The sequence below is a fragment of the Macaca fascicularis genome, chromosome 1 (assembly GCF_037993035.2).
Source record: "Macaca fascicularis isolate 582-1 chromosome 1, T2T-MFA8v1.1".
NCBI lineage: Eukaryota > Metazoa > Chordata > Mammalia > Primates > Cercopithecidae > Macaca > Macaca fascicularis.
Window position 1 is genome coordinate 66,417,347 of NC_088375.1, and position 72,089 is coordinate 66,489,435.

The window sequence follows — 72,089 nt, forward strand, 5'->3', positions numbered from 1 at the left end:
TCGGTTTTTCAGATCTTCTCTCTCACATTCTGTACCTGAAGGTGAAATCCATGCCTAGTAAAACAGCCCTTTTGTATCCAGGCCAGGATGCATCTGAGACTTGAATGCTTTTGCTTTCTCTCCTGTTTTTTGTTTTTTTGTTTTGTTTCTCTTCTCTGCCTGATCAATACCTTCCCATCTGAAGAAGCAAAACATTCTCTCTCTTCTGTTCCCCTTGCTGCTGATTCTGGCTCAAGGGGATGGGGGCAGGAGTGGAGGAAAGAGGGTCAGAGTCTATATTTAACCACAAAGATAATTCCTCCTTGACAGCAGCTCCAGAGAGAATTTGACATTTGAGGGGACTGAGTAGCAAGTGTAATTCACATTGATCTGGCTGTAGAAACAGAAGGGATTGGGAGCAACAAGTGATCTGCAGAGGTAAAAATGAGTCAGGGGTTTGGAAGAGTGAATATAGGTCAGGTGAAGAAGAAGAAACTATTTGCCAACAATGATGGAAGGATAAAAAACAAGACTCCTGAAACTGTTTCCTTGAATGTTGCACTAAAGCACCTCCAAGAGGATTGTAATAGCCTTGGAGTGGGACAAGTGGCACAGATGGGGAGGGTGACATGTTGTCCCAGCTGCTTAAATACTCTGAATTCTAGAGCAGCATTTATCAAAATTTAATGTGCTCCCGAATTGCCTCTGGATCTTGAATAAAATGCATATATTAATTCAGTAGGTTGGGGCGCGCCCCAAGATTTTATATTTTTAGCAAAAAAAAAAAGCTTCCAAATGAGGCCGATGTCGGTCCTGGGACCACGCTTTGATTAGCAAAGCTCTGTTAGAGTGTTTTGGGAGTCCACAGGCAAAGAAAAGCAAGGCAAGGTGATCAACCATCTCCCCTTCTCCCTTCTCTATTTATAGCCCTCTCTGCTTTTAAAGCCTCATTTTGTATTTTCCTGTCTACTTGTCTTTCCCCATCTACACTCAAGCACTTGGAGAATTTGGATTGAGTTTTGTCGATCTTTGCATATAAGGCTTTGTCCAGAGTGGGTACTTCATAAATATTAAAGTTGTACTTAAAAACATCCCTCTTTCTCCATGAAGCTTTGCCAGATCATTCCAGCCCTACAGCACTTGTTATCTGTATCATTCATTTGGCAATTAATCTTAGACAGCCTTATGACAGTTTATGTATTGTTGTACTGGACTGTTATATATCTTTTGAATTGCTATTTATTTTTTAGCCCTTTATGTATTGACTCTGCTGCTAGGTTGTAAATAAGTTCTTTGAGTTGAGGGACTGCATTTTTATTTATTCATCAATCATTTAGTTTGTACCTACCTGTGCAAGGCAGTGTGCTAGGGTCTTGGTACACAAAGATAAATAAGGTAGGGTCACTGAGAGACAGCACGGTATAATGAGAAGGGTTCAGCTCTCAGCCAGAAACAACTAGGCTTGAATCCAAGCTCTGCTACTAACTAGCTATATGACCTTACAAAAGAAAAACACACCACAACCTTGACCTTTACAGCTATAAAATGGGTTAAACACATTAATCTTGTAGAATTGCGGTGAGATTAGCTAAATGACATATATAACAGTTCCTGTAATAAGGATCTGGTGGGCACTTTGAAAAAATAATTCCCTGCCCTTCAGAAAGTTATCACCAAATAGTTTATAAAAAATGACAAATATACAAATAGCCAACACACCAGAGAGACTATTTTAGTGGGGCCCTTCTTTATAACTCCCCCAGGTCTACCTGGGAAGGGCTTAATAAATGCCTGTTGCTTGATTGAACACAACCATAGTATCTTCTACCATAAAGGTGCTTGGAGAGGTTAATTGGATTCTATTTTATTTATTAATTTTAATTATGTGAAATTTATTATATTGACTCCTCCTATGATCAGGCCACAGACTAGGCTCTATAAAAGTGTAAGGTTCTCTCAGTTCTTCACTTCATGGAGCTTGTAGGATGAACTCTGCTTACAAAAAAAAAAAAAAGTGCTGTCACTAAAGAATGGATGACATAAACAAGAACCAGAAATACAAATAAAAACATAAGCTGAGAAGAGGGAGGAATATATCCATTCTGACAGTGGTGATAGGGAGGAGGAGGTGGTCTCTGAGCAAAAGGGGAACCCAAGGAACAGTGCAGAAGATGAGGGGCCAGTTAGGAGGGCATGGGGAAAGTTCGAGTTGGTGGAAGGCAGCCTATAGCTGTCCTCTAGGCCATGAAGAAGCCGACTAGAGGGTGATACCCTAGATGCCTCTGGGGGTCTCCAGGCATGGCCTCCTTTGCTCTGATGTCCTCACTATTAAGAATAATCTCTCCTTTGGTCCAGATGAGAAGCCTGAGGCAGAGTCTAGGAGATGGCTGCCCACACGGTAGAGATAAGGCAGGGCTAATATTTGGTATACCTGTCTGCCAGCCTGTGGATTAGGTAGGATCCAGACCTTCCTCCACTTTGAAATAACTAAAAGGAAGAAGATCTTGGAAGCAGAAGAGCAGAAAGTTCTTTTTGGCTCCGGGTTCAGATTGCTGTCCCTACTCATCTACTTGGAGCTCAGATAAATATTTTTTCCACCCTAGTCTTCATGTTTTTCCCTGAGCCTGCACTGAAAATCTGACTTATACTAACTATGGCCTCTAGTTTGAACCAATCCAGGAATTTCTGGCAATGACAGCTATCAGCAGGCAGTGAACCCAAAGAGGTTAAAAAGTTAAATCTGTCTGATTCATCTTGGTGCTGAATTCTTAGCTTCAATGGAGTACTGGTTCTTTACTCTTGCCCTTGGAATCTGCTAGAGTAAATGTCGGCCTGACATACGGTTCACGTTTCTGCCATGCCTAGAGATGTCACCTGGCAGCAGCTCTTGATGGCTTCAGGGTACCAGGCTATATTCACTGCATCCTTAATGGTGCTACCTGTCTTGCAAAAATACTGCGCATTATTCTATAATCCAGAAAAGCCATTCAGAGGGATTTTACTTAATTTAACCTAAATGAGAGATACTTTGAAGAGCTGTGTAGGTTTGTCCAATCACACCTAGAAATTAACAGTTTTCATACTTCTAGCTTCTTTCTCGCAGCAAACAATCATGGGTTATCAAACCATAAATCAGCAGTTAATGGATTTTTTATCTATGTGCTTTGGCCTTCGGTATGGTTTTTAATTTTCTTTTAATTTGTATCGGTCTCATTCCTGCTTCTTCAATTGTTCCAGCATCTTCAGGTTAGAGGATGCTGCAGTGATGATGCCCTGCTCCTAGGTGATCTGCAGGAAGGAAGGATGCATGCCCATACCTTCACAATCAAACACAATTTTCCACAATGGAAGGGCACAGGCTGGGAAGAGGAAAATACAGTCATGTGCCACCAACAATATTTCAGTCAATGATAGACTGCATATAAGACAAATACTACTGTATTTTTACCGTGCATTATTTTTTTTTATCCCTTGAGATGGAGTCTTGCTCCATCACCCAGCCTGGAGTGCAGTGGTGTGATCTCGACTCACTGCAACCTCCGCCTCCTGGGTTCAAGCAATTCTCCTGCCTCAGCCTCCCGAGTAGCTGGGACTACAGGTATGCACCACCACACCTGGCTAATTTTTGTATTTTTAGTAGAGACGTTTTCACCATGTTGGCCAGGTGGTCTCAAACTCCTGACATCATGATCTGCCCACCTCGGCCTCCCAAAATGCTGGAATTACAGGTGTGAACCACCACACCCAGCCTACTGTACCTTTTCTATGTTTATGTACACTTAGATACATGGATACTTGCCATTGTGTTACAATTGCCTACAGTATCCAATAGAGTAAAATGCTGTACAGGTTTGTAGCCTCCGAGCATAGGCTATGCCACACAGCCTATGTGTGTAGTAGGCTCTACCATCTGTGTTCGTGGGCATACACTCTATTATGTTCCCATAACAATGAAATCACCTGATAATGCATTTCTCAGAATATATCCCTGTAATTAAGTGAGCAAGTACTGTATATGTGTGTTTAGAGGTAGGGTAGGAGGAGAAGGCTGAGAACAGGATGGATTCCCTCATGGTAACTATGCATGGGAAGAGTCTGTCTTGCAGTTCATATGACTTCAGCCTCCAGAGAAGAAGGCTGGGTGAGCAGTTAGAAACATAAAAATTAGAGCTGGGGAAGCCTTCTGATTAAAATGGGCAGCCAGGTGACCTGAGTGTTGCATCAACTGAAAAATTCATATCCGGTACTAGGCCTATTAAAGACCAAGGGTGGAAATTAACCTCGCTTAGCACAATGATTAAGCTGCTGTCAATAGAGCCCTTTTCCACTAGTGCTAAAAACTTACTGATTTTTCTTTTCTTTAATTGGATTAAAATGAAGACAACCCAAGACCTCAGGGGAAAGAAAGCCGAGCAGAAACAATACTCTCTAGGGGTTCCAGACTCTGCCAACTGTGTTGCTCCAGGTGTGAGAGAGCTGTGTGTGCCTTTGATGCCTGGACTGAGCAAGCCAGCCATGTGGCTTAATTATCGCAAGGCAAACTGCTAGGATAGGGTCTGCAGTGGACTTGCTTCAGATACTACAGACTTGCAGAGCCAGAAAGAGAAGTGAAGCGTGTTGTTCAGCCTACAAGTGGTTTTAATCTGTTGCTCTCTTGAGACATTAGGTGAGCACCTGCCTGTGTTTGTCTTCTGGGTGGATTCAGACCATCCAGTATACCTCTCCTGTTTCTGCAAAGATCTATAACTTGCTCTCATTAGCCTGAGATGCATGAGGATAGATAAATAATGGTGGTGATGAACACCCTGGGGTAAGGCTCCTGAAGTGGATTCCCAGGACCAATGTGAACCTGCACAGTGTCTTTGGGTGAATCAGAAAAAGGGTGCCCCTCTGGGCAGTCATAGTCACTCAACCACACTAAGTGGCCAGATAAAATATTGATGCCAAGAAAAGAGTAGCCCTTTCTGGGAAAAGAGTTGGAGGAGGGGGAATCAGACGCAGCCCTTATGGTTCACAGCTTGATAAACAGAATGTAGACTGGACTTCAGCCATCCCTCCCTGCCTCAGCAAGATGCATCAGGACAGGGCAAAAATCTGCATAAACATCAGTAGTGGCCCTGGTGACAACTTGTGAAGCAAGGAAGCAGTGAGATATTTCAAGGCACCAGGGAGGAGGAGCCCTTTACTTCTGTAGGACTTTCTTAGCAGATTCTATAGGATTTTGCTAGCTCTGGGCTCAGCTAAACAAATGTTGGTGAAATGGGAACACAGGGCTTTTGGACCAAAGCAGATCTGAAGCAGCAGGCCAGGAACCGGTGCAAAGGGAAGGAAATGATGTCTGCTTCCCAGATATATGTCCTGATCAGCACCACTCATCTTTCCCTGCGGGTTGGTGCCTCAGTCTTCCCCGCAGTCCCATTGTCGTATTTTCGGAAAGACGGCTGTAACATCCCCAACGTTCCTGCCGCAGATGGAGTCAGGACGCACTCTTGCACTTCACACACAGATAATAGTGCACACCCCAGGTGCCTCACATTCTTCCTTCCTTTGAGGTTGTGTGCTTTTTTATGTCTTGGTTCCCAGCCACAATGGACTTTAAAGGATTTGGGAGGAATACGTGGAAAGAAAAATTATTTCCACGCGAGTTGAACAATTGAGAGGAATTTCTGAACCAGACAATGATCATAGTGCAAGAAAAAAAAATCTGTTGGGGGTGATTTGAAAGTAATACTAAACCCACATAATCTACACTTAGATGGGAAGAAAAAGTGCTTTCTTTTTCCTGTGTCTCCGTTTTTCTCTCTCCCTCTCTGTCTCTCCAAATGATAATCCTATTGCCGGAATAGAAACTAATTGTTTTCTTCTTCCTAAGTATTTTTCCTTCCTGAATACTGTCTCTTCTTTAATATCCTAAAAAAAGCATTACCATGTGAATAGGTTCCAGCCAGCACAATCAGGAGCCTTTTCTGGGGTTTGCCAGATGCTTTTAACAGACACCACACTTGCAAGCATCCGTTAAACATTTAAAACTGTTTGTTCATCCTCCTCCACCCCCACCCATCTGCAGGGTTCTTTTCTTCTGCAGGAATACAAGTCTTACCCTGGGTTCCAGATTCTGGGAGTCCCCCCAAACCCTCTTCAGTGCCTTCTTGAGCTGTGCCTATTATGATATGGCCAGCAAGATAAGAATAGTTTTTTAAATGGTTGAATACAAACCAAAAGAAGAAGACACATAAAAATTATATGAAATTCAGATTTCATGGATAGAGTGGAGTAGTGGCACAGAGATGGTATGGTCAATAAAGCCCTAATTATTTGCTCTCTGGCCTTTTACAGAGAAAAGTTCCCTAACTCCTGAGCTTCTTAACTGAGCTTCCAGTCACTGAGGAAGAACTCAGCCAGAATTGTTTCCTAGGCTAGGCCCGTCCAGGGAAGGTGATATACTAGAGATAACAATTCAAAGGGAGACTCCTGTTGAGGGCTCTGGATTGAGATAAGCATAGATATTTTTGCGTGGAGATTTTGGAAGTGCAGTGTTCATATGCACATGACACTATGCAATTTTTCACCACACACAAACGCACATGCACACACACACACATATACACAAATCAGGAAGTCAGAGTCTTCTATTCATGGGCTGTAGTTGCCTCAGACCTCTCTTAGGTGAGGTTGTCAAAGGAGCCAACGGCAACATGGCTGGTCTGGATGGGGGATTCTAGGACTCTGCTCTTGATCAGTTTACTCCTGATAACTGAAATATTCAGGGGCATTGGGCTCTTATAAGTGAAACAAAATGCACGAGGAAAATAGTTTAGTCCTTCTGCAGGTATTTTGTTATCTGTCCAAATCTAACCTCTCTGCTGATTGGACACCCCAGAGGAAACTGAGCTTTTGGCAGCTGAGTGTGGGTCTATGCCTGACTCCTCAGGTTCTCAATGCAACACTTTTATCTGGGGGTGGCTTGTAAGCAATTAAAAAAATATAAATCTGATGCCTACACCTCATGATCAGGAGAATGTGATCTGTGGGCCTGGGATAGGATAGGGACTAGTCGTTTGCATTTTCAAAAGCACCCCAGGTGATCCTGATACACACCAAAGACTCAAAGCTGTCTTTCTCTTCTTCCTCACAGGTGTCATTGGCAGCATTTCCACCTCAAAAAGATTCAGAGGAAACACACCCCTGCTCCATCTTTCCTCATACCCACCTATTGTCCTTCAGTTCTGTTCGGTTGGTTCATTAACTCTGCTAGAGAGCCTGCTATGTGCCAGGCACTGCACTAGGCTGCATAAGTACCAAAGCAGGTTAGACAGGGAGGCAGGGGTAGGAGACATACATGCCGCAGGAGGTCATTCTCCCCGTGCAGGGTGACCAGTGCTCTGATGGGTTTCCCAAGGTGCTGTGACTCACAAAAAGGCATGGGCATGCTCCTCAACCTGCATTCACCTGGGCAGGTTCTCTGGACTTCTCTGTATCTGTGCCACCACCTTGCCCCTTTGCCTGGGCTGCCAGCTTCCCTGTGGCTGGGTCTGCAAGGACATCCATAATTCCAGGAAGGAGGGAAGCTTTGGAGGGAGTATTTGGCCCTTCTGTTGAACTAAGAGAGTCCTCTTTTCCTCTCTCTGCAACTCATCACAGGGGCTGGAAGGAACAATAAAGTTTGCACTCAGCTGTCGATTCAGCTGATGATGCATGAGGCTGGGAACGAGGTGCTGGGGCAGCCTTTCATGGACTGCTATATTGGCCCCATGGTGCTCAGCTTGGAGATAATAAAAACTTTGTTCTTTTCTTTACTCTTTTTGTTATCAGTAAACGAAGCAGATCCGCTGCCGGGGTGACACCGAGGGACGAGATGCACACTGACAAGGTGCCTGAATATATATTTTTCTGAACTATGATGAATTTTTTTTCAACAGAGTCAGTATTCGAACCACTGTCCCCCGTTGACACTTTTATTATCTGTAGCTCAATTTCATGGAGCAGATTTGGTTTTCTTCTCCAATCCTAAGATTCTTTTCAAAACAAATCAGCTTCACTGGTGGTGGCTTTGTTTGTCCCTTTTTTTTTTTTTCTGGGAGGACATTTTTTGAGGACTGAATACTTGTAGCTCTGTGTGGAATAAAAGCATTCATTTTCTCCAAGAAGCCCCCGTTTCCAGAGAAGTAGGGCTGGACAGTGAGAACAATAATAATAATAAAAGATAATATTTGTTGAATGCTAACTCTGTGACAGGCACCTTTCATTTGGGTCTATACCCATGATGACTCTTACTCTTCACAACCGCCCCATGAAGTAAGTGCTAATATTATTCTCATATTACAGAGAAAGAAATGCAGGCTCAAAGAGATTTTGAAAGTCACTTGCCCCACTTCACAATTTCATAAGTTGCAGAATCAGGATTTAAACTCAGGCTCAGTCTGGCTACAGAGCCTGGGTTCTTACACATCACCTAATGCTAGGTTGCTCTGGATACAATCTTGGCTCTCACATATGCATAGCATTCTTCAACTCCCTGGATACTGAAAGTGGCTAACCCGGAAGAGGAGAGAAGGGAAGCTGTTCTTCTGAGATTTTTATGTCATTGCTTTCCCCGGACTTAGTGATGTAAGTAACTGGGATTGAACATGGGGAGAAGAGCACACCACACAGTTCAAAATGAAGGTACTGATGTTCCCTTCTCAAGGAGCTGGGGTCCCTCATTTTTCCTCAGTGTGTCATAGTTGTAACCCCACTGGCTGTAGTCTATTTAGTTAAGATGGAAATGTGAGTTTAATAAACATTTCAAAGTGACTTTATTGGCTGTACATTCTTGATGATGGCTCATCAAGAGAAAGAAGATTTTATCAACATAAAGATATTCAACCTCACTGAGTCTGTGGCTATGATCAATTCACTATGAGTTTTCACCTAGAATTAAAAACTGTGAATTATCAAGGTGAGGGTGAGGATAAAGATATAGAATGGCATATCAGAGATTCCAATAAGTAGCAAAGAATATGTCATCAATTTTTCCAAGGGGATTTCTCTTTCCCTCTCTTTCCCTTCTAGCCTTTCCTCACTCCTCATTCACATCCTATCAAATTACATCCTGGAAATGGCTTGCTTGTGCCTGCTGCATGAGCTTACTAAAGGTGATGCTGAGCTGCCTGGAATCAGCTACCACATAATCTAGTGTGGAGTTTTGTTAATGTTCAGATCACAGAAGCAAGGGAAAGAAGAGGTACAAAGCTACCTATGCACCTTATGGGACTCATCTAAATGGCACTTCCTCCACCTACAGCCCCTAGCCTCATTTTTCCCTACTCATTCACTCATTCACTCACCAAATATTTACTCAGTTCAACAAATATATATTGGGTATCTAATGTAGGCCAGGCACTGTGCTAGGCCTACACAATAGGGAAGAAGTAGAATAGCCCCTGTTCTCAACATAGTTAAGTGCAGGAGGCAAACAATAAAATAAGTGCAATGATTACATGCGGCTGGGATACACAGAACTCTTTGGGAACTCCTGGTGGGAAAGTGAGTGTGTCGATATGGTAGCCCAGGTAGAAGGAACTGTCTATATAAGGCTTCCAAAGGTGCAAGAAAGCAAACATATGGCGGCAGAAACCTCCTTATTCTTTACAATTTCAAATGCTCATTTTATTCTAGTATCCAGCAGCCCAGTGCTCATGAACTCCTTCCTAGGCCCAACATGTCAATATTGATGTGTTTAAGTCAATCGTGTTAATTCCATTTCCCATTGCCAGTGATCAGCCAAGACATGGACAAGGGATGCTGTCTTGGCCAATAAAAGGGAGTCTGCTGGGGGACTCTGGGGATATTCTTTTCACTTGTAAAATTAATTGCAGCCAAACACGTGCCCTCTTTTTGCTTTTGAACTTTGTTGTATGAGGAGGATGTGATGCTTAGTTTCTAAAACTATCTTTTAAATATAAGAGGCAAGGCCAAGAACATTGCAGAGAAGCTGACACACAGCCCTGATACTATGAGGCTGCTCTATTAACCAGTTGGGTAACAACTAACTTGATATGGGATTGAATAAGTAAATACCTAATATCTTTCTTTTTTTTCGAGACGGAGTCTTGCTCTTGTCGCCTAGGCTAGAGTGCAATGGCATGATCTCAGCTCACTGCAACCTCTGCCTCCCAGGTTCAAGCAATTCTCCTGCCTCAGCCTCCTGAGTAACTGTGATTACAGACACCTGCCACCACACCTAGGTAACTTTTGTATTTTTAGTAAAGATGGGGTTTCACTATGTTGGCCAGGCTGGTCTCGAACTCCTGACCTCAGGTAATCTGCCCACCTTGGCCTCCCAAAGTGCTGGGATTACAGGTGTGAGTCACCACTCCTGGCAATACGTAAATATCTTTTAATTGGGTTTTTCTGTTACTTGCAGCCTATTGCACCCTACCTGAAGAAGCATGCTTGAGAAATCACTACATATACTCCACACTCCTACTTCACTGGCTATGTTCCTGCACATTCTGCAAGCACAGATATCTTCCTAACAGCTCTAACTATAGTCTTACACACTCTATGAGAACTACCTTAAATGTCACCTCCCTTCATCCAAACCAACATGCTTCTCCTTCCATATGACTTTATGCCCATTTTGGAAGACAATGGTCACATTTTCCCTAGTATCACAATTACTTCTGTGCTTATCTGATTCCTGCTACTGAACTGGAAGCTCTTTGACCCTAGGCACGATGTCTTATGCTTCTGTGCAAACCCTGCAGTGCTTTCACAGTGTCTGACCTCAGTAGATACTAAGTGGTGAATGGATGAATGAATGGATGCAATGGAATGGGGATCTGGGGAGAAGTGAGATGCAAACAAAAGAGAAGCTGAGATCTAGTGAAATGTGAAGTGAAACGGATATCCAGCTAGGCAGATAAAGTATATGGCCTGAGAACCACTGATGTCAGTGCATGAGGAATCGCCAAGTTGGAAAAGCCATATTGCTTGGCATCTCAGGTTAGGGTTGACAGTACCATGTTGGTTAGGAGTTGACAGCTGAGGATAAGTAACTCAGAAGCTAAAAAATAGCAAGCACAGAGATAAATTTATACATATACATTTATGGTTCATCTCAAATAATGTCTTTCTACCTTAATAATGCAGGAAAGATAGTCTGACTCTGAAGTCAGGGATGGCATGTACCTAACAGGTGAGATTGCAGCGTCATGGAATGATCACTTACTGTTAAGTTACTCTTAGCCAGGGCTTGAGAACCTATGATACCACCTTGCAACGGCTGTCTGGACCTCAGAACAGCCCCTAGTTGATGCTAAAGTGGCTTTTGAAATCCAAGAATGTGTGGGAGCTGCGAAGAAAGTGGTAAAATATGTTTGCAACTGAGCACATTTAAGAACTTGTGACATTCAAGGCTGTAGGGGAGTGGGCCAGACATGCCCCAAGGGTAGGTGTGGAAGAGGCTGCTTTTGAGATCTGGAAATGAAAAGATGAGGAAGTGAGAAGTTCAAGTTTTATTTTGGGTGAAGAAATGAAAAAGTGAAACTTCTTATTCCAGGCCTGGAAAGGCACCTTAAGAGAGGCACCAGGCATGTTAGTATTGAGAAACTAACTTTTGTTTAGTTGGCTAGACTGGATCCTTTTATTCTGTGTATACCAGAAAGTTTATTTACATTCTTCTTTACTTCTATCATTTCTCCCTTCATTTTTCCTCTTTCCTCTTCTTTGTCAAGAAATGGGGTTTCTACATCTGTGAAGCAAAGCAATGGCTTCAAATTGATAAATGTGTGGCCTTGTCAATTCATGTCCACATCCCCTTTTAAGAAAGTGAAGACTTGGCTTGTAGGTAGAAGAACCAGTGTGAACTGTGAGAGTGGGCTAGGGGGTGTCCATTTCTCAGGTGAGGACTCAAATCAAGCCTTCCGTAACACTCATAACTCCTATTCTGTTTTTGTGATACATTCAGTTATTTATGGCACATTTCTATGTCTCTGCTGGACTGACGGTCATCCAGATAGACAGACCTGATGGAAGAACACAGGAAATGCTTACTGAGAGAAATGAGTCAGTTGAAAATTAATCCCTTTGTTCTCTCTGAGAAACAACTAGAGTGGCAGCCCTGCCCATTGTCTGAAGATCACAGGACTAGAAGTTGAGAGTCAAGTTCAAGTCTAACTGTGGCCCTAACCACAGCATGCTGCTTCTCCTTTCTAGCCTTCTTTTTTTTTCCATCTGTAAAGGCAATGGATGGAATAATCCCTAAAATCCCTTCCAGACATTTCACTCTGTTTTTCTATGCTTCTTTACTGTGCATTTCTAGGCTTGTGAAGCAAGAAAGAGAACACGCAGCACTAGAACCCTCAGAGCTGGGCATGTTTCATCCAGGAAGCCTCGGTCCTGCAGATGATGCCTGGAGAGCTCACAGGCCCTGGATATTCTGGGCCACAAAGATGGGCTCAGCTGACCCTGGGCCCAGGCTGAGGTTAGGGGTAGGATGGATTTTTTATAAAGAGAGAATTTTGTTTGATAAGCATACACAAAACTCAGGGTTGCTGAGTGAAGCTGACTGTGTGCTGATTCCCTGTAGCCACATGGAAAACACCAGTCAAGTGTGAGTCATACATCAACATATTTCATGATTCTTAAGTTGCAAGGTGTTTTGTTTTATTTTCATTTTATTTTTTATTTTTATTTTTTGCCATGTTTAGAAAACTGGCCCTTTCTCCTCTAAATGCCTCTTCCAATCTACTGTCTTTGCCCATTATAACTACGTCTGGAGGATGCCTCTGGACATGCTATTGTCACTGCAATGGTCCCACCAAACTCCTTTTCCTTCCCACTCCCAGCTTACCCTGCCTCTCTTTTCCTGAAATGCTTGTCCTCCCAAGTTCTATGGAAATCAATCTTAAAGGAATGCTGCTCATTTTATTCACTCTAGTTCTCATTAGACCTGCTGTCTGATTTCATAATGTTCTGGGTTCGTGAGCCAGTGCCGTTTTATGACTGTATTTTGTTTGAGTTTTCTAGGGAGCACACACATAGACACGAACATCAAGCAATTGATATTATGCTTGTTTTAAGTACCAATGTAAAGTCACAACTAAAACCTAAACTTGCCCTTCTCCTGAACCATGCCTACTGACCCAGCTCTACGATGTGCTCTGGAAGGGGCCCTGGGACAGCCATCTCCTGTCCCTCCAATGTTCCACTGAGCCCAGAACCCACATCTAACCCCTGCCACCGTGCCGCGGGAGGGGAGAAAGCTTATCTGAACACTAAATTCATTATACTCAAAGGCAACATTTGTCCAAAAGTCAAAAAGAGCAAATGGAACAAAACAACAACTAGTGTCTGCGTATCACTGTATAATTTGCAAACCACTTTCCCACAGGCTGTCTCTTGGAGGCATTACCCCCCGCCTTTGAGAATATGTAGACTATCTCCATTGTGTGGGTGAGAAAACAGGCCACAAAAGTTTAACTTACTTTTCCAAGATTTTCTCATTATTAAATGGCAAATTCAGGCTTTAACCCCAGGTTTGCCTCCTACAGATTCCAGGGAAATTTCTTGGCACGGAAACGATGTCCACAGTAGACGAATATAGGCTGTAAGACAGACTAAGTATTTTTACCGCATTTTAAAAATGAGTTCTGCCAATTTTGTTTTATTAGTTTCAAGGTAAAACAGCAATTTTTTCAAACATTGGAAAATATGTGTTCTTTTCTATATACTTAGATAAAGGTTCAGCTGAATCACCAGATCTGACTGCTAATTTATGTGGCTATGAATTTTTTATAGACTTTTTTTTAGATCAGTTTTAGGTTCACAGAAAAATAAGCAAAAGACACAGTGATTTTCCATGTTCACCACCCCACACAAGCCTAGTCTCCTCCATTATCAACATTCCCCACCAGGGAGGTACATCCAAAAGTCCATAGTTTACATTAGAGTCCACTCTTGGTTTTACTGAATTTATTAGACTGGGTATTAGTATTCCTTAGAACTTGTTGATTCTAAGATGTATGCTATGATTGGTCACTATAGACCACAAAATACCATAAATATTCTTTCATTCATGCATTAAACAAACACTTTTGAAATCCATGTTGAGTTCAAGGTCTCGTGCTAGTTGTCATTGTACCAAAACCTGCCCTCTTGCCCCTCAACACACACCGCAATCAAACATGTACCACTCCATCCCCAATCTGCCTGTGTCATGACCGAAGCCTGAGCACTGGTCGTCATAAGCTCTCTCCAAGTCACTGCCAAAGAGCTCTCTGTCAAAGGCTACCATGAAATAGCTTAAAGGGCTTTCAGGACTCCTGAATAAAGCCAATTCAAAAGAGACTCTGGCAGTAGGTGGTACCAACACCTTCCTAAGGACCCCTGGCACCCCACCTCGCTCCCTTGAAGCTCCACTCTTAGCTTTTATTATCTACAAACAAGGGTGCTTTATTTCTCCTCAGCCTGTTTCATAAATCCAAAGCAGTTCTATGAGCTGCAATACTAGTTGGTGGATTAAAACTACAATCTGGACTGGCAAGCTGCTAGTCAGTAACGTGCCTTGGGAGCAGGAAGGCTGGTAGAGGGGGGTGGGAGTGGAGGGAGGGAGGGAGGGTGGTGGGGGCGGGGAGGACAGCGCTGTCCGGTCCTGCATTGTGCCACAAGAAAGGTAGAAGACAAGGCCATTGTGTTTGCTCAATGGCTTTTCTTTGGTTTTGTTCTTTTCTCCTATGTCTGACAGCACGTGGGCAGGGGGCTTGTTTCATTGTTTAGGTTCTCTCTTCTCTCTGTGTTGTCAACGGCGCCCATCTACAAAGAGACAGCCAAGGAATAGTTTGTTTGTTAAGAAAATAAAAAGGAAAATTCTTTTGTTTCCAGTTTCTGTGCAGCTTGGAAACAGCCCTCACAAAGCAGGATTTTCAAAGAAATGCTTCATAATTCAGAGACATGTCAGTCCATTTATTTCTGACCCCATCAATGTCCTAGACCCCTGATCTAGGTTTCTTCCCACTGCTTCTTGCCCACCACCAAGGAGAGCCACCTAAAACCTGGGCTCTAAAATAAAAAAAAAAAAAGCTGTAGGCAGACCTCCTAACAAGATGCCTGGCACCACCATAATTTATTTATTGAGTATAATGGCTAGGAACTTGGCTTATTTATGGCAGACTTTTCTGAGTGTTTATTGATACTGCTAATTCTTGGCAACCAGAAGGGAGAGTTGGCAGGTTCAGTAATCCAAAGAGTGGCGCTATGAAGTTCCATCCTCAGAATAACACCAAGGAAGCAAATGATTTGTGATGCTCAGAAGCGATTGTGAATATTCAACTAGAGTTTAAGCTGAGGTGATTTCCCAAACAAATCATTACAGAGGAAATGTTTAAAGAGAGAAAACGTAAGGAAATAAGGAAAGGTGTTGCTAGACAATATTTACCCCAGCCCTGAGGCCAGACTGAGTTCATGCAACCCTAAAAATAAAGCAGTTCAGATGGTGAGTTTGGGCCTACTGAATCAGAGGGAATTCTGTGATTTGGATGTCACATCATATTTACAAGGCTTGTCCCTGTGGTGCCATTCACTATATGGAATTTTACATTAAAAAAATTAAGAAATAAATTATTAACATAGAATCTGACACATGGGTGGTAGCAACCATCCAAGTTGGCATATTAATGTCTGCAACAGTTGGATGCTGGACTATAACACCTACTGGCAAAGTTTGGGATTACATCTCATCACAGACCACTTATTATTCATGCAGTCAGTATAGTCCCTCAATAGTTATCAAGTACTTATTGTGTGCCCAGCATTCTTCTAAGCTCTGGGGTTACAATGGTAAAGAAAGACTGACACATTTTTGTCCTATGAACAGAAAACATATTGAGGTGAGACAGACAGATATAATCAAATTAATATATAAGACTATTTCAGATAGTAGTAAGTGCTATGAAAATTAACAAAATTTAGCAATGTAATAGAAAACAGAGCTAGAGGGCCAATGGTGGGACTGCTTTACTTGGGGTAGTTATGTAAGATCTGACATTGGGATGAACCCAGAATGAGAAAGAGTGAACCATACAGAAACCAACATTTCAGGAAGAGAAGACGTCAGGTACAAGGGGCCTGAGATGGGAACCTGTCTTAGTCCATTATGTGATGCTGTAACAGAATACTACAGACTGGTTAATATATAATGAGTAGAAATTTGTTTCTCCCAGTTCTGGAGGCTGGGAAGCCTAAGGTCAGACAGCAGCAGGTTTGTTGGTGAGGATCTGGCCTCTGTTTCCAAGATGGCACCTTGAATGTTGCAGTCTCTGTGTTGGGGGGCGGGGGAGGAATGCTGTGTCCTTACATGGCTGAAGGAAGAAAGGAAAAGGGTACAAACTGCACTCCCTCTTTCAAGCCTTTTTATAAGAGCACCTAATCCCATTCCTGAGGAAGGAGCCCTTATTGCCTAATCACTTCTTCAAGGTTACATTTCTTAATACTATTACATTGACAACACCAGATTTTGGAGAGGACACATTCAAACCACAGCAGAACTCATTTTATGTGTTTGGGAAACAGAAAGAAGGTTAGTAAGACTAAGAGTAGAGAGTCTGGGAGAGCATCGCAGAAGACAAGATCAGAGAAGTATGTAGGAAACCCACCATGGTATTGTGTGCCAGTACATGGGAGGCTGAGGTGGGAGGATCCCTTGAGGCCAGGAGTTCAAGGTTGCAGTGCACTCTAACTGCACCTGTGAATAGTCACTGCACTCCAACCTGAGCAATATAGCAAGACTCTGTCATTTGGGGTTTTTAAAAGATGTACATAGGGGCAAAATTAGGATTAGAAGTTTGGATTTTATTTTAAATGTCCTAAAAACAACATTAGATGGCTTTCAGAAGGAAAGTGACAGATATTATTTCAGGTTTCAGATGATCATCCTGGCTGCTATGTGGAACATATAAGCAAGGAAGCTTAGCCAGAGGCTGAGCAATTGTCCAGGCGAGAAGTTATGGTGGCACTGGTTATGGTGGCATTTATTTTTTTATAGAGGTAGAGATGGAAGAAAGAGGTCAAATTTGAAAGAGATAAGAGGACGGTTTTAAGGATTTCTAAGTATAGGATCACAACACATTGCTTTATGCTTTAGATTTGCAAAATTAATATTTGAACTAAGTATTTTACTAATACTTAGTAAATACTTAGCACTAGACTCAACTGTCTCCTTCCAACACCGCTCCAACCCATTCTAAATTTCTCTAAAATCTAAGTACCTATTGCCAATAGAATACAAATTAAGAGGCTCAATTCAACTATCGAATGAGCCTGTTTTCAAATTTTTATTATACCAATTAGCAGTCCTGAGGTCTTTGGCAAAGTATTAAATTTCCTGAGTCTCAATTTTATTAACTGAAAATGGAGATAATAATAGGAGCCACCTCACAATTGTTGTGGGGCCTAACTCATATGGTGTATGTACATAGCCCACTTGTAGACACGTAACAAATACTCAATACACATTAACTAGTAATCTTCTTAAAACTTCTTCTAAGTGGAAGTAGATGCCTTATCATTATAGTCTAATCTATAAGACATGTAAATGTCTGGTCAGACTTGCATATTCATAGAGCAACCTTGAAATTTTCAAATTGCCAGAAGTGTAGCTTTTATTTTTTTCATTTTTAATTGATGTACAAATAACACATATAAACTGCATATATTCAAAATTCGCAATTCAATTTTTTTTGTATAAGTATATAACTGTGAAACCATCACCATGATTGAGATGATGAACACGTTCACTGTCTCCAAAAGTTTCCTCATGTTCTTTTGTGGCACCTCTTTGTCCCTCTCTGCAGCCCCCGCACTAGCCCCTAGGCAACCAATGATCTCTTTCTGTCACTCTAGATTGGTTTCCATGTCCTAGAATTTTATGTAAATGAAATCATACAGTTTGCAGTTTTTGTTGTTGTTCTGGCTTCATTCACACAGTCGTGCATTCCTTTTAATTGCTGAGCAGTGTTCTGTTGCATAGATGCACTACAGTTTGTTTATAACTGCTGATGGACATTTGGATTGTTTCTAGATTTTTCTTATTACAAACAAAGCTGCTATTAACATCCATGTATAAATCTGAATGTCATGTCTTATTCTATGCTGCTGTAACAGAACACCTGAGAATGGGTAATTTATAAACAACAGAAATTTGTTTCTCACAGTTCTGGAGGCTGAGAAGTCCAAGATAAAGACACCAGCATCTGGTGAAGGCTGCTCTCTGTTTCCAAGATGGAACCTTGAATGCTGTGTCTTCAGGAAGGGAGGAACGCTGCATCCTCATGTGGAAGAAGGAGGAAGAGTAAAAAGGGCTAACCTCTGTCTGTCAAGTCCTTTCGTAAGGGCATTAATCTATTCATGAGGCAGAGCAGTCATGAGCTAAACTCCCAAAAGACTCCACCTCCCAACGCTGTTCCATTGTAAATTAAGTTTCTGTGTTTCTTCTTTTTAGAGAGAATGTCTCATTCTGTCACCCAGGCTTAGGGGCAGCGGCACATTCATAGCTCACTGCAGCCTCCAACTCTGGTGCTCAAGTCATCTTTACACCTTAACCTCCTGAGTAGCTGGGACCACAAGCATGTGTCATCATGCCCAGCTACTTTTAATTTTTTTTTTTTTTTTTTTGGTGGAAATAATGTCCTGCCATGCTGCCCAGGCTGGTCTTGAACTCCTGGCCTCAAGTGATCCTCCCACCTCCATCTCTAACACGTGAATTTAGGGGAATACATTTAGACCATAGCATGTGGATATATGCTTTCATTTCTCTTGGGTAAATACCTAGAAGTTAAATGGCTGGATCTTATGGTAAGTATATGATTAACTTTTTAAGTAACTACCAAAATGATACAACTACATTTTCCAAAGTGGTTTTGTCATTAAAGTGGTTTTATCATTTTACACTTCCACTAGCAATGTTTGAGAGTTCCACTTGTTCCAGTATTTTGTATGGCCAGTCTTTTTAATTTTAGCCATTCTGATAGGTGTATAGTGATTTCTCATTGTGCTTTTAATTTGCAGTTTTGTAATGACTAATGATGTTAATGAAGCATCTTTTCATATGCTTACTTCTTTCTTCTCTGAACTGTTTAGATAATTAATTGCCTCTAAGAATTCATTAACTTCTCTAGGCTATCATAAGTAAATAAAGAATTAAATAGGTTATAAGTAGGCAGGAAGGTAGGTAGGTAGGTGGATGGATGGATAAATATATTGATAGATAGATAGAGAGAGAGAGAGATAGATAGATAGATAGATAGATAGATAGATAGATAGATAGACAGATAGAAATTTGAGTTCCTATCATGTGCTAGACATGATTTTAGGCAATAAGAATAGAGTGCTGAATGAGACAAAAATTCTGCCCTTACGGGATTTCTATTCACATGACAGAGACAGGCAATAAACAATGTAATAAAATGTTAGATATACATAATTATTATGAAAAAACCTTGAATAGTACACGATGACAGATAGTGAAGGGATGAAGCAGAAATGAAGCAACATTTTAAGATGATTTTAGACTGTCACATTTATTACATGCACTTCCTGGGAGGCCCTCAAGAGCACTGTACAGTACTGCTCTGTGGTACTATGCACCATGGATTATGCTCAGTGCAGATTTGTTAATTATTCTGAGTCCTCTGTCCCCTTCACAAGGGTGGGGTGTCTTGGTCCATTTGGCCTGCTATGACGCAATACCATAAACTTGGTGGCTTATAAACAACAGACATTTATTTCTCACAGTACTGGAGACTGGAGAGTCCAAGATCAAAGTGCCAACAGATTTGGTGTCTGCTGACGCCCACTTTCTGGTTAATAGGTGGTGCCTTCTAGCTGTGTCTTCACATGGTAAAGGGCCAGGTAACATTCTGGGGTCTCTTTCATAAGGACGTGAATCCCTCATGACCTAATCACCTCCCAATGGTCCCGCTTTCTAAGACCATCATTTTGGGAGTTAGGTTTCAACATATGAGTTTTGGGAAGACATAAACATTTGACCATAGCAATGGGGCTCCTCTCATCTGTCTTGTTCCCTGATGAATCTCTCACTTGTGGCTGAGGGTCAAGAACATGGTAGGCATTTGTTTAATAGATATCAATTAGATAAATTAAGGAAAGAAGGGAGGAGTGAATGGTACATAGTAAGAATGTGACGTGCAGGGAGAACTCAGTACCAAAAGTGAGGCAAGAATTCAGATTTACCAAGGCCTCTTCTGCCAGCTTCCTCTTCTTGGCAGAACACCTGTGCCACAGCTCATCCAGACAGTTGTGTTCATCCCTTTTGATCCAGATGGGATGCAGGTGCTCTCCTGAGTATCTTTGTCTCCACCATAGAATTGTTTGATTCCAGGTAACATCAGTGGCTCCAAACCCTCTCCCTGTGACCTTACTAGGTGGCATTTACCACACTCTACATCATGAGTGATGTGGGAATTATGCTTCTTGAGATGAGAAAGAAGCCCAGATCATCAACTTTGTAACCCTCTTGGCCCCATTTCAGTATCAGATACATAGAAGCTCAGTAAATATTTATTGTATTAAATTGAATCCTAAGTCCCTCTAAATGATTCAAGATGTCAGTGAAATACCCTTCACCATTCCAAAAGGCAGAACAAGAGGAAACATCCTATGTTCCTGAAGCACGAATAATTGGACTTAAGAAAAATTTTGATTTGGGTCCTCTAAGTTGTTTAAACAAACTCATTCATGTAATTTGTGTTTGGTAATTTTTGAAAACAGGAGACATTTTCAGTCTGAAATAATTTTGAACTCTTCCAAAGAAGAGACAGAGGCATGGATGAGACGACCTCTAAAAGTTGCTTGCAATGTGTTCAAGATGCAATGTGTCACTTGTTTATTTGTATGTGACATCCTCAGTGAGCTCAAATTCCAAGTCCACAGAGCTGCATGGGCCACTAGAGTCCTCCGAGGCCCCTGGGAAGCTGCAGATCCTGCCTCCCTGTCTCAAAGTTTACAGCCACTGCAAAGGTCAGGAATTGTGGTCCTCACATGGAAAAGATGAGACAGCCAGGGAGCAGGCAGGTTTGCAACCCAAAGCTCCCTTGAGGAACACGGAGCAAAGCCACCAGCCAAGGCGTGTTGTTTCCATCATAATGTGTGCTGCACAGTGTGGAAGAGGTTTATGGTGGCCCTGGCCTAGAGCTGTAAAGTTTATTTCTGCACATTAGCCAGTCCATTGTCCCCTGCCCCCAATACCTCTTTCATCTTCTTTAGGTAGACTTGTCAGGATCCTCTTTTAAACACAAGCCAACTTGGGTGGGACAGAGTTTGTATATCAGCACCTTAATAAATGATCTTCTTTTAAACACAAACCAACTGGGGCAGGGCTGCTTGTGTATCAGAACCTTAAAGAAGGCACTAATGTGGCACCCATGGTATCCTAGCCTGTCTTCCTCATTATCTACTGTATTATGAGAATCTAAATAATCTCAGCCTCTCCTGCCTGTGCACTGACTCTGAGGATGTAGTGAGCTAACAATAGGTAGAATCATTGCAGACGAAAGGTAGCATCTTTGTATTGCATGGTGTGTTCGGGAAAATGAAGCATTGTATCTGTGTTCACATTTTTACTTCTGCAAAATGCTGTGTTTCTCCCCAGGCCATGATCCCTGAATCTGAGGAAAAATATTTTAATGCAATTGGGAAGTAAGGGGGAGAGAAGAAAAAATATGGTGCAATATTCTCATCCAGAAGATGGGGATAAAATATCATCTTCTTTATGGGTATTTTGATGATTAAATTGTAAGATCCACATAAAGAGCTCAACACAGAAACTGGTACCTGGAAAGTGATCAATAAATGTTACATAGAATTATTATCTGCTATAACTGTTAGACCCAACTTTCTGGGAAGTCCACTGGACATGGAGGGAGGGAGAGGGAGATGAAATGGTAGGAATAAAAATAATACAAGTGAGAACACATTTCTTGCTGAGAGGCAATGTAACGTAGCAGAGAAAGTGCTAATGTTGAGTGCTAGACGAGCCTGATATGTTGTGGGAATGAAAGGCAGGTGAAGAGGGAACACTCAATACATGTTGGTTCATTTTTCTTGCTTCCATCTTTCACTTCACTAATTTGTTCTCAATAGGGAATACTTTTTGTCTGAAATTACTTCACAATTCTTTCATAACTAGGTTCAAATCCACCACTATTGATTTTTTCTCTCTCTTAAGAGATAGGGCCTTATTCTGTCTCCCAGGTTGGAATGTAGTGGCACAATCCTAGCCTTGAACTCTTGGGTTCAAGTGATCCTCTCAACTCAGCCTCTCAAGTATCTGGGACTAAAGGTACATGCCCACTAGGCTGAGCTAATTTTTTAAATTCTTATTTTATTTATTTATTTTGTAGAGATGGATGCTTACTTTGTTGCCCAGGCTGGTCTCGAACTCCTGGCCTCAAGTGATCCTCCCACCTCAGCCTACCAAATAGCTGGGACTACAGGCATGAGCCACTGCCCCTGGCCCCTGATTCTCTTTTAATTAGGACAATCCTGGTTTCCAATGCCCGTTGTGCTGTTTATTAAGCATATGGTCTTGTGTATGTGACTTAACCACACAGGGGCTAAATACCTGATATATAAAATAGAGATGTTAACCCCTATACCAGAGGGTTATTAGGATGATCATATGAGATAACACATGGAGAGGGCTTATCATACAGTGGTACTCAATAAATGGTATCATTGGTAGATTTCCCTAAGCACAGCTGGCTTGCAGGAGTGACTGCTAAAACAATTACCTTGGCTAGCATTTATGGGATTTTTACTAACAAAGAGGAAAAATAATTTGCTTCATCTAAAATGTTGACAAGTGAGCTATAAATGAAAGAAGATGTGTGCACCCTAGAGAGGGAGGGCATTCAGTTTCTCTGTGCTCCTACAGAGGTTTGTCTCCATTCCTGAAAATCTCTTTCATTGCCTCTTTTGATGAAATGAACAACATTCCTACCAACTGACTGTATAATGCTACAGTTTCTCTCTGGCTTGCTTATTGCTTCCTATTGAACTCTCTGGGGGAATATCATGCCCCACTTTCAGATATGTTGTGCTCACTCTGGGTCATTAAGTCCTTCCCTCATCAATACCAATGGCACACAGAAGCAGTTCATGGCAGGTGTTTACTTCTTCTGAGATGTGTTAACCTCAGGTCTTGTTGGACTGGTATTTACCACAATGGCTCTATTTTGTAGATTTAAAAACCTGACGCTCATGGGTTAGAAATGAGTAGGCCAAAGCACTAATGAGGAAAATAACATAGAAAGACAATGAATTTCAGGCTGTTTTCAAGCTGCACTGGATTTTGTTGAGTTTTTGTTTTTTTTTTTTTTTTCAAGTTGTGAAAGCAGTTTGTGTTTATTACTCTAAGACAAACAATACAGTTTCTTATAGGAGTTGGAAAGCAGGTACCAACCACCAGACCCATAGTACCTGCCTTACTTGGAAGACTAATTACAATTGCAAAAACTACTCTTTATTGTGCTCTAGCTGAATATAAGGGTTTAACATCTTAATCTCTTAGAATTAAAATCTGCATGATATTCTGGCCCTCATCAACCCATAGTAAGAAGGCTTGTTAAAACCTGGGCAGAATATGAGGTGAAGCAAGACGATGTTAGAGAAGGGTTCCTGATCATCCCCCCAGACAAGGACCAAGTTAACAGCTATCTACACAGAAGAAAACACCTTCATAAGAATCAATAAACAGGTTAGCACTCATAGTACCTGGTTTTAACTTCTTAGTGCTGAAAAAGGCACTGAAGAGATAGAAAGAAACAGTCTTGAGTCACTGATGCCACCCTTCTCCGACCCCTGGCAGCAGTGGCCTCGTGCAGAGAGCCTCTTTGGGGGCTGGGTCAGGGAGAACACAGCAATTCTGAGACATTGAACTCAGTGCTGCCTTGTTAGAGCAGAAAGGTGAACTGGGTCAAACTCAGCTGATGTCTGCCTACACAGGGAGCATTTAAACCAGCGCTAAACAGAAGCCAATCATGGATCCCAGCAGTCAGAACTTGTGCCTGCAAATCTTACCACAGAGGGCTACAGTGCTCTGTGACTCCAAGTAAACTTGAAAGGCAGTCTAAGCCATAAGGACTGCAATTCTCAGACTAGTCCTGTGTTGAATTAGGCCCAGAAGCAGTGGACTGGGGTGGAGGGCAGGTGGATGCAACCTACTAAGACATCAACTGGGGCAGCCAAGGGAGTGCTGGCATCACCCCTTCCCTAACCCCAGGCTCCACAGGTCGTGGCTCCAAAAGAGACCCCCTTCTTCCACTTGAGGAGAGGAGAGGGAAAAGTGGATAGGACTTTGTCTTGCATCTTGGATACCAGCTCAGCCACACAGGATTGGACAGCAGTCAGAGTTGTGAGGCCACTATTCCAGGCCCTAGCTTCTGGACAACATTTCTAAACACATCCTGGGCCAGAAGGGAACCCACTGCTTTAAAAGAAAGGACCAAGTCCTGGAAGCATTCATCACCTGCTAACTGAAGAGCCCTTGGACCCTAAATAACGAGCAGCAATACCCAGGTACTACATCAAGGGCCTTGGGTCAGCCTCTGGGACTTGCTGGCTTCAAGTGAGACTCAGCCATTCCCAGCTATAATGACTATGGGGCAAAACTCCTCCTGCTTGAGAAAAGCAGAGGCAGAAGTAAAGGGGAATTTGTCCTGAACCTTAGATACTAGCATAGTCACAGAGGGGCAGAGCATCAGACAGGCACTTGAGATTCCTGATTCCAAGACTTGACTCTTGGACAGCGTTTCTGGACCTGACTGAAGCCAGCAGGGATCCCACTGTCCTAGAGGGTGAGTTCCAGGCCAGGCAGCATTCACCATGAGCTGACTGAAGTGCCCTTGGACCTTAAGGAAACATGGGAGGTAGTCCAGCAGTACTCCTTGTGGCCTGGGGTGGCAGTGGCTACAGGGAGAGGCTCCTTTGTCCTTGGAAAGGGGAGGGAAGAGTGCGAAGGACTGTGTCTCATGGTTTGAGTGCCAGCTCAGCCATAATACAGTAACACCAGATAGACTTCTAAGGTCTTTGACTCTAGTTCCTGACTCTTGGATAGCACCTCTGGACCCATGTGGGGCCTGGGGGACCTCACTGTCCCGAAAAGAAGAATACAAGCCTGGTTGGCTTTGCCACCTGATGATTGTAAAGCCCCAGGGACTTTAGAGAACACAGGCAGTAGCCAGGGAATGGTTACAGCAGGCCTTGGGCGAGACCCAGAGCTGTGTTAGATTCAGGTCTGACCCAGCCCAGTCATATTGCTGGTGGTGTTTGTGTCATTCTACCCCCAGCTTTATGTGGCTCAGAACAGAGAGAGAGATTTCATTTGTTTGGGAGAAAGTAAAGGAAGAGAACAAGAGTCTCTGCCTGGTAATCCAGAGAATTCTCCCAGATCTTGTCCAAGACGATCAAGTTGGTACCTCTATAAGTCTGCAAGAATCACAGCATTACTGGGCCTGGGGTGCCTCCTAAAGCAGATACAGCTTAGATACACCCAATTATTTTCAAATATCTAGAAAGCCTTCCCAATAAGGATGGCTACAAATAATCCCAGACAGTGAAGACTATAATAAATAACTAACTCTTCAATGCCCAGATACCAAAGAACATCTACTAGCATCAACACCATCCAGGAAAACATGACCTTACCAAATGAACTAAATAAGGGACCAGGGACCAATCCTGGAGAAACAGAGATATGTGACCTTTCAGACGGAGAATTCAGAATAACTGCATTGAGGTAACTCAAACAAACTCAAGATAACACAGAGAAGGAATTCAGAATTCTATCAGATAAATTTAACAGAGATTGAAATAATTAAAAAGAATCAAGCAGAAATTCTGGAACTGAAAAAATCAGTTGGTATGCTGAAGAATGCATCATATTTTCCTTTAATAGCAGAACTTATCAAGCAGAAGAAAGAGTTAGAGAGCTTGAAAACAGGCTATTTGAAAATACACAGTAAGAGGAGACAAAATTTAAAAAATAAAAACAATGAAGCATGCCTACAGGATCTAGAAAATAATCTCAAGGGCAAATCTAAGACTTATTGGTCTTAAAGAAGAGGTTGAGAAAGATATATTGGCAGAATGTTTTTTTCAAAGGAACAATACCAGAGAACTTCCCAAACCTAGAGAAAGATATCAATATCCAAGTACAAGAAGGTTATAGAACACCAAGCAGATTTAACCCAAAAAAGACTACCTCAAGGCATTTAATAATCAAACTCCCAAAAGTCAAGGATAAATAAAGGATCCTAAAAGCAGCAAGAGAAAAGAAACAAATAACATAAAATGGAACTCCAATATGTCTGGTAGCAAACTTCAGGGGAAACTTTACAAACCAGGAGAGAGTGACATGACATATTTAAAGTGCTGAAGGAAAACAAAAACAAAAACAAAAATATTTTACCCTAGAATAGTATAGCAGGCAGAAACAGCCTTCAAACATGAAGGAGAAATAAGTATTTTCTCAGACAAACAAGAGCTGAGGTATTTCATCAATACCAGACCTTTCCTACCAGATGTGCTAAAGGGAGTACTTCCATCAGAAAGAAAAAGAAGGCGTTAATGAGCGATAAATAATCACCTGAAGGTACAAAACTCATTGGTAATAGTAAGTAAACTAAAAAACAAAGAATATTATAACACTGTAACTGTGGTGTGTAAACTACTCTTATCCTAAGTAAAAAGACTTAAAAATAAACCAATAAAAAATAATAACTACAAGAATTTTCAAGACATAATGAGTACAATAAAATATAAATGGAAACAACCAAAAGTTAAAAAGTGAGGAGATGAGTTAAAGCATAGAGTTTTTATTAGTTTTCTTTTTGCGTGTTTGCTTGTTTATGCAAATAATGCTAAGTTGTTATTCGGTAAAATAATAGGTTATTTATTAGATAATATTTGCAAGCCTCATGGTAACTTCAGACCAAAAAACATGCAATGGACACACAAAAAATAAAAGTAGGAAACTACATTATATGGCCAGAGAGAATCCCCTCCACTAGAGGAAGATAGAAAGGAAAGAAAGAAGAAACAGAAGACCACAAAACAACCAGAAATCAAATAACAAAATGACAGGAGTAAGTCCTTACTTACCAATAATAACACTGAATGTAAATAGACTAAACTCTCCCATCAAAAGACATAGACTAGTTGAATAGATTTAAAAAAAACAAGACCCATTGATCTGTTGCCTACAAGAAACACACTTAGCCTACAAACACACACAAAAACTTAGAATAAAGAGATAGAAAAAGAAACCCCATGCCAATGGAAACCGAAAAACAGCAGAAGTCACTATATTATATCAGACAAAATAGATTTCAAGAAAAACCTATAAGAAGAGACAAAAAAGTCACTATATAATGATAAAGGGGTAAATTCAGCAAGAAGATATAACAATTTTAAATATATGTGCTTCCAACTGTGGATCACCCAGATACATAAAAGAAATATTATTAGAGCTAAAGAGAGAGCTAGGCCCAAATAGCTGAAGATTTCAACACTCCATTTTCTGCACTGGACAGATCTTCAAGACAGAAAATCAACAAGAAATATCAGACTTATTCTGTACTATAGACCAAATGTATCTAATAGATACTTACAGAACATTTCGTCCAACAGCTGCAGAATACATACACTTTTCCTCAGCATATGGATCATTATCAAAGATAAGCCATACATTAGGTCACAAAACAAGTTTTAAAACATTAAGATGATTAGGGTATCTTCTCTGACCACATGGAATAAAACTAGAAATTAATAATGAGAGGAGTTTTGGAAACTCTAAAAATGCATGAAAATTAAACAATATGTTCCTAAATAACCAGTGAGTCAATGGAGAAGTTAGGAAGAAAATTGAAAAATTTCTTGAAACAAATTATAATGGAAACACAACATACCAAAACCAATGGGATACAGCAAACTAAGAGGGAAGTTTATAGCTATAAGTACCTATATCAACAAAAAGGAAAAGCTTCAAATGAACAATATAACAATGCATCTTAAAGAACTAGAAAAGCAAAAGCAAATCTAACCCAAAAGTAGTAGAATAAAATAAATAATAAAGATCAGGGCAGAAATAAATTACATTGAAATGAGAAAAAATACAAAAGATGAATGAAACAAAAAGTTGTTTTTTGAAAATTTAAACAAAATTGACAAATCTTTAGCCTGACTAAGAAAAAAAAGAAAGAAGATCCAAATAAATAAAATCAGAAATGAAAAAGGAGACATTACAATTGATGCTGCAGGAATTCAAAGGATCATTAATGGTTACTATGAGCAACTATATGCCAATAAGTTGGAAAATCTAGAAGAAATAGGCAAATTCATAGATATATACAACCTACCAAGATTAAACCAGGAAAAAAATCCAAAACTTGAACAGATCAATAACACGTAACAAGATTGAAGCTGTAATAAAATCTCCCAATAGAGAATAACCAGGACCTGATAGCTTCAATGCTGAATTCTAACAAACATTTAAAGAACTAATACCAATCCTACTCAAACTATTCTGAAAAATAGAGTAGGGAGACACTACTTTTAAACTCATTCTGCAAAGCCAGTATTATCCTAATACCAAAATCAAACACACATCAAAAAAAAAAAAAAAAAGAAGAAGAAGAAGAAGAAAACTACAGACCAATATCTCTGATGAATGTCAATGCAAAAATCTCAACAAAATACTAGCAAACTTGCTTTGGGAGGCCGAGGCGGGCGGATCACAAGGTCAGGAGATCGAGACCATCCTGGCTAACACTGTGAAACCCCATCTCTACTAAAAATACAAAAAAGTAGCCGGGCATGGTGGTGGGTGCCTGTAGTCCCAGCTACTTGGGAGGCTGAGTCAGGAGAACAGCATGAACCTGGGAGGTGGAGCTTGCAGTGAGCCAAGATCATGCCACTGCACTCCAGTCTGGGCAACAGGGCAAGACTCCATCTAAGGAAAACAAAAAACAAACAAACAAACAGAAAAAACTAGCAAACTCAATTCAACAATACATTAGAAAGATCATTCATTATGACCAATTGGGATTTTCTCTGGAATACAAGGATGGTTCAACATACGCGAATCAATCAGTGTGCTACATCATATTAACAACATGAAGGATAAAAACTGTATGATCATTTCAACTGATGCTGAAAAAGCATTTGATAAAATTTAACATCCCTTCATAATAAAAACCCTCTAAAAACTGGGTGTAGAAGGAGCATACCCAAACATATTAACAGCCATATATGACAGACCCACAGTTAGTATCACACTGAATAGGAAAAAAATGAAAGCCTTTTCTCTAAGATCTGGAACACAGCATGGGTTCTCACTGTCACCACTGTTATTCAAAATAGTACTGGAAGTTCTAGCTAAGGCAATCAGGCAAGAGAAAGATATAAAGTGCATCCAAATTAAAGAGAAAGAAGTCAAATTATCCTTGTTTGCAGATGATATGATTTTATATTTTGAAAAACTTAGACTCCTCAAAAAAACTATTGAACTGAAAAAAAAATCAGTAAAGTTGCAGAATACAAAATCAACATACAAAAATCAGTAGCATATTTATATGTTAACAATGCAATCCCTATGAAAATACCAATAACATTCTTCACAGAAATAAAAAAAATTCTAAAATTTATATGGAACCAAAAAAGACCCAGAATTTCCAAAGCTATCTTAAGCAAAAAGAATAAAACAGAAGGAATCACATTATATGACTTCTAATTATGCTACAGAACTATAGTAACCACGATAGCATGGTACTGGTATAAAAACAGACTCATAGACAAATGGAACAGAATAGAGAACCCAGAAACAAATCCACACAGCTACACCGAACTCATTTTTGACAAAGATGCCAATAATATAAACTGGGTAAAAGAGTCCCTTCAATAAATGGTGCTGGGAAAACTGGATATTCATATGCAGAAGAATGAAACTAGACCCCCATCTCTCACCACATACAAAAATCAAACAAAAATGGATTACAGACTAAAATCTGAGGCCTCAAACTATGAAACTACTATAAGAAAACATTGGAGAAAATCTCTGGGACATTGATCTGGGCAAAAATTTCTTGACCAATACCCCACAAGCACAAGCAACCAAAGCAAAAATAGACAAAAGGGGTCATATCAAGTTAAAAAGCTTTTGCACAGCAAAAGATACAATCAATAAAGTGAAGAGACAACCCACAGAAATGAGAGAAAGTATATTAATGACCAGAATATATAAGGAGCTTAAACAACTCTATAGGAAAAAATCTAAAAATTTGACCAAAAAATGAGCAGAAGATTTGAACAAACATTTCTGAAAAGAAGATGCACAAATGGCAAACAGGCATATGAAAAGATGGTCAATATCACTGATCATCAGAGAAATGCAAATCAAAAGTACAATGAGACATTATCTCATCCCAGTTAAAATGGCTCATACCAAAAGACAGGCAATAATGAATGCTGGTAAAGGTGTGGAGAAAAGGCAACTCTTGTATACTATTGGTGGGAATGTAGATTTTTACAACCACTATGAATAACAGTCTGAACATTCCTCAAAAAACTAAAACTAAAAATTGAGCTACCATATGATCCAGCAATCTCACTTCTTGGTATATAACCCTAAGAAAGGAAATCAGCATATGAAAGAGATATCTGCACTTGTGTTTGCTGCAACACTATTTACACTAGCTAAGATTTGGAAATAGCATAAGTGACCATCAATGGAAGAATGGGTAAATAAAATGTGGTACATATACACAATGGAGTACTATTCAGTCATAAAAAAATGAGAACCAGTCATTTGCAACAATATGGATGGAACTGGAGATCATTATGTTAAGAGAAATAAGCCAAGCACATAAAGACAAAACTGCATGTTCTCACCTATTTGTGGTATCTAAAAATCAAAACAATTGAACTCATGGACATAGAGAGTAGAAGCATGGTCACAGAGGCTGGGAAGGGGAGTGGGAGGGTGGCAGAGGGAGGTAAGGATGGCTAATGGGTACAAAATAATAGCTGGAAAGAATGAATAAGACCTACTATTTGATAGCACAACAGACAATAGTCAATAATCACTTAATTGTGCCTTTTAAAATAACTTAGAGTGTAATTGAATTGTTTGCAACTTGAAGGATATATGCTTGAGGGGAGAGATACCCCATTCTCCATGATATGCTTATTTCACATTGCATGCCTGTTTCAAAACATCTCCTATACCCCATAAATAAATACACATACTGTGTACCTACAAAAATTGAAATTAAAAAACAAACGTGAGCAGAAGGCAAACAATTCTGCCTGAGGAGCAGTGGTTCAACCCAGTTTTCTCTCATAGAACCCCAGTTGCTGTCTTGGAGTTGGCTTGTCTCCAAACCCTCCACTTTGTTCCATTTGTTCTGCTTGTGTAGCCTGTCTTTGCTTTTGATCAGGCCCATGCCTAGCTGTATAGCTATCTGCTAACCTGGACTTACTGACCTGGAGTGCACACCATGCCTGCTCTCTCATGGCTGTCCTCACATGCTGAAGTCTGAACTGGCTTCCTTCCCTGGATTCATGGTACCAATGGGCACTTTCTGCTTTCCCTGGTGTTCCAGGGCCATTCTTCTGGCCTGGCTCTGGTTCCTGGCCTTTTCTGAGAGAAGTCCTACTTTGCTGATGCTGCTACTACTTCTGCCAGACTGGGTTAGATTCCCTTGTACTCTTGTCTGAGCAGCTCAGAGTTTTTGTCATTTTTTTATTCCCTCACGTTACCAATAAGAAGTAATTGCAAGAAGGGTAGAAAGTAGAATAAGAGTATTGTTTCCATTTTACAGAAAGCTAGACTCAAATCCAAAACATTAAGGTGGCTATGTTCATCAAATTAAGATCAGCTTAATATAGTACCAGCTTCCCCTGACACTCATTCCTGCTCTCTTCTCTGCCAATATTCTCAAGATTTGGGAGAATCCTGTTGCAGTAACACAGAAGATGAGACCCAAAGCAGGATACACCACCTGCCAATGTCTTGTTCACCCTCAGCCCTCTGACAGGACCTTGGAAGAAAGTGGAAATCCTGTTTCTATGTAAAGAAGACCATCATGGGAAGGTTTACTGTATTAGTTTCCCAGTACTACCATAACAAAATATCACAAATTAGGTGGCTTAAAAAAAAAAATTGTTGTTTTACAGTTCTGGAGGCTGGTAGTTCCAAATCAAGGTGTTCAAAGGGTAATGTTCCCTCATACCCCTACAAGAAAAAGTAGGGGACTTTTTTCTTCCTGCTTTCTAGCTGCTGGTGTTGCCTGCAGTGTTTGGCATTCCTCAGCTTGTAGATGTATTATTCTGATGCTCCACCTTCACGTGGCATTCTCCAAGTGTCTCTGTCTTCACCTGGCTCTCTTCATAGAGGATAACAGTCATATTGAATTAGGGGCTCACCCAACTCCACTATAATCTTAATTTAACTAGTCATATCTGCAGCAACCCTATTTCCAAATGAGGTCACATTTTGAGTTACTGGGGCTTAGGACCTCAACATATCCTTTTTTCAGTGACACATAAAGTTCACTCATAAAGTGACTATCATAAATTCAGCTCATAAAGGTATTAAAATAAGTTGAATTCCCTTTTAGAGAAGAAGTGGTCCAAGGGCATGGGGATTACAGAGCATGAAAAGGCAAATGCACCTTAAAAATGCTTTTGAGGGCCAGGCACGGTGGCTCACGCCTGCAATCCCAGCACTTTGGGAGGCTGAGGCAGGTGGATCACGAGGTCAGGAGTTCAAGATCAGCCTGGCCAACATGGTGAAACCCCGTCTCTACTCAAAATACAAAAATTAGCTGGGTGTGGTGGTATGCACCTGTAATCCCAGCTACTTGGGAGGCTGAGGCAGGAGAATGGCTTGAACCTGGGAGGTGGAGGTTGTGGTGAGCTGAAATCATGCCACTGCACTCCAGCCTGAGTGATACAGCACAACTCTATCTCAACAACAACAAAATATATATATATATATATACTTTTGAGGTTTGCATCAAGAAGCAGGTATCCTATCTTCTAGGTCCCCTCCTCACAAGGCAGGAGAGGCTCACAGGCACCAGCTCTCCTGCAGGGCCTTGTAGGAAGACCCTGACAACAGCAAGATCTCCCCAACACGTATTATAAAGTGAGAGGCACAGGCGTTTGTCTCTTTGCTTCTGGGAAGAGTCCTGCATTCAAAACTTTTCTTAACACTTAATTCAGTCTTGTCCTCAAATTTTCCACAATCTAGAGGCCAAAACTAAGGTTCAGTTCTTGAATTTGCCTCATGTTCAAGTGTTATCACATTTATTATACTGAGGACATGTGGTCCAGATGAGTATATTCTTTATACGGGTTGGAGAATCTGGAAAATCTAGAAATCAAACTACAGTCTCTGTTAAAAAAAAAGCCAGGCAGATTTATTCTGAAGAAGAGAATAAAGGATTGGGGAATGGAAATAATGACTACTTTCAAACAATTGAAGAGCTATTACTTAAGGAGACAAATGGTTCTTATATGTTATTTTTTCTTTTTGATAGAAACCCCTAGCAAACAAAAAATATTAACACAGAAGTATAAAGAAATTGAACAGGAAAAAGGAGAGAGAAAGATGCTGAAATTGAAGCAGAATGTTCCAGGAGATAGGCCAAGCTCTCTCAAAATATAATTTTGAGCATGTCAAAGACTCAAAGAACCTGAGAGTTGTAAAGCAACTTGAGATAATGTCATCATTTTTTCTTTCTTTGTGCAGAAAATGCTTTTATTGCATTCCTGACAGTGGTCTTCTAGCTACCACCTGATTATTTCAAAGACACAGAAATCACTAACTATACCATAGAGCATCCCATTTCCTTTTGGATGGTCAGTTTTAATTATTAGAAGATTCTTCCTTATCTTGAGCCAAACTTTAACCCTTGATTTCAACCACCCTTTGGATAATTCTAGGCCTAGTTTCTAGTGTATGTCTTCCAGACAGGGTTCCATTCAGCTCTAGGGTTTCTGGAGACCCTCCTGTATCTGTCTACGATGGAATGAGGAAGAGACAGTGATAACACTTGAACGTGAAGACAGTGCAGAAATCATATAATTAATTTTCTCATTTACTTATGGTCCTGAGACGGAGGGCATAACCTGCAGAAGTCAAGTCTTGCCTATATATATATATGCCTATAAAATATACATAGATTTTAATTTAATTTTTTTTTTCTTGGAGGCGGTCTTACTCTGCCACATGGGCTGGAGTGCAGTGGCATGATCTTGGCTCACTGCAACTTCCACCTTCTAGGCTTAAGCAATTTTCATGCCTCAGCCTCCCAAGTAGCTGGAATTACAGGTGCACGCCATCACGCCTAGTTCATTTTTGTATTTTTAGTAGAGATGGGGTTTCATCATCTTGGCCAGGCTGGTAACTCCTGAGCTCTGGCAATCTGCCCACCTTGGCCTCTCAAAGTGCTGGGATTATAGGCGTGAGCCACACTGACCAGCCAAAAAATTTATGATGCTGAATTCCAATCCTCTCAGAAGCGATCATGAAGAAGGATTTCCTGATTCTGAAAGTTTTCCTTTATTTGATCTTTGTATGTCATTTTACTGTCACAGAATTGCTGGGGAGTAGTCAGCCTACTCTAAACACACACTATGCTCATTCTTAAATCCATGAGTGTGGTACACTTTATCCCTCAGCTAGTACTGATTGTATTTAGCAGGTTGCAGTCATTGAAGGCAAGGACTCTGTATTCACATGTACAATGCTTGCCTTTTACTAGATGTTCTATAATGTGTGTTGAATGACTGAATGATGCATCTTTCTATGCTGTTATTCTTGGCTTCTTGCCTATCTTCCCTCTCCCTGCCAATCTAAATTGGATGATAAGCAACTTGAGGTGAGGTCTGATGCTCTATATGCTGCTGAAATGACAGAACCCTTAGGGAATGCTGGGCGCTGGAGAGTAACAGAGTAAATACTGTTGATTGATGATTAGAGAGTGAGTGGGTCAATTGTTGTCATGTAAGTCTGGGACTCATACGCATGGGCATGTACTTATATTTCTATTCATGTTTTATATAACTGGCTTTTGACTCACCTTGGTACCTTGATCCAGCTTCCTCCAGCACAGTCCTGTAGTCAATGCTCGGGTCATGGAAATACTTCACATAGATGCGACAGTGCACACGTCTTTTATGAGCTCTGGTGACTTGGGTTGTACCTTGAAATTGCAAAAGTGAAGGTTTGTTTAATGATTTTTAATTAATTTTAATTACTTACATTTTGAATGGTGGCTTAGCATTCTGAATCCCAGCCCCTCAGATCACTCTGGGATGCATGCCAATTTCCTCATTACACACTGCTCCCCTAACACTATTTGATAATGAAAGGCTTTAAAGCAACCCCCATTCAAATATTCAATATGTAATGGGGAGCTCTTGGGAGACAGGAGTGGATTACAGTGTGGGGTATAGATAATATAGCTTATTGGACCTGAATTTATAAAAAGATATTTTCAGGAGGGAACATTCTGCTTTTGGCAATGAGGCAGAACTCTTCCTCCTTTTACCCTTGTCATTATGCTTCAGTGTCCTAACCCTAATGCTATCCTCATCAATGCCTGGAATGATGAGCTAATAGGAGCAATTGTCCTAAAGGGATTAGATGGCATTTCCCCTAAAGGTTGAAATGTCATTTAATTTTAAAAGATGTATTGGAGATAAATCAGAGGAGAGCGAGAAGTGAGAAGCATTAACTTGCTAACAGAGAGGATATAGGTGAGATACTTTTTTTTTGTTTTAGATGGTAAAACACACACCAGCATAGACTTCCAAGCAAGGTTGAGAACTCCCTAGGGGGAAAGGCCATAGCATTTTGTAATGTACATGAACTTTGACACAATACCAGTGAAGTTCCAAACACTAAGATGTTTTAGCTGTGGGATCAGGGCAAATAATTTGGCACTCAGAATTTAGTTTCCACAATTCTAAACTCATTCCTGTCTCAACGACCAGAGAGAAAGTTCAATATAGTATTTGGCACATATTAGATACCCCCAAGTAGTAATCCTTCCCTCCTTTATCTTATGTTTAAAAATATAAACAGGTCTTGTTGTTTTGAGACCATATAGGAAAAGTTCTACCTAGAGGCAAGGGAGGATAAAATGATTCCTGGAATTATATATAGTGCTAAAATATTCCAAGGATATGATAATTTAACAGGCATCATTTGTCTCTCTCCACTCTAATGTTGTCTAGAGAGAAAAGCAGTAGTAGAAGAAAGAGTTATATCTGCTGGAGAATGTATGACAAACTTGATCCAATAGGTGATGGCCTATGGCCCTGGTTTCCTGAGGGTCCTGAGACTATGAATGAGTGTTGCTTGGAGTGCTTGTGCTAGTGACATAGCCTAAACCAGCTGATCAGTCTTGGGCATCGGAGAACAATGTATATAGCTTCCCACTGTGGCTGAGACACTCAGCTTATTATCAGAGCTGAAATGGGAGGGGGTCAGACTATAATATTTTTGTGGACAATGTGGCTCACTGAGGAGTAAGATATAGCCACTCACATTTATTCAAAGGATTTAGAAACACTACTTTCTGAGGTGGCAGTTGAATGTTACTCCAATTCCAGATGCTTATAAAAGACATATTTACTGGTCATTATATAAGATATTTTCATTTCTCTCTTTTTCTCTGTCTATTTCATTCTTAATTGGCTTCTTTTCCATTTTCCTTATTTTTCCCTTGACTAACAACTGAGAGGTGCCATTTGAAATCTCTGTCAGGAGTTGTGAAGTAGCAATTCATTAAGGTGATTAGAAATTGTTATCGAAGGAAAGAAATTTTAAGAGTTATATGAGGCCAGATGAGGTGGCTCATGCCTATAATCCCAGAACTTTGAGAGGCCAGGGCAGGCAGATCACTTGAGCTCATGAGTTCAAGACCAGTTTGAGCAACATGGCAAAGCCCTGTCTCTACAAAAATACAAACATTAGCCAAGGTTGGCAGTGTGTGCCTGTAGTCCCAGCTACTAGGGAAGCTGAGGTAGGAGGATTGCTTGAGCCTAGGAGGTTGAGGCTGCAGTGAGCTGTGATTGTGGCTTTGCACTACAGCCTGGGTAACAGAGTGAGACTCTGTCAAAAAAAAAACAAAAAAACAAAAAAAACACGAATTATATGAGTTCACCAAAGTCAAGGATGTTTGATCTTAGCAGACTTCTTTTCCTGATCAATTTCTTGTCAATAGACTGAAGCGGACATGATGGGTGCTGCCACCCAGGGATGTTGGAAGCAAAGGTGAACTCAGTAGAGGTGAGTCAAGTGGGAAGTAGCTGACCTCTTTTCTGTCCACAGTCTGTGCATAATTCATAGCACAGAGATTACATACAATTTCTTATTCATGAACCTTTAAGCAGACTGGTTATTACTCTTGGCCAACTGAAAGGAGATGACTCCCTCTACCAGCATCAAGGACACATAAATATTCTCAGACCCTTAAAAAACAGTCATCAGTTCCTTCAAAGTCCTTAGTTTTGAACTCTTGCTAAGCTGTTGCATATCCACTTTCAAAAGGACCTTTTGTATCAAGACTCCACTGTCGGCAGAGGTAAATACAAGTGTCACTCCTGGAATATGGAGGACTGAGGGACAGGAGGTCTACAGGGTGAAATGGACAGGAATAAAGTCTACTCATTTTCTTCTTTATGGCAGTTGGAATTGAATTAAAAATAAGCCAGGGGCCCAACATAACTAGGTTCCAATTCTATTCCTTCCTCTCAGCCCCATTTCCCCTGTCTTCTCATCCACATCAGAAGACGGTCCAAGTGTCTGCAATCTTGAGATGAATCATAACGGGTATTTGAAATAAGGGCTGAGAGTACTACTTCTGCTCTTGTGTTTTCCATGCAGCCAGAGTGAGTGAAGAGAGAAGAGCAGATGGGAGGGGGAGTCAGGGAAGAAGTGTGGGCATGCAAGCTTGGTGTCATGGGAACTTCCACCCAAGAATGGGGTGCATTGTCATCATGGTTCCACACAGGTTTGTGCCGCAGGATGCCGAGACTCACCTGCTTTCTTTACCCAATAGTTTAGAAAACCAGCAAAATCCTTCTGTAGCCTGGATCAAATTCACTCCCGTGCTACCCTGCTCAAGGTCCCAGCCCAGAAGTATTTTTGTGTTCAATGCTATGGAGTAAAAGCTAAAAAGATATAGTTCCTGTCTTTGCAGTTTAACAAATTTTTATAGGCATTTCATCTCTGACAGCCATTTCATGCTTCTTTTACTAAAGCTTGGGAGGCTGCCAGGGCCAGTTCTCAACACCTTTGAGAAGAGAATTTCACTTCTCTGAAATTTTAGAGCAAGTTTTTTATAGCTTTGGCTCCTGTGTGCTCCTCGGCGCCTGTATGTGACGCATGTTGTGTTGCTTCCACATTTTTGTCAGTGTGTGGAAGTCTCCGAAGATTTGGCAATGTCTCTTGCTAGCCCCAGGGACTCACTTTTGTTTCCTCATTGACTGAGTTTGTTCTCTCTCTTTCTACTCTTTTCTTTTCTTCTCTCACTTAAAAAAATAGCAAAAGGCATTTTAAATGAGTGAGGCAGTGAGGTGCCAGAGTTGTGACTTCCATACCTCGGTGAGTAATGATAGGATTAAAAAACATTCCATATGTTTCATTCAGGTAGCTGTCCAGGGACTTAGCCAGAAATAGAAAGCGATAGAAAGCAGGATATCACAGTGGAGCACAATACAGAGCCGTGTTCACAGAGTCCTGTTACACCTCTTTCTTCCCTTCCCATCCAGCTCCCCAGGCACCGGAGGAGCTGGGATGAAAGAGCCTTTCATGGAATGAAAAGCCAAGAAAGCCACACAATTGCCAGTGTCTTGGAGACAACAGTAAATGGAGTGTGACGCTCAGTTAATTAAGTGATGAAGGCAACAGAGCTCTTCTTGAGTTCGGTTGTCCTGGTGCCTTCAGAAGCAGAGGCAAGTCTGAGTTCGAGCCCTTCTGGTCCTAACAACTTTGCCATCAGGGGTTTATCTGAGCTCTGCCTTGAGGCAGAGTGAAAAATAATCACCACCAACTCTAAAACTGACAAAAGTTCTTTTTCAAGGTTCTTCTCCTCCACTGCGGTGGCGTGTGGTGTGTGGAAATTGCATTGAATTTGCAATCCAGTAGTCTCAGATACCAGTCCTGGCTGAACTTCCTTCTTGCTACAACTTGATTTCTCCTCTGTAAAGTGAGTTAACAGTAATTCTTACATCACAGGGCCATTGAAAGGATCAAGTAACATAAATAGGTGTTTTATAAACTAATAGGTATTATCGTGACATTAACATTGTAACTACTCCTAACTGGACTGAAAACATTCAAAGAAAGGCAGACTAGAGCTGATGAGAAAATGAAAGAGGTCCAAATGGAAGGGAGTGAATTGATACATATTTCTTTCTTTCTTTCTTTCTTTTTTTTTTTTTTTTTTTTTTTTTTTGAGACAGAGTCTTACTCTGTCACCCAGGCTGCAGTGCAGTGACGTGATCTCATCTCACCACAACCTCCACCTCCTGGGTTCAAGCAATTCTGGGACTGTAGGTGTGCGCCACCATCCCCAGCTAATTTCTGTATTTTTAGTAGAGATAGGTTTTTGCCATGTTGGCCAGGCTGGTCTCAAACTCCTGGTCTCAAGTGATCTGCCTGCCTGAGCCTCCCAAAATGCTGGGATTACAGGTGTGCACCACCGCGTCCAGCCAATTGATAATATTTTTGTGAAGTCTTTAAATATACAGACATATATATATATATATATATATATATATATATATATATATGTTATTTTTTTTTTTTTTTTTTTTTTGAGACAGAGTCTCGCTTAGTCGCCCAGGCTGGAGTGCAATGGCGCGATCTCAGCTCACTGCAAGCTCCGTCTCCTGGGTTCACGCCATTCTCCTGCCTCAGCCTCCCGAGTAGCTGGGACTACAGGCGCCCGCCGCCTCGCCCGGCTAATTTTTTGCATTTTTAGTAGAGACGGGGTTTCAATATGTTATTTTTATTTATTTAATTTTTTGAGATAGAGTTTCACTCTTATTGCTCAGGCTGGAGTGCAATGGTGCGATCTTGGCTCACTGCAACCTCTGCCTCCCAGATTCAAGCGACCCTCCTGCCTCAGCCTCCTGAGTGGCTGGGATTAAAGACATGAGCCACCATACCAGGCTAATTTTGTATTTTTAAGAGATGAGGTTTCACCATGTTGGTCAGGCTGGTCTCGAATTCCCAACCTCAGGTAATCTGCCCGCCTCGGCCTCCCAAAGTGCTGGGATTACAGGCATGAGCCACCATGCCCGGCTATATATTTTTATTTTTAACATTAGATTACACATGCCATCTTAAAAATGAGCTCTTGTTTTTTCTTGTCTCCTCATTCTATTTTGTTTTATCTACCATTAGCCCACCCAGCTGGCTAGAGGAAAATTAAATCACAAAGGAATAATCATTTAATTGTGATTTTTGTACAGTAGTAGCTGCTCAGGATGGACATGAATTAACCAGAAAGTCCACATCTAGTAGGCAAAAAGAAGACTCCCTGGATGAAGCCTGGGTAGTTTCCTGGCCAATGATCTGCTTGTTCCCACATGGGAGGTGGCCTGCCTCTCAGAGACTCTTGAGTCCCTCCTATGACTTCTGGATTTATTGGTGTTCACTTGACAAATGAACTTAGACATCTGAGTTTCTGAATTTGTCTGAACTATTTGAGTTTGGTCTCTCAGAGGTCTTTGCTCCTGGTGCCTATATCTGCTTCTCCCCAGAACATCATCTCAGCTTTTCATCTCCACATCCACACGCCTAGACTAATAAGTCAATCCTTCTCCCCAATTGTTCCCGACTTTATTGATTGATGTTGACACCACTAGCTTGTCAAAGTTGTTGAGTAGGTAAGTTTTGTATTCCTTTCCTTGACAGATTCAAAGTCTTCATTTATGTCTTTCCTAAGGTACAAACTTTCTCAGAATCTCAGACATGTCGTATAATTTATAAAATAATACAAAACTCCAACCAAGTCTGGTATGAAAGCATATATCAGCATTTCCAATGGTACCCTAATGCCCAACCCCAGTCTCTTCACATACAATAGGTGAGATTACATTAAAACAGTGACTCTCACATTCTCCTACAACCTGACATTCTCAGATTAGAAGAGATAGCTCAGTACAGAAGTGATTCTTGTGAGGACAGGAGGGGTGGTAAGGGGACATACCTTTCCTCAGTTGAACCAGAAGCTTGGAGAGGAAGAGGAGGTGTGCTAGTTTAAATAGGACTCTCCAGTAGGAGCTGGAATGTGGTTAAAGCTAAACACATGAACTGACTATTGAGGTTACTTCTTGAAACATGTTGCCATTCCTTGGCTTTCATCATCAGCTCTAGAACCATAATTTTTCCATATGTATCATATGATTATAATTTGACTTGTTCAGGCTCCTCCCACGACCAGAGCACAAACTCATGCCCTAGTTCTATTCAGATGTTTTGATATTGTTCCCTGGAGCCTCAGTCTCTTTTGGGAACCGTACTAGGTTACATAGTGTGCCTCCCTCATATTAGTGTTCACCCAGAACCTCAGACTTTATTTGGAAATAGAGACAGTGATGATGAATTTTATGTGTCAACTCAACTGGGTTAAAGAATAGACCAGATATCTGGTCAAACATTATTTCAGCGTGTGTTTGTGAATGTGTTTATGGAAGAGATTAGTATTTGAATTGGTAGACTGAGTGAAAAAGAACACTCTCACTAATGCAGGTGGGCAGCATCTAATGTATTGAAGGCCCAGATAGAACACAAAGGCAGAGGAAGGATAAATTTGCTCTGTCTTCTAGAGCTGAAACGTCTTTCTTCTCCTGCCCTCAGACATCTGTGCTTCTGGTTCTTGGGCCTTCAGACCCAGAATGGGACTTACACCGTCATTCTCTCTGGTTCTCAGGCCATCAAACTCTAAAAGAATTCTATCACTGGCTTTCCTGGATCTCTAGCTCACAGATGGCAGACTGTGGGGCTTCTCAGCTTCCAAAATCACATGAGCTAATTCTTATGATAAATCTCTTTGTATATATATTTATAACTAAAGCAGATTGCCCTCTGTAATGTGGGTGACCTTAATCTAATCAGTTGAAGGCCTGGATAGAACAAAAAGGCAAACCCTACTGCAATAAGAGGGAACTCCTCCTGCCTGGCTGCTTTGAACTGGGACATTGATCTTTCCTGGCATATGGACACAAACTGAAACATCTGCTCTTTTTGGGTGTCAAGGCTCCTGGCTTTTGGATTGAAACTTATAGCACTGGCTTTCTTGGATTTCAGGACTTCAGACTCAGATTGAATAGCACATCAGCACCCCCGGGTTTCTAGCTTGCCAACTGCAGATCTTGGGACCTCTCAGCCTTCATAATTGTGTGAGCCAGTTCCTTATAATAAATTGTGTGTGTGTGCCTGTGTGTGTGTGTGTGCGTGCACAATCTCCTGTTGGCTCCATTTCTCTACAGAACCCCGGCTAATACAGGGCCTTCGAAGATGTAACTTATTAATCTAAGATAAGATCATACTGCATTAGGGTGGGCCCTGTTCCCATGACTGATGTCTTTATAAGAAGAGAAAACAGAGGCAGAGGCTCTTAGAGAGAACATCACATGATGACAGAGGCAGAGATTAGGGTGATGCACCTGCATGCCCAGAGACACCAAGGATTGTCAGCAACCACCAGCAGCCAGCAGAGAAGCATGGAGCAGATTCTCACTCAGAGTCGCCAGAAGGAACCAACTTTGCTGGTATCTTGATTTCAGACTTCTAATCTTCAGAACAGTGAGAGGATACATTTCTGTAATTGTAAGTGACAAGTTTGTGGTACTTCGTTATGGCAGTAAGAAATTGCTACAGTTTCCTACTCAACAACCTGCCTCCAGTCAGTTCCTCTCTACCCTCTGTTGCCATCCAGGACTGAGGTGCTGGTTCCCAGGCCCACCTAATGTCACATTGCTCCAGCAATGTAATGAAGGCCCTCCTACTCTTACCCTCCCCATCTGCCTTCCCTGCTGACAAGCAGCTGTCTGTCTGGGTCTCTTCTAGTGCCTGCCCTGAGTCTTTCCCTGTTGTGGTCTGGAACAAGCAGTCACAGCCTTCTTGCTACCTTCACTGGCACCATCGGATGGCCTGGACTCCCACCTGCTGCCTGATGTTAGCCCTCTGGCCACCAGGAGCCATCCACCTGGCTGCAGCAGGGTCTGTCTCCACAATGCCTACTCCATCCCCACTGTGTTGGAAGGGGATAGTCTGTTCTAGGTCTGATTCCAGTCTATTTTACCCTCTTAGATATCCTTCTGTGCTAGGTTACCTGGTGAGGCAGGAAAGTCAGGGTCTGAATTCTCTTAAGTCCTGTTGTCATCCCCTCAGAAAGTATTGCTTGCTGCAGGCTTCCCCCAGCCTCCGTTTTATTTACTATGCAGCAAGTAGAGTCCCTCTATCTGCCTGGCACTTGGCCTCGTTTAGATTCTTAAATATGCTGGCAAAAGAGTCTGTCTTTCTATGGGGAGCTCCTTTTGTTCTTTCATCCTTTTGACTTTCTTCCTTCTTCCTCTTTCATTCTTCTAAAAATGAAAACAAAGGAATTTTAAATGAGCCAATTCATTGCTTACAAAAATGGTCTTATCCATATTTTGGTGAGTAATTAGTAGCATCGGAATCCTGCCTGAGCAATTTTTTTTTTTTTTGGCCTCCCATCCCACCCCAGTCAGCCTAAAAGTTATAATCTCTAAAATTAAAGTAAGAAGATACTTTGGCTGCTTTTTATGCACAAAAACTTGTATATATATACATATGTGTACATATATATGTCTTTGTGTGTATTTATAGAGTGTGTGAGACAGAGAAAGAGAGAGAGAGGTTAAATAATCAGTCACAGGAGGTATATGACACATGGATACAAGAGGCAACTACAAGGATTACTAGAAGCCAGTTGGGTGACAACCATGTACACCTGCACAGGACAGATGCAGGAAACAAAGATACACTATCTCTGGGACCTTTTTATGGAAAAATAAATTTACCTTACTTTGGGGATGTGTGACTGTGGAGAATGCGGCTTAGTATTTATGGAGTGTTAGTCTTGTAGTTAGTGGTTTGTCAGTTCGTAAAATTTTAGAGCTAGAGGACCTCTTACCTTAAAGATGAGGAAATGGAGCCCATGGAGGTTATCCATTCCATAAGCCACAAGCAATAAAGTGTGGCCACTCACATCTAGAAACACATGTTCAATGCAGAATCAGTGCCCAGCAATCACAGGACTGAAAGGAACTTTCATGACTTTTCTTCTCTGTCAACAGTAATAAGTGGTCTTTGGGATTTCTGATCATTTAGGCCACTCAGGAACTGGATCCCAGTTTCCCGAATAATGTGTTGCATTTGCAAAGTCGACCCCAGAATAATCTGCTTCTTCTAGTCCCACTGTCCAGTGTGCCATGGGATAGATACCTGCTCTTCTTGTCCTTCTTTGTCTTCTTAGATAATGTTTTTGTATACACTGTATATAATAAAGGGAAATTTTACCAGTGGTTTAAGATTGCCACAGACCATGCTGAAACTCTTTCCATGATTTAGCAGATACTCTCAGAGCACCTCTCAGATGCCCTCAATCCTTTGCCGGTTACCATTTGTGCATACAGTTTCAGATGTGTTTCTTTTCGGGACAGTCAGTCCCCAACTTTGTCTGAGGACTTCCCTTGGGATACAGAACTTTAGCTTTTCTTGTGTATGCAGACAGCTGCAAGAGCTTAGGAATTTACATCCCTCAGGGGGTATCCCTTAATGACTGATGAGTGTGAGAGTATAAATACTCCAGCTACCCTGCTTCTAGTTTGGGATAACCCTAGTTTTGTGATTTACTCTCCAGTATTTCCTTGCACAACTGAGCTAAAGTTACACTCACAGAACTTTGCTTCATATTGCATCCTTGCTTGACTTCCTTCCCTTTCTATGTCCCACTTCTCTTCTCCCCTATGGATTTTGCCAGGGGACACTGTGTAATAAACCACCTCCATAAAGATCATCATCTCAGAGTCTGTTTTTCAGGGACCAGAACCCAAAACACATGGACTATCTTACTTAGTACTCCCAACAAGCCCATAATGTAAGTTTTTACAGAAGAAAAAACAGAGGCTCAGAATGGTGGAGCCAAGTTTCCTGTCCAGTTTCCCTGGCAGCCAAGTCCATGCTCTCAGCCCCTCCACTGTCTGAGGCTTAGTTCTGTGGTGCTCCTTTTCCCCTGACTCAGGGCTGGCTAACCCACTCTTCTTCCTGGGTAGGTGGAGCCAATGTCCTCTATCAAGTTTCTCTCAGCTGACCCCGGCATGTCCACTAGGGAACTTGACATTTTTCCCAAGCCTTTGTAGCTCCTTTGCTGAGTCTGGACTCTAGAAATCCCATACATCATCATCCCCTATGAGTACCAATGAATGATTTAGACTCCAAATGAATAAACATAGCATATATTGTACTCAAAACCTTCACCCCACATACATTTGAACTCTAGAGTTAGATTCCTTATGCCCTTGCTACTCAAAGTGTGGTCCGTGGACTAGCAACATGGATATCATCTGGGAGCCTGTGAGAAGTGCAGAAGCTCAGGACCCACCCCAGATCTGTTGAATCAGAATCCGTATTTTGAGAAGACCCCCTAGGAGTCATGTAGGTTGAAATTGAGCCCGAGAGGAACAGGACCTGATTTTGCCACGCACTCCCATGAATTCAGCCACCTGGATTCCAACCCAGTCCCTCTGCTCACCACCCCTCCCTGGCATGAGCTCCCAGCATTCCATTTAGCCAGGAACAGGCCTTCTGTGTATATTCAATTCATTGGATTGTCAGTCTCTCCTCTAGCTAAGGAATTCTGCCTCTCTTCTCACATCAATCTCCCTCTTGATCAATTTAAAGTGATTTTTCTTCCTGAACTAAAATGGACTCTCACCTTGGGTGGGAGCAAGATGGTTATTTGCCTAAAAGACAGATAAACTACACATACTCTTAATATACAGGATACAGCCTGCAGGAAAGACTCAAGTAGAAAGTGTAAGATGAGTCCTGACTTTTAACTTGAATTAAAAAATACCTAGTGCCCTGACTAGAAAGATGCATTCTGAGAAAGGAGTACCTCCACATCAGATCATTTGTGAGAAGTGATTCCTTGAAACTTGGCTGTATTGAGGGCAAAGATTGCTGCATTCAGCTGTTCTTTATTAGAATTCCTGAAGATGCACCTTCTTGGAAATACAAACCTGCTCTGTGGAAAAGGGAGAGAAATTTGTGGAAAAACAGAAGGAAGTAGTGAGGCGGCTGCTCCATAGGTTTATTTTGCAATCTTCACAGACAGTTTTGTTAAAAAGCCTTCCAGTCATAATAGGGCTGTGCGTGATGTTTGTTGAGAAAGGAAATAATTTGGTAGATGGCTAGTTCCATGTGCAGAGCTATTGCAGCCACAAGGAGATCTGAAGGTATGCAGATTACTTTGGATATTTGTTATGGAAAACACCAGTGGGCCTGACTCCTTTCCACCGTCAGTAGCTCCTTTTAACTCCAGTAGCAATTCACCTTGGCCTTTTTCCCCTACTCATTCAATTCTTCCGTGGTTCTTCTTAAGTCCTCCTTATTTGGCCTTAAGCTGGTCAAAAGAGAGATTTCCATTGTACATCAAAGAAGAGTTTAAAAAACACCTTAGCAAATCACAGAGCAGAGAGGCTGACTAGCTTCCACAATACATTGCATATCCTTTGAGGCTATTGTTTAGCTCATAACTCTGCAGAACATTTCCTATAAGGGGTCAGAAAGTAAATAATTGGCTTAGCGGGCCATATGATCTCTGTGGAACTATTTATCTCTCCCATTCAAGAGAGAAAGTGGCCATAGACAATATGGACATGACCGAGAGTAGTTGTGTAGCAATAAAACTTCACAAAAACAGGCAAAGGGTGCATTTTACCTGAGCCCTGCTCTAGAGAGACTTTATGATCTTCTCCATCACACATCTTCACCCTGGTCCAAGCTACCTTTATTCCGTAGTAACGTAACAATAGTTTTCTAATTAGTCTCCTTCTGCTTCCATTCTTATCAGCCTCTAATCCTTTCTTCCCACAGCAAAATGAACTTTAAAACATAAGTCAGAACATGTCCCTCCTGTGTCAAAACGCTTCAGTAGGTTTCCTTTTCAGAAAGCTTTGGATATTATGCCATTGCCTCTTCTCCCCTCCCAGTCCCTAGCTTCATCTCTTATTGCTGTTCTCTTGGTGTCTCTGTCACAATGCCTTTCTTTCAGTCCCTAAAACACTCCAACTTCTTTCCTATCTCTGGGTTTCCCATAGGTGGGGCTCTGCCTGAAAGACCCCTCTCCCTCCTTTGCCTGGATGGTCCTGCTCCTGTTTTAAGTTCTAGAATTGGTGTCATGTCCTAGACTGGCTCCAAACTGAATTCTGTCTTCTTTGTTATTCTCTCGTATGGCAGCTTGTTGTTGTTGTTTTTTTAAGCACTTTGTGTAATTTGTAATTATAAGTATACCTTTGTTTGTTGGCCACCTCTCTATACCAATGCAGTAAGCTCTATGACAGCAGAGGCTATGCAGCTTGCCACCATGGACTCGGTGTCCAGAGCAGTGTTGTCACAAGGTAGGCTCAGGGTCTTGATTTTTGATAAATGAACAATTGGGCAAATGTGTAAATTAGGTGATTATGTGTGACAGGAAAAGGATTCTTTGGGTAGAAACAAAACAGGGTACAAAGTCAACATCAGATCAGTTGCAGACTGTTTTGTGGAAAATGAATGAGTCAACAGGAAAAGCCAAGTAAAGACTGAGATAGTGGCTGAGTAAGAACGAAGGAGTTAGCAGGTAGCAAGTGTTGGCAACATGCTATGGACTGAATGTGTCTCCCCAAAATTCATGTGTTAAAATCTCACACCTCAATATGACAGCATCAGGAGGTGGGGCCACTGGGAGGTGGTTAGGGTGTGAGGATTGAGCTCTCCTGAATGATATCTGTGCCTTATAAGAAGAAACACTAGAGTGCTTCCTCCTGTCTCTCTCTCTCCCCCGTCCCCCTCCCCTACCACCATGTAAGGATACAAGAAGACAGCCATCTGTAAAAACAAGAAAAAAGGACTTCAGCAAGAACCCAACCATGCTGGAACCCTAGTGTTGAACTTCCAACCTCCAGAACTATGAGAAAAAATGTGTTATTTAAGCCACCCAGTCTATGGCACTCTGTTATAGCAGCCTAAACTAAACCAATGACAGACAGAAGACCCTTGAAGGCAGAAATCAGATTTCTTTGTTTCTTTTTGGGCCAGCACATGACAGGACACTCCATAAATCCCAGTGTAAACTCAGAAAATGAAAAGAAGAGGTACTTGATTAAAGGATGGAAGCTTAGAGAGGGTTTTGGGGGTTCCCTACAGTTTTAAGGTTCAAAGACAAACACATTAGGCATCAGGGGACATTCTACTTGGTTAAGTACTAAAGAGAATGGTAAATTAGAAAAAAGAATATGATTGATTCCTTAGGGTAATAGAGATAGAAGATTTGGTTAGTGGAAGTATGGTAGAGAAAGGAATGAAAGAGAGAGCTAATTATCTCCCAGTATTCCTTTCTTTCTTCTTTTTAGTAATAGAATCTCAAACCTTTACTTGAGAACACAAGTTTTTGCGAGATCCCATATTTTCCAGTCTCCTTTGCAGTTAGATATGCCTATGTTCCTAAGTTTTGGCCAATATATATGAGTGGAAGTGAAGCATGCATCATCTGAATCTTTACAATGTAACAAGTTTCCTTCTATTCTGCCTTTCCTTCTCTCTGTTCCACTACTTAGTGTGGTGACATCTGGAGTAGCCACCTTGACCCTAACATAGAAACCTCATGTTGACGATGGAAGTACTGAGCAACCAGCCTTGGTCCCTGTGTGACTTTGCGGAGCAGAGCTGCCTGTCCACTGTGTGCCTCCCACTAAATTTCTGCCTTATTTAATCTCCTGTATTTAAGGTTAGAGCAGGTTAGCATATTACATAGCTAAAGCAGTGTGGTAAAACTAGAAAAAAAAAAAAAAGTGCCCTTGTCAGGAGCCAGGTAACAAAGATCCCTGGGTCACGAAGGACTGAGAATGTGGTACTAAGTCAATAAACTCAGTTCCAATTTATCTATCAAAGTGGACAACATAGTTATTCTAAATGGGTGTGATTGATAGATCTTTAGATTAGTAGATCTCTCCACAGTAAGTTCTTATAACACTAAACATCTGGTGAAAATGGATTAATCTTACTGATGACTCATTCCCTGGATGAATATAGAAGGACTAGGATTGGGCTAAGGATGTGAAAAGATAGCAAAAAGCAGACAGTTTCTTCAGTGATTGTGACGAGTGTCTGCCTGGCATTTGTGGATTGCTCTATGTGTGCATTCTATCTGCTCATCTAGGTTATAAGTTTCCTGAGAGGATGTTTAGGTCATATTTATGTCCTCCATGACATGAAACCCAATGTTCTGCACATGGTAAGTGCTCAGCAGAAAATTTCTGACTGAATGATTAACTGAAAGTTATTTTCGTCTGTCATGAACACTTCCTTGTTTCCTGTGCTAACCTCGCCCCTCTCAAGACTAGCCAAACTATTCTGACATAACCCTAAAAGTAGCAGAAGCAGGCACCCAGTAGTTCAGGAAATCCTGGGATTTCCTGGCAAGCTAAAAGCCAAACTAGGTTATTGGTATGAATTTGAAAACCAAGAACCTCCAAGGCTTTAGAAATAGAAAAGGATTGAATTCGCATCAGTATCTGTCCCAAACTGTCTCTTGTGGAGAGGGAGAAATGAATGTCAGAATAGGTAAGATGAGACCCAGAGACCAAGAGATAGACAGAGAACAAGAGGTGGACTGAGAACAGCATATTCCAATTCCCTGAACTGTCAATCCAACACCTTTCACCCTACATCAAATTCTCTTCCAATTTCTCCTGTTAAATTGCAATTCAAAACACACTGCAGATGTGATATCATTTTCCCTGATAACTGGACCCTCTGAGTTAATGACTTTTCTTCCTTCCAGCGGGGAAACAATTTCGTTTTGCTTAATGTAATAATCTATTGTAGTATTTTTCTGTTCGCCACTCTGACCCGAGGAGGCCCAGTTTCAGAGGAGCTCAGCCTCTCCTCTCCAGCTGCACGTGGGAACATTATTATTACTGTAAGTCTACATTGTGAATTGTGGGGCAAAAGTCCACCTCAGCCTAGCTGATGACCTCTCATTGACAATAACCAGGGCTGACCAGGACACAAAACTGGTCAGTATGAAGGAGAGGTGTGTGCCCGAGAGGAAAATACAGACAAACTGCTTATGTTCTATGTTGTGACGTGGTTCACCCACAGTTAAGTTCCCTGGTCTAGGGACAGAGTCTGGGAAATGTGAGTAGCTTGGTTCTGTCGTTTGCCTTTCCCTGAGCCCCAGGTGGGCTCTGGGACCCTCTTTTCTTTCAGTGCTCTGTACTTCTATCCAGAGGAAATTTAAAGCAGACAAGGGCTAGCAGCACTGAGCCCCAGCAGCCTTGAAGCAATTGAATGGAGACTACTGAGCTCTGTGAAAGATGTGTCAGGCTCCTGCGAGGAGCTCCCCGAAACCAGAGGCAACCACCTCAGCTTCTCCACTGCTGACTCAGGCGAAGGCTTAGCGCTTGCACCAACATAGTTGATGAATGGGAGTGAGGCTAATTTGGTGTCATTTGTTTCCCATTTCCAAGCCCTCATTAAAATAATCTGCTCTGATTGTCTAGGGAAGTTATTTTTTGCACTTCCTTTCCCTTCACTGTACAATTTCACAGGCAGCAGATTTCTGTGTGGAGGGGTCCAGTCAGCTCTGAGGAGAGACGGGGGAGGAAAGGAGGGGCTCAGGAATTGCTGGGAGCACAGCCAGACCTCTTGGCAGCCAGTGAGGTGGGAATCCCAGACCCTCCACTGTCCCCTGGACTGGATCCCTGAAAAGCACTGGATTCCTGGTATTGAGGGATTCCACCTCCCTGGGAAATTCTTTTGATCAGAGGGTAAAAATAAAGGGAAATCTTGGTTCTGGTTAGCATAATCGGAAAAGGGTTCTCCAGGGAGGAAATGCAGCATCCCAAAATAGAATTCAGAGCTTCCATTCTCTCAGTCACCCATACATGATATAGTTTAGCACAAGCTGAGATGGAAAAAGGAATGACTGTCCATTTACTCAACTCTTGCTGAGCACTTGTTATGAGACAGGCAGTGTCCAAGATAATGGGGACACAGAGATGAGTGGAACACAGGGCCTATCTCCTTTTCTATCTCGGACTATATTCTTGCTCATCTGTCTCCATTAATTCAGAATACTTGTCTCTGCAAACAGGCCCGCATAGACAACTTCACACTCTTTTTGTGGATCCAAGTAATTTCCTGCGGGCTTTGTCTTGACTCATAGCTCTGGCCCTCATCATTTTCTTGCCCTTGGGTAGAAATGCTTTGGTTTATATTTTACTGTTCCAAATCCAACCTCTGACACCTGCTCTTGGCTTGAGCCCAACCAGGCCCAGCCTCAGCCCCAGTCCTATTGAGGGTGGCCCTTGAGTAGCAGCCCTAGAGAGTATTACATTCAGCTGGGGGGACAGAATGCCCATGTTTGCACAGATCATTGAACCTGGCTGGACAGCACACACCAGAAGTCTAATGCAGGGCTCATTCCTGTACTTCTTCACTCACAGTCACAGGTTTGTTCCTGGCCACTCTCTTCGAGTCACAAATGACAGCAGAATTCCCCAGGGTCTCCTGCCCCAGCCAGATTTCCCAGGGCCATAGCAGCAGTCTCCTTCATTTGGCTTCTGTTTAAACCAGTAATAGGATTTACCCTTGGTTTGCATAACAGAAGAAGAGTTCTTTATTTTTTCTACTATTTATTATGACATATAAATTATGATAATACTGGTTAAACTATTTTTTCTTACTATAAATTGTCACTTACTATTTGCCAGGCTGTATGCAAGGCAATGAAACACAAAAGTCAACAAGGTACAATCACTGCCTTTAAGGAATCTATTAAAAAATGGGCCAAATAGCCCCTTTGGTTTCTGACTGCAAAAGAAGAGTCCTTTACATACAGGGTAGATATTCATTAAAATGTCTTCCTTCTCTAACATCTTTTTTTTTTTTTTCATTCTGGTGTCTGAATCTCATTGACTCACTCTTGCCTCTTTTCCCCCCTCCCTCCCCTAACAGCTCCCTCTTATTCCAAAGCAGAGATGCCTCTTGCATTCAAGTGTATTACATGGTCTTCAGGCACTTCATGTTTCTACAATCAACATATTTTAAAGTCTTGGGAAAGGTTTTTAATTGGCTGAAATGCTGATTGCCATAAGAACCATCTGGTAGCACATGTAATATTTATTTATGAATTAAACAGCCAGGCACTATGAAGTCTAGTTTCCTCTCAAGGACAGCATGGGGGCCATCTTGGGAGAATGCAAGTTCTCTGCAGGGGTTTGCTTAATGGGTCTCCAAAAAGTCAAGAGAAGGTAAATGATGCTTCATTCCAGGGCAGGTGTATATTCATGTTGAGAGGAAAACAGCAGAGTCATAGGCAATGGGTAGGAAACCCAGAGAGGAGAGGACAGAGCAGGATGCCAAGGCCTAGAAACTGACCCTCCCTATCTTCCGCCCCTAAAGATGTAAAGGACTCTCAACAGCAATTTACAGCTAAGGAGAATTTGTTCTTCCTAAATTTAAGTAAATTTCCCATTCTAGCTGTGATTGTCAGATACTGAATATACGGCAAAAAAGTTTTTATTTCCAACTGATGCCAGTCACTATGACTCTCCAATCTGAGGGTTTACTTTTAGGGGATCAGAAACTCTGAATATCTGATTCAAGCTATGGGCTTTTCCTAGAAAAATAAATATATTCATATTCACACAAAATATAATTGCAATATTGGGGCCCATACCCAATTGCCTACGCCCCAATCTCAGGATTTGAAAATTCCAGGTTCAGATCCTGGGTCACCCCCATGAGTGTTTTAAATATCCACAGGTAACTAAATGACAAGGTGTGTACTTTTTTTCCCCCATAGTCACTAGATGAACTATTCCAAAATGAATTTAGCAAATATGAAAGTCTAGCACCATGATTGGATCAAAAGAAGATTTCAGTAAAGATTGGCATTGACATTTCAAGGGGTCTTATAGATAATACTTCTTTGTTTTCACCTGATTTTAAAGCAATTCAAGGACAGATTAGAGGCATGTAAATGGAGACCACAATGCCAGCTTTATTATTTGTTAATATATTTATTGGAAAGTATGACTTAGACTTTCCAAGACTGAACCCTAGAATTAAATAGACTTATCCTCATAGAGGGGAAAGACTGGTGTTAATAGTCAATTCAGTGTCAGGAAAAACTGAAACCTTTAACAGGATCTGGGCATGAGGAGAAGCCTAGATCTAGGGCTTTGGGATGTGACCAAAGAGATTCTTAGAACAAAAGTTTAGGAAAATGAGTTGAGTACACACACACACACACACACACACACACACACACACACCAAAAACAAAAACAAAACATGACTGAAATCAGTGCACCAAGAAGATGGTAACAACCTAGACAGGGCATTGGGATCTCTCCCTTTTGTGCTGAGGTGGATTTTGACCATGCGTGTGTTTTGGAGTTGTTTGTTCATTGGTTTGTAGTTTTCTTCGCTCTAGGCAACACTTGCAAAGCATGTAAACAAAAAGAGAAAAAATCTCTATACTTTCTGGCTTCCTTAAAAATGATCCTTGCCGGGCGCGGTGGCTCACGCCTGTAATCCCAGCTCTCAGGGAGGCAGAGGCGGGAGGATAGCTTGAGCCCAGGAGTTCGAGACCTGCCTGGGTAATATAGCGAGACCCCGTTCTCCACAAAAAGGAAAAAAAAAAAAATGATCCTACAGGACCCCATGAAACTGGACAGCACAGGATTCTTCAGACTCTTTCTTTACTTTCTTTCTTTTCCCCACCTTCCTCCCTCCCTTATTCTTCTCGCCAGTCCCTCCCTCCCTCCTCCCTCCCTGTCTGTCTTTTTTTCTTTCTCTTTCCTTCTTTCTTTCTTTCTTTCTTTCTTTCTCTCTCTCTTTCTTTCTTTCTCTTCCCCTTCCTTTCTTCTTCCCCTTCTTTATGTCTTTCTTTATTTTCTCTCCTCCCCTCCCATCGTCTCTTTCTTTCTTTCTTTCTTTCTTTCTTTCTTTCTTTCTTTCTTTCTCTCTTTCTTTCTTTCTTTCTCTCTTTCTTTCTCTCCCCCCTTCCTTTCTTCTTCCCCTTCTTTATGTCTTTCTTTATTTTCTCTCCTCCCCTCCCATTGTCTCTCCCTCTTTCTTTCTTTCTTTCTTTCTTTCTTTCTTTCTTTCTTTCTTTCTTTCTTTCTTTCTTTCTTTCTTTCTTTCTCTCTTTTCCTTCCTTCCTTCCTTCCTTCCTTCCTTCCTTCCTTCCTTCCTTCCTTCCTTCCTTCCTTCCTTCCTTCCTTCCTTCCTCTCTCTCTCTCTCTCTCCCCCTCTCCCTCTCCCTCTCTCTCTTTCTTTTGAGACAGAGTCCCAGGCTGCAGTGCAGTCACACGATCTCGGCTCACTGCAACGTCTGCCTCCCAGGTTCAAGTAATTCTTGTGCCTCAGCCTCCCAAGTAGCTGAGATTATAGGTGCATGCCACCATACCTGGCTAATTTTTGTATTTTTAGTAGAGGTGGGTTTTCACCATGTTGGCCAGACTGGTCTCAAACTCCTGGCCTCATGTGATCCACCCACTTCAGCCTCCCAAAGTGCTGGGATTGCAAGTGTGAGCCAATGCACCTGATCTGCCTCTTTTCTTTTCTTTTCTTTTCTTTCTCTCTCTCTTTCCTTTTTTCCTTCCTTCCCTCCCTCCCCCTCCCTTCTCCTTCCCCCTCCCTTTCTCCCTCCTTCCTTTCTTTCTTTTCCTTCCTTCCTTCATTCTTTCCTTCCTTCCTTCCCTTCTTCCCTTCCTTTCCTTCCTTCCTTCTTCCTTTCCTTTCCTTCCTTCTTTTCTTCCCCCTTCCCTCCCTCCCCCTCCCTCCCTCTCTCTCTCTCTTTCTTTCTTTCTTTTTCTTTCTTTCTTTCTTTTTTCTTTTCTTTCCTTTCCTTTTCTTTTCTTTTCTTTTCTTTTCTTTTCTTTTCTTTTCTTTTTCTTCTCTTTCTTTCCTCTGGTCTACCTGCCTGTCAGCCTCCCTTTCTTGGTTCTTTCTTCTTCTTTCCTTCTTTCTTCCTTTTTTCTTTCTTTCTTTTCTCTGTCTCCCTCTCCCTACACACACACACACACACACACACACACACACACACACACACACACCCAGCCACAGTAAAAAAAAGAAACAAGGCAAACAAGACAGCCTCCATCTGTCCCAGGGAGCCAACCTCTTGCCCTGTGTAATTTTCCCTTTGCTGTCATCAAAAACCTCTTCCTCAGCCCCTGAAGATCCACACATCTCATCTGTTAACTTATAGGCAATGTCAATAAAGACATGTAATTTCTGAGAGGATCCTGGGCATTTGTACCAACCAATCAGCAGCTCCTCCATGAATTGAATGGAATGAGGCCTCAGTTTGATGGGAATCAGATATATTTTTAGTTTGTGGTGGGGGAAGGGGACTGAAGGGGGTAACCAGAAAATAATAGAAAAAGCCCAACCCTATTTCATTAAGTCTTCATGAATATGCAAAAGAGGAGTAATTGCCCTCTTCAAAAACTAATCATTCTGAATTTTACAAGCTGAATTATAAAACCTGACACACATATTTTCCTCTTTTATTATATTTGTAAGCACTACTCCTTCTGCAAAGAAAATCAAGTCCTATTTTTATCAGTTGCCTCCATCTCCCCTTTTTTTGCTCCCGACCCTGTTTCTCCCTCCCTTTTGCTGAATGCTGCAGCATTGCCATGTGTATTAATTGCCCTGTGAAATGCACTTGAAGTCATTAGAATTTCCCATTCAAAACTATTATCTTGTGCCATTATGCCTTTGCATTATATTTATTTAAATGTGCCTCTTCTGAATTAGCTCATTTTTAACAGCTAGCCATGCCTGAAATATTGTTCCCATCCAAGCTGCTCTCGTATCATTTTTCTCTCTTCTATGGAAGAGATGTCTGCACTCTACCCTTCTGCCTAGACAGGCACAGCTTTGTGGGAAGGCAGACGCTGGTTGTGTGTAACAGGCTTCCTTGAGAAGGAATCCCAGGCTCAGGGTATTTCTACGATGAGGGAACCCCAGGGTCTGGATTAGGTATATCCTGCCTAAGAGCAGGTTGCCTATTATCTGTCATATTTGATCTTCATTTATTCTAGGGCATTGACTGAAGAAATGAAGAAATCAAACCCAAGCTTCTAGTATGTTCTTTGCCTTTTGCTCTGAAGAATGCAACAGCGATGCCAATTATCACAGGTGTGACTTCCCAGGCACCATCCAATATCCACATGGTAATCCTGCCTTGAGGAGGAGGAATGAATTAAATGGCCATGCAAATTCCCTCCCAGATGCAGGCTTCTTGGGGCTGTAGGGAAATTCTGATATCACTTCTTTGACACTGAACTTTTTTCTTCCCTACTAAGACTTTCCCTACTGTGACAAGGAATAGCGATTCCTATTTATCAAACTGACCTTTCTATTTTCACTTGTCTGTTAGAGAATTGGCCTCCATTCCCATCTTCTTTCTAGTCAGAGGAGAAAACATACTTGATGTGGTTTCACTGTGTCCCCACCCAAATCTCATCTTGAATTGTAGCTCTCATAATTCCCACATGTTGAAGGAGGAACCCAGTGGGAGATAATTGAATCATGGGGGCGGTTTTCCCAATATTGTTCTCGTGGTAGTGATGAAGTCTCACGAGATCTGATGGTTTTATAAGAAGTTTCTCCTTTCACTTGGCTCTCATTCCCTCTTGTCTGCTGTCACGTAAGACGTGCCTTTCACCTTCCGCCACGATTGTGAGGCCTTCCCAGCTACATGGAACTATGAGTCCATTAGCCTCTTTTTTTTTTTAAATAAATTACCCAGTCTCAGCAGCATGAGAACAGACTAATATGATACTTTATTCAATAACTGAGCTTAGAATGTATTATTCTTATATGTTTGTACCCCAGAAAGAATTCCACTGGATAGATTTTGCTGCTAAGCTCATGGGATCTCTATGTCACATCTGTGTAACACACAAAACCAGTAACACAGCATCTCCCTAAGTGTGGTCTCACAGAGTTCTTATTTTACCCTTATTATAACATTTTACTTATGAGAAAATTGGAATAAAGAGACTTGACTAAAGTTTACTGTCTAATGAGTGGGGGAGAATGAAGTTGAGCTCAGGTTCATTCGAGATTCTTTTTTCTTTCCATGACACCAAGCTGCCAACAGTAGAAAAAAACTCAAAGTGTAAACATAAATAGTTGGCAGAGAAAATCAAGAAAAACATTATGATCAGGTTTGTCAGAAGTTTGACTTGGAGATGGGGAGGAGTGCTTTATGATATGAGGAGCAGGACAAATAAGTTTATCCTTCTGTAAAAGAAAGTTTAGACCTCAGCACTCTTAGGATTCTTGCAAGACTTCAATAAGGTAAGTTTAGGCAAAAGCTTTTGTGAGCTAAATGTTAACCTTTTTGTTCACTGATGAATCCCAAGTACCTAGAATGATGTCAGGGTAAATTCTTTCAGAAAGTCTTCAGCTGAATGAGTATGTGACATTATTATTATTGTCAGTACCCTTGGAGGTTCCCTTGATGTTATTATTAGTAAAGCGTCAGACACCTGAGCTGGGAGTCTCAAAATCTAAGGGACTAGTCAGCCTACCAACATCGCTGTCTGTGAACCAGCTCTGAACACCTCTAGCCTAAGTGCAATAGAGAGATTTCGCAGATGAGGGGACTCTGTAATTACTCTGGTGTACTTAAGACTAATGAACAGGTAAGGCCAGCACAAATAAAGATATTAAGATACATGTTGGCCTTCCATTAACCCATTTGATCTCTCACATCAGTCTGTCTGCTTAGACAGTGGAGACTTGTGCCCGTGGAGACTTACACTTCCTGAACTCTAAGAAGAAAAGGAAGTAACTGGGAATTAGGAAGTGCAGGGAATTGATTGAAATTCCCCCATGAGAAAGGCAGTAGGCATCCTACGTAAGCCTTTGCACCTAGGCTGTGGGTTAGGGTTGGGCGTCACAGTGGTTGGGTTGTCCACCGGCTCCCATGGTGTTATAAGCAGGCTGGGGCATAGGAAAATGAGGTTGAGAATATACTGCATATTGTAGTTGGTGTACCTCGTAACCTCAATACTGACAGAAACTACCATACAGTCTAGTTCTGTCTCTTGGATTTCTTTTTTCTTGTTAGGGAATGATAAGAGAAAATACCTTGCGGAGGTTACATCTGGCTTGATTTCCTCCTAAGGACTCATCTGGCACAACCAGCAGCCTCTTGCTGAAAGGAGAAATATCCCTTCCTGACCTTCATGTGGAGGACCTCAGCACATCCACGGCAGAGAGCTCAGAAAAGATGATGTGTTGGTCCTGAGAGGTTTGTACCCCCATCTGGCTTGAATCTCTCAAAACTTCCTGTCCAGCCTTATCCCTTAGGAACATAGAGAGGGCTTTCTCTTATAAATATATTTTTTTAAACAAGTAACATCCAGAAAAGGCAAACCCATCCTCCGTTTGCTATGTCAGCCCACAAGTCAAGACCTCCATCAACAATGCCTTCTTTCTAAAACAACCAAACCACAGAAGATTGCTTCTCTTTCGGAGGCTGTCCTGTGATTGTGCAAGCGGCTAAAGGCTGCCGTACTTGAATGTCCAAGTACCAAGAGATGTAGCAGGGAGGGATGACAGGCAGCTTGGGTTAGGGTAGGAGTAGGTGAGGCAATAATACCTGAGAAATTCTGTAAGAAATTAAAGGCTCTGTAGAGAGGGAGTGGCTGAGTGAGTGGATGAGGTAGAAGGTAGAACACATTTTTACTTTTCAAACACTTTTTAAAAAATTCTACTGTCAGATGACCCTACTCATTAATTCATTTTCTCCCTGAAGACTATTGAATATTTAAGCCAGGGTCCTGAGATGTGCCCAGCGATTTCATATCAGGGTTATATCCGGCTTAATTTCCTCTTACAAGGACTCTTCTGACACAACCAGCAGCCTCTTCCGTATTCCTGGATGACCCCATCGTTCACTGCCACAGGGACCCAGCAAGCCCCTCCTCCCTGCAGCCAGTCCATATCAAGCCGACTTCATTTCTTCCCACCGAGAAGGTTTGTTATTCTCATTTACAGAGATGGAATTTAGAGATGAATTTGCAGGTGGAAGAAACTCTCTCCTGACTCAAAATATTCATGTAAAATTGGCTGCAAACACTAAGCCAATCTTTGTACAAGGGTTGGGGTCAAGCCTGGTGACAAACCAATCTCTTTTAAGTCTCAACATTTCCATGTCTTTTCCTAGAGTCAGTAAACAGTTGATCGCAAGTGGGAAGGTGAGGGCTGAGGGCCTGGCTCCTAGCTCCTACTTCATGGCTCACTAGCTGAGTGATTTTGCTCAAGAAGCCTAAATTATGACTGATCATCTCCTCATCTTTAAAAAAGAGATAATGATGTTACAAAATTCACAGGGCTGATGTGAGAATTAAACGTGATAATATTTGTAAAAGTGTTTTATACAACACTATAAGCGTAAGACATATTATTCGTGCTAGCTGGAGGCAGATGTCTTGACAGAAAATCTCTGGAGGTTGCTCCCAATATAAACATTCTATGATTCTTCCGGCCATTTAGTCAGAGTGGAGATAAATGGCTGCAGCTGCTACCCTTAGCAACCAGCCTTCTTTGCTGTAGGCTGCTGTTTGTCACAGTGACCACTAGGTGTCACCTCCTTTTAAACTCTCTCCAGCTTTCCCAAGCGAATCTGGATCCTTTCAGAAGCAAAAGGCATCGAAGACCGGAATTTAGTCTATACTGGGGGGACTTGGAGTACTGTCTCCTCCACAGTGACAGAGGTCTTTTGCAAGAACCAAAAGGACTCTTGAATTTAAGAAACATGGATATATTCAACACACCACCCTTTCTTGCTTGTTCTCAACTCTCTCTCAGGACTAAGAATACGAGATTACACTGTTCATTCTAGTCTGTCCGAAAAACAACTGTGGAACCAGTTTGAGGGGTCTGGGAGAAGCAAACCGGCAGGTTTATCTGAACCCCTTGAGAAGAGAACAGCATGAGGAAAAGCACCTGCAAAGCCCCCTTTTTTTTTCCATAACTAGAAATGTGTCTAATCTCACTGCCAGGACCTCTTTATCAAGAAGCTCCTACTCAGATTCCTCTACAACATGCCGCTAGCCTGAGCTCAGAGCAAGCAATTTGGTAAAAAGGCCATTGAGCTCTAAGGGTTTTCACTCAAAGTTAGACAGAAGGAGGCCTCAAGAGGTTCTAGAAAGAACCGACTGAGAATGGGGTCACTGAGGCTTTAGGCTTCAAGAGGTTCTAGAAAAAACACTGTGCTGGCAATGGGGACACTGAGGCTTTGGTCCAGGCAGTCCACACGCTAGCTGCACAACCTCGGGTGAAATCACTTTTCCCCTCTGCATGTATTTCCTTCTCTGTAAAGGTAAAGATTTGAGTAAGAGGGTAATTGAAATCTCCTTCAGAGGCTAAAAATCTATAAAATCACAGTTACATGGGTGGGTAATGTATCAGATACATAACATTGACATTCATCTGCTTGTTGCCTTGTCAGGACACTTGATGAGGATTCTTGCCAGTTTAAGAAACATGCATCCATTTACTTATTAAACTCCATTCTTTCCCAAGGAGTTCGGATAAAGTCATCAGTTTTCTTTTCCTGAACCCTTCAGAACGGTTCAATGGCTTTTCTGGAAAGATTACAACAGACAGTGATGAAAATCCACTCATGTTCTTATTACTCAGAGGTAACTAAGGACAAGCAAAAAAGAGTGGTATGTTTAATTCATGCATGTTTCTTAAATTCAAAAGTCCTTTCATCCTTGCTAGTCTTTCCGTGTGCACTGTAAACTCCTGAAGGCAGAGGCCATGTCTTCAGTCTATCCTCCTCCCTCCTCCTCCATATAGACCCAAGCCAGGGCTCTGTACTCTGTAGTTGTGCAGTAACTACAAATGACTCACTGACATCAATTACAGGGGAAGAAAAGATTTAGTCTAGATAAAAAGTTCTAGAGTGTTCATGTTTAGTATAGCATATCAATAATAATGATGGCTAATATTTATTTAACACTAACTGATAAGCAAAATAAGGACAGAGATTTGCCATCTGCCTTGTCAATTGCTGTATCCGAGAGGCTATAACGGAATAATGCTTGGGACATCTAAGGAGCTTGCTAAATATTTGTGAAATAAATAAACGAATGAATATTTAGCATGGATTTGTTTTACACATTGCCTTGAGAGGCATTGCTATTATTTTCATCCATGTTAGGGGGGAAAGAACTGAAACTAAGAATATAAAAGTAACCTGCCAGTTCTCACACCTACCATGGGCAGCGGTGGGATTCATACCAGCTTGTCTGGTCCCCAAATCTACCTTATATATAAAGCTCAACACTAGGAAAATAACTTATCATTTCCTTTGATAACACATCTGAGGTGAGAATATATACTTTTCTTTTGTGATGCATTAATAATTGTTTTCCCTCAAAAGAGGAGGATAGGGAAAGATGTTTTCCCAGGTCCCCTAACTCCACAGAGTGAAGAGGGGTAACCTTCCATGTCTCTGGAAAGGAAGGCTAAGCAGGAGTCAATTTACAAATCTGGCACTAGGTGGCGAAAAGCAGATTAGTGTATGTGTCACTAAGGACCTATACTAGGATTAAGCATGGATTAAGTGCTTTGTGTGTGTTGGTGGAAGGATGAAGAGGGAAACCCTGGAGGCATTCATACGAAAAAGAACTTTGGCTTATAAGAAGAGGATTGGAAATGGCCATGATGGAAGAACCCAGGCGTGATTCATTTTCTCTCTATAATTCATGTGCTTGTTCTATAGATATGTGTTGAACACCTATTTATGTCATTATTATTCTCAGTGCTGGGGATACAAGAGTGAACAAGACAAACATCCCTCTCCATATTATGGAGCTCATGTGCTCCTGGCACACCATGGATCCTAAGCAAACTCATATTTCTTCCTTAGTCCTGCTAACCAAGGTTCAGGGGAACCTACTGAAGGCTTTGCAGAGATCCCAAATCTGAAAATGAAAAACATAAGAGTTGAGTTATTTTTTCTTAATTATTTCCAATATATTAAACTTCCATAAATACATACATCCTGATTTCATTCCACCTCTTTCCCCATAACTCCCATAAATTATATACCTCCTGATTTTATTCTACCTTTTTCTTTTCTAGTCTTCTCAAGGCTGGGGAAATTGGACCCTGTGAAGCACAAGAATGTGGAAACCAAATCAGATATTCTAAGACTATTTTATCAGTGTTAACTGGCACGAGGAGAGTAATCCTGTGCTCGCTGCCGATGCTCTTCAAGAAACTGTAAACCTGGTGTTGAGAGAGACCTTAGAGATGATGGATTTTAATTCTTCTATTTTACAAAACTCTTCTATTTTACTCTACTGAAGCCTCGAGAGGGAACACGACTACCTTATGAAGGTCATAGAGACAGTTTGAGTAATAGGTCTAGATCTCAAGTCTCATGTTGCCTAACCCAGAATGACACAATTGCAAGGCTCCCAGGGGAGGCACAAAGACAGGAAGAAACTTTAGTGAGAGAAAGCAGTGTGGATGTCCTCAAGCATGCTGGATATTAACTGTATGATTTGCCACAGCTTAAATTGATTCTTCCATTAAAATAGGCAGTGAGTATGCTCATGACATCTGTTCCCAGGGCTCTCCACTTCCACCCAGCAGGACCACAGGACCTCAAATGTGTCAGTAGGTATTCACTGTCCTCATCATCACAAGCCTAGGTCATTAGCACCACCTCCAGGAGTGTCTCAAAGCTTCCAACCTCTCTCTCCATACTTGGACGAAATTAGTTTTCAAAGCCCACCAGCTAGCCGTTCCCACACCCACAATGATACTATGTTGTCTCTCAAATCAAATACAGCCTTCAGAGTCTGACATCAAAGGGCTGGTTCAGAGTAAGCAGCCATCGTCAAATACCTTCCCATCAGGTACTAGACACCAGGCTTCATGTCAGCAAGTTGCCTCTCATTTGCCCCCAAGCCCTATGAGTTCAGTGTGAGCTGTTCAGTGTGAGCTGTTGAGTGCTGTTTGCCAAGTATATCCAGCTCTTCTCCTTCTGAACAAATACAAGACTGTACTTCCCTGAATCCCTTGAAGTAAAGCACGACTGATTAGAGAAGACCAAGCACATGGTTCACAGAGCATCCTACCCTTTTGACAAGGATAGGCTTGAAACAGGAGAGGAAAAGTAACCTTTTATAAGCCACAGAGATCTAGGGGATTGTTCCTGCAGCATGATCTATTCCAGCCTATCCTGACTAATTCAACTGTTCTTATTAACCCCATTTTACAAAGCAGGACACTGAGGCTCAGAAAGGTCTTATACGTTGCTCCATTTATGCATCTAGCAATTAACAGAATGAGGTTTTAACTTGGAGCCCTGGCATGCCTGATTTCACAGCTTGTGATCTACGGACCACAAAGAGGTGTCTACCCATCTAGGCTGGGACTCGCAATTGGCCCTTCTGCCTTTAATCTCTTATGCTTCCAATATTGTATATTCAAATATTTATTGTTGTCTTTTCTAAGTACCACCTTGATCATGTTTTTCACTCACACAGAAACTTCCAAGGCTTTCTTTTGCTTATATAATTAAAGGAAGAAAGTAATAGGAAGCCCGAAACAAGATCCTTCCTTTCTAAAACATCTGCTTGCTGCTCCCCTGACTGCCTGGACTCTGACATCACCTGTGAGGTTGCATCAATCAGGATGAGCTGAAAGAAGGGATGGGACAGTGCTGTAGATTTCCTTGCCTCTGGCTCCAGGGATCCTGTGGATGAAACAGATCTTTTGTAGTTATCTTATTTTCTATGCCCATACTCACTCTTCAGCACATATAAAGAGAAGTCATCTCCACCTCATTGTAGGGTAGATCAACTCTGGAATTTTCTCAGACTCCTTGGTTGCTCTAAAAATTGTTCTTTTCTGTTTCTCATGAGACTCGAGATGACCCAGCTCTCACATGCAAAGAAGTGCCAAAAAGACAGATCAAATATACTTGGAAAGATTCTACCATGCAACCATATACCCTAGGTTAGGTTCTGATTTCCCATGGCACCTGCATGCTCCCTTCAACTATATCTCGGCACTGATATTTACAGAAAAATAATAAACATAATCCACATTGGCGCACATATTGATCCCCAGATTTCACTGACATTTACGAATAAATGATGGATTGCCTTTTTTGTGAGGCTAGCTGAGCTGGCCTACGTGGCCTGTACATAATTTACTTTTGATTAAAGGAGTGCTTCAACATCGAGATTCTGTTTGGGAGCGTGAGGCAGGATCGATGCGTTTATGACACAAACTTTCAAACAATGTACTCTGAGCGAGAAGTCTCTGCACTCAGTTCATCTCAGATTTAGTTGGTGGGAGGGAAGGGAGAAGAAAGAGGAAAGGCCTGGGATTTCTAAGAATTTGTCGTGGGGTACCATTCAAGAGTCTGAAAATAGAGTGGCTTTGTTTTCTGTGGCTTTAGGTCTATGCTATCATCAGGGAAGAGTGATAGAAGGGTTTTCAGGGGCCCAGGATCTCTCCCAAAGACCCCTAGAGAAATAGGAAGAAACAGTGACAGCAGTTATTAGGAAGGACAAGCCTTCCAAGAAAACTGAGAATTTTCTTATCCAGTGTTTTGCCTGCTTTTGCCCACCGTGCAAAGGCAAAATTTTGATTGCAGGCTGTATTGGTTGATCTCAAACGCTAGAAGCTGAATGCTTTTAGATAGATGGGGTACACATGCTCTGTTTTGCCACATTCCACACTATCCCTTGTTACATCACAATTGGCCTGTTTTAGTAACCTTTGCTTCTGCCTTATCCCCAAGTTAATTCATGTTGCCACTCCTGCTGAAGTTACTCTGCTTTGGTGATCTTTTTACTTTTCTCTTAAAGACAGGGCCTCACTATGTTGCTCAGGGTGCTCCTGAACTCCTGGGCTCAAGTGGTCCTCCTCCTCAGCCCCCGGGGTAGCTGGGACTGCAGGCATATGCCACCACGCTTGGGTGGTGATTTTTTTTTTTTTCTGAATGTGCTAGTATAGAATGATGTCTCCATTTTCTTCATGATTACATTAGGTTGGTTATAGAATGACAATAATTATAGCAAAATGTATGAAACCTATACCTGTGTCTCATTTAAGGCTCACAACAGGCCTCTCAGGAAGGTAACGTCGTTACACTCATTTTCAAGATGAGAAAATGGAGGCTTTGAAAGGTAAAATGACTTACTCAAGGTAGCATAGCTGGCAAGTATGCTACCTTGTTCAAACCAGGTATGTCTCACTTCTAGGCCTTTTAACCAAATATTTGACTGATTAAACCACCTGAAGAAGCTACTATCTCTTCCTTTGTTGGAGAATAATTTCCATGAAGATGGGAGATTCATTTTACATACCACTATAGCCCCAGGACCCACACATTGTAAACACACTCTTCATAAGGTGTGCGGCTGTAGCTGAAGCTCAAGGGGCCCCGACCCAGCAGCTATAGTTGTACAGGTTATGCCTTGCACCTGGCTGAGGACCAACAGGAGGAAGGGGTTGGGGGAAGCTGAAATCCAGCCCCCACTCCATGGACCAGACCGAGCCTCTTAGCTTGTGGTTACATCCACCTGGAAAAATGGGCATCTTTTTCTAATTTGTACAAAGGTGCTATTTGGGCAAATAGTGGCCTAGGTAGAGCTTCAGGAGGCCTCGGTAAACCCATTGCCAGTGACTGGAGGACACAAGGTCTCAACTTGGCATTTCAGGATGGGTGATGGAGGGGGAAACAGAAGCATGCAGCGATAGGGAATAGTCAAAAAGGATGCTAATTAAGGCCCAAAGTCAAAGGAGATATTCTGTCCCATTTGTATTCTTAGTTCCCCATATTTCCCAATTCTTTCCCTTTTGTTCTCCATGGTAGAGGCCTTACTCAAATCTCTTATTTCCTATTTAGCCTTCCCTATCTACCTTCAACAAATATTTATCACACTTCTGCTATGCACAGGGCACTGTAGTAATATAGATCTGGTCCCTGACTTTGTGAAATTTGCAATCTAGTGAGTGTGGGTGTATGACCACTGATTAGTTTTTGTTTTTGTTTTTGTCTTTTGAGACAGAGTCTCGCTCTGTCACCAGGCTGGAGTGCAGTGGCACAATCTCAGCTCACTGCAACCTCCACCTCCCGGGTTCAAGTGATTCTCCTGCCTCAGCCTCCTGAGTAGCTGGGACTACGGGTGCGTGCCACCAGGCCCAGCTATTTTTTTGTGTGTATTTTTAGTAGAGGCAGAGTTTCACCATATTGGCCAGGATGGTCTCGATCTCTTGACCTCGTGATCTGCCCACCTCAGCCTCCCAAAGTGCTGGGATTACAGGCGTGAGCCACTGTGCCCAGCTGACCATTGATTAATTATAATAGAAATGCTTTTCAGGATGATAGTAACCAATAATTACATGTATTGAGAGGCTACTATGCATCTGGAATTTTGGTGAGCATCTTTAATGCATTATCTTATTAACCTTTACAAAATGCTATGAATTAGGTTTAATCTTTCTTTAAAGTCTTTTCTCCAGAAATTCTATACTAAATGAGAAGATGAGAAGTAGTTAAAACTTTTCCTCTCAGTCATATGCTGCACTTGCAATCACTTGGATATTTTATATATTTTTTTGTATGTGCTTGAATTTTAATGTTAACATATCTACCTTAGTCTCTTCCATCTCCAAAGCTAAGGTCGAGAAACTTCAGCCTCCGAACCACCCACAACTCTTTACATCATACCTCTGCACAGCTTTCCCAGGCTGCCTTTGGTGTTGCAGCCATTGACGACCCTTCTCACTGCTGAACCCCAACTCACAAGTCCTCAATGTGTAGAGCTCATCTAGGATTTACTCAATAGTAAACAAACTCCAATTCCTGCTATCTAAAACAGAGCCACCCTTCCTTGCCATTCTGTACTTAATGTTGCAGTTATAGCAGTCATTAAACCAGAATTTAGACTTCTATTAGCATGATTTATGGCTTTCTTTTTTGCATCTTCCATATGGAAGTATAATTTCTTTGGACTGAGCAAGAAAATGGTGACTGGCAGATGCTATATTCAAATAGAACATGTCAACATTACATGCAAACCATTTTCGATTCCATGTTATGGTCACTTGGTCACTAGACTGCCCCATTGACCATCTTAATGGAAGAACTAGTGCAGGACCATGTTCCTATATGAGAGCATGGAAGACTCTAACTTGAATCAGGTCCAGCAGTAGGTGGGGAATGAGATAAGTTTTATTGACATATCAGATCCTGTGCTAAGGACTTTATATTTGTTATCTTCTTTATTCCTTACAAAACACTTGAGAGAGATTATTGTTGCTAATTTTTTTTTTTTTAATTTGAAAACTGACACCCAGTGAGGCGAGCAGTTTGTCCAAGATCACTGGGTTATTCCCTAAAAACCTGTTGGAATAATAATAATGATAACAAGATCACTAGGTCAAATTTAAAAAGTCAGGCCTAAAAAGCTCTGAACTTCCCCCACCGGTGCACCCCTCGTTCACCCACACACTCCAGAAGAGGGTGGGGCTGGTGTCATAGGCCCAAGTGGCCACATTTGTAGTTCTCAAAATGTGCGGAAGCAGCCATCAGCATCACCTGGGAACTTGCTAGAAATGCAAATTCTTGAGTCCCTTCTCAGAACATCCAAAGCGGAAACTCCAGCTGGTGGGGATCAGAGATCCAGATTTATTAAGTCCTCTAGGCAGGCTGTTTGAAAACCATTGGCTTATTCACTCTTTGAAGCTCAATGAATCATCATTCTTTGCATAAAAAGAGAGAAGTAGAAAACTTCCTCTCTGAAAATTGGAACTAGGCGGGCAGACTGTAGCTCATTTAGAAATTTGAACTGGAGTTCCTGAGATTTGTCCTGGCAGAGGAAAAATGTTGAGGTTGACCACGGTGTGAAGAATGGTGGCTCCCACCCTCATGAGCAGAAAACTCAAGAGAGGAGGAACTAGAGAAGATTACATTCAATCATCAAGAGCTTTAGTGGTTTTCTTAGCATAAGAGGCATTGGACAGAGGAAAGCTGGTCAGAATCCTATGGGATTCTCAGAATCAGAAAAGCGGTTTTGCTTCCCTCCTGTCCCCCAAGTCTTTTCTTCCTTAGTGTAAAATAAAGTTACCTTTCAAATGCCAGCTTTATCTTTCCAGTAAAGGGAGTTAAGTGAAAAGGCTTTGCCTACCTTTGGACTGGGTGTTGATTATAAATGCAAGATCCCTGAGTGCCTGGCATAAAGACAGTTGCCTGAACCAGAATGAGGAATCCCTAGAATCCTGCCTCTTTTCACATGGAGCTTCTTTCCACTAGTTTTTCTCTCTTCATATTGTATTCCTGTGATGAATGCGTGTGTGTGTGTGCACGTGCGTGTGTGCGTGCGTGCGTGTGTGTGTGCATACATGCGTGCAGGTGGGTGTGTATGCATGCGTGCAGGTGTGTGTACGTGCGGGTGTGTGTACGTACGTGTGTGTGTGCACGTGCGTGTGTGTGCGTGCGTGTGTGTGTGGACGTGTGTGTGCGTGTGTGTACGTGCCTGTGTGTGCACGTGTGTGCGTGTGTGTGTGTGCTCACGTGTTCGTGTGTGTGCGCGTGTGCATGCGTGTGTGTGTGCGTGCGTGCGTGTGTGCATGCACATGCACATGTGCATTTTGCAGGGTGGTTGGGGAAATGCCCATGTTTGTGCTTTATTTTCACAGTGGGCCCTGCTTCTTAGCAGCTAATCTGGGTCTGGAAAGTGAAAATCATTAATAAAACAAGAATGAAAACCCAGACAATGCAACTTTAAGAAATTTGGGCAGTGGAGCTTAAACTATGTGGGCAGTATCACCTCAGATATTAACAATTTAAATATCTGATTAAAATCATATCAAATATAGCCATAAATTCAGAAGTGTGTGTACACCGCCTCCCCCCGCCCCCAGCAAACACACATGCAATAAATCTCCCTCTTCCTTGAAGCCTTGAAGGGGTAAAGACTTCACCGAGAGGCTGGCAGCTTTAAGGGTTATCTAACATCCTATGGGGGGTCAGGCAGCCTGTCCTAGGAGTGTGCCCTGAGAACTTTTTACTGAATGATTTTTTTAAAGCAGGTTCTCACTCTGTTGTCTAAGCTGGAGTGCAGTGGTGCGATCATAGCTCACTGCAGTCTCAAACTGCTGGGCTCAAGCGATCCACCCACCTCGGTCTCTAAAAGTGCTGAATGAACTTTTAAAAGATCCAGGTGAGATCATATCCTTGCCTACACGTTTTTAATGGTTCCACTATCTGCACAGTAAAGTTCAAAATACTTTAACATGACATACACTGCACACCCCTGCACAATCTGATTCTTCATTTTACCTCATGCAGCAACCACATAAGATCAGTGTTCTGTCCATTCCCCAGAATCTTGGCTCTTTCATGCTTCCTGGGCTTTGCTCATGCTGTTCCCTAAGGCTGCATGTTCTGTCTGCCTGTCTTCTCCTGTCTACTGAAATGCTGTTTGCTCATCAAGCCCATCTGAAATGCCACCTTTGTGGCATTGTTCCTTTCCTGATCTCTCTCAGGCAGAATGGATTGTCTTTACCATTCCATTCCCACTCGTGCTGTTTTATTTGACACCCAGCTTCTCTTCTTACTAGCTTGTAGGTGGGCACATCATTAAACTTGTCTGATACTCAGGTTAGGTCCTTTGCACAATTCTTGTCTCATTCAAGTAACTATGCTGACGAAATGAGATAATATGTCCAACACACCTATCAGTGCAGTTTTGCTCTCCATCCTCCCTCTTTTTTATTCCTCTATAGTACTTTTTAACTCTGCATGCTCATTTGCTTACCTCTTGGCCTGGCTATTATCCCTTCAAAATGGAGAGTTCCTGAATGGCAGAGGTCATCGTATTTAGCATTATTTCCCCTAAATGCATTGTACAGTGCCTGGCATTTAGAGTGGTATTTTAAAGATACTTGTAAGTTTGTATTTATATGAATTCTAAATCCACATTAGCACCACTGGTGATGATTTTCTTTGCTCACTTGCTGATTTACTGAATTGCCCCAATGCAGTTTCCCCAGTGATGATGGGTTGAAGCTATGGAATCACCCGGTGGTTGATTATATTGTTCACACTGTCAGCTTCCTCCCATAAGTGTGTAATGTACATCTCCATCTTTGCAAAGCTTTCCTGTTTTTTTTTACAGGCTTTTCCTGTGACTTGCTTTGGATAGTGGATCGGGGGTGAATATGAAATGTGCACTTTCAAACAGAAGTAGTAAAAGCACTTGGGTGATTGGTCTCAAACTCTTTCATAGATGACAAGTATATCTCAGACTGTGGACACTGAATTCAGACTTAGTTTCTGAATAAGAGCTCAGCCAGCTCATGTTACTCACCATCCTCATAGAACATGAAAATGCAAGAAATATTGTTGGTATAAGCCCCTTCGAAATTGGGATTGTTACTGCAGCAAAAGTTCACTAGTCCACAACCTTGAATTCTCATCTGCAGTGTCTGCTCTGGTCCCAGGGGTTGAGACTTCCGAGGCCCTAGTTCCTGAATTCCCTTCTCTCTGAGATTTGCTTTTATAAAGCTCTATACCTAAATGGCAACATGTACTGTAACTAAATGTGACCATAAAGAGGGAAAAGTTATAATGTTGTTTCAGAAAATTGTTGTTCTCATTACCCACCTTATTGCCATATGTTCTAATCTAAACTACTACAATATGGGAAATTATGGTGACACAAAGATGAAGTGATGTTCTGCCTAACGATACCCCCCAAATATTTATTCTGGTTCCCTCCCCAGCCGTGCCCACATGCATAATTGATGCCAGCTTCCTCAATTAGAAGTCCAGGGCATAAAGAAAATGAGGACGAGGCCGTATGCATTTCTGAAGCTTGACAAGGAAAGATTAAAATCTTTTATGAGTTCTCCCCCATCATATGTGGAACGTGGCGCTCGCATATTTCATTTTCTCAGGAAAAAATAGTGTTTGCATTATTTGGAGAAAATCATTACGAATGCGACTAGTCAGCAGCCGTGGTGGGCCCTGTTACATTACCATTTCTGAGTTATGTTTTGTACTTGGCTTTCTCTACATACTCTTTCATTTTGTTAGAGTTTCTGCATCAGGAAAGGGATAAAACACAGCAGCTCAGTCACTGTGAGTGCACTGGACACACAACATGGAGAAGCACTTCTTGCAAACTAGAGAACACTGAGAAATGTGAACGGGGGCCTCCTGGAGTGGGAAGCCCAGCCATCAAAACCTACATTAAATTGCAGCCAAGTCTCCTCACCTTCTTTCCCTACAGATGCCTCTCACCCCTAATCTGAGTGAACTCTCAGGGAAAAGAAGGCAACCCAAGAGACTGGCTTTTCACATGGTTTGACCACATTATCTCAACTGTCTTTTGGTGACCTCTGTGTCATGTATGCTGGGTAACAAAGAGGAGGGCCCATACTTAGAAGGGAAGGCATTGTGACATTTTATGAAGAGCAAGTATGGGTGTTATAGTCACATAGAACTGGCTTCATACCCCAGTTCTTCCACTATGGCTGTGTAACCTGTAGAAAACTATATAATCTATCTGTACCTCAGTTACTGCATGCATAAAATGGGGCAATGATTTTTTAAAAACTTGTGAGGATTAGTGACATTGTGTGTAACTTACTAGGCACAATAGGCATTCACAAAATGTTATTTGCTGAGTGGCTTTCTAACATTATAATAAAGG